Raw genomic sequence first — 60,948 nt, forward strand, 5'->3', positions numbered from 1 at the left:
GTCAAGGAACTAACTTAGAGGGAGAGTTTTATGGCAAAGAGGACAGAACCAATCTAGATGCCCCTCAGTGGATGAATAGATCAAGAAAATCTAGTATATATACACAGTTGAATTCAATGCTTCCATTCCAGAAAGAATGATATTGCCCCATTCATAAGGAAATGGAAAGACTTGGGAAAAAATTATAAGTGAACTAATCCAGACCCAAAGAAATATAGGCCGCATTGTTTCATTCATGTGATAACTAGACCGTATCTATAAATCTACAAGTTAATCCAATAGATAATGAAAGTAAAATAATTACAATTGAACATGACTAAGTAAACAGCACTCTAAGTATCTGCATAGTAAGAACAAAGGAGGATATTCTTAGTAGAAGATTACAGTGGCCCAATAGTTATGTGCATATGATTGTACAAAATGATGCTTATTGAAATAAACCTGAAAAAAAAACAGAAGCAAGAGGTTTATTTTCAGTTGTACTTTTGCAGTTATTCCTTTTTTCATTTTTAATTAATTAATTTATTGTCAAAATGATGTACAGAGGGGTTACAGTTTCATATGTAAGGCAGTGAGTACATTTCTTATGCAGCTTGTTACCTCCTCCCTCATTTTCTCCCACCTTTTCCTCTCACCAATTTCCTCCCCCGACCCGCCCCCAGTTGTACATTTGGTTTACAGCATATTGTCTTGCAAACCTTGCTGTTGCATTGGTTCGCCTGTTACCCTTTAAGGTCTCTCCATTTTGATGTTCCCCTTCCCTTCCCTAGTTCCAATTAATGTACATACAATAGCAAGGGTTTATTCCCTGTCGTCACTATTTTTGATTTCTGTACTCTTTGTCTTGTATATAGGTTTATCTGACTTTGGGGAAGGAAGGGGAATCACAGACATGATGGGACAAGGAGTGAACCAATTCTACAGCGATAATCACTAGACATTATATTGGAAATGAACTTTACAATTTGGGGAGAGGGTGGGAAGGGGGAAATGTGAGAGAAAATGAAGGGGGAGTAACATTGTTCAAAAAGAAAAATACCCATTACCTGATTTATGCAACTGTAACCCCTCTGTACAACACCTTTACAATACAATTTAAATTTTTTAAAAATTTATCTCTTCATAGTCAATAAATTCAATAAAAGTGCCTAAATCTAAATTTTTAAGTGCACAAATCTATCATTTATAGTAAAAATCTTATTCTATTTTCAATCTATATTTTAAAAATTTAGTTCCTACACCACCAAGAAGAAGATAAAAAGTAAATATTTTCTTAGCAAAAAAAACCCAAATAAATAGGACTAAAAAGGAATATCAATAACATGAATTAATTATGGCTCTTCTTATTTTGAGCACTTCAACACAATTTATGTAGAAATTCAGAACTTTCTCATAATTTCTCAGGACCAAGGTATTAAAATCTTCAAGTTACCTTTCACTGTTCATCTTCTTATTTTCTTGTCTTTTAATTCAAGTTATGGTTTTGTTTGTTTTTTGCATTCTCATCCCTGTCCCACCCTGTAAATCAATCCGCTTCTATATCTGCTCTGCCACAAGAATGTCTGATATCTGTCATTTCCTCTCTGTGTGACTGACACAAACATGATTTGAGTATTCAATAACTCTTGAGTGACAAAGTGTAATAACTTCCAACTCTTTTCTTCCTCCAGTCTCATTTTTGGCCTCCGGAGAGTTTCAGATTCCTTTGAAAACCTGATGCTAGCTTGAGACCCTCTTTCTAGAACCCCCTAGCTCCAACGTCACATGCTCCAATTTATTCCTACAGTTTCTGGTAATTAGAAAAATCAGAACAAGTCATACACTGGATATTGGTTTGGAAATTTGTTCACCTCCCCAGTTTGCAATCTACTCTTAATTCACTGCTACTTGAGCCCTCCAAATGCATTGAGTAATCACGTTTTCCCCAAAAGACTGTGTTAGCCCCATTCTGTGTTGAATTGAATATGTTAACTCAAGACTCCTTCTAGTGCTTACTTCCCTCCTTGGAACCTTTATTATATATCACCAAACTTGCACCTTTCCTTAATGGTTTTCTCTGCACAAATGCTCATATGTCAATTAAAATATACTAATGCCTAGGTCTTGTGCCAATAGATTAAGAAAATTAAGAAAAGATCATTAATTAAGCATTCTGAACTAATTGGTTTTAGGGTACATCGAGGGAATTATGTCTTGAAAGTTCTCCAGATGTCCCTAATGTGGGGCAAAGTTTGAAAACCACTGATGCAGTTCATCTATTCAGTGCCCTAATTGCATATCTCGGTCTCCATTCTGTTCATCTTTTTCTTTTACTTAATGTCAAAATATAGCACATGAAAATATTTTTATAAACAAATAAGAGGCACCTAAAAGTTTATAAAAGGCACTCACTTTCAGTGGAAAAAATTGTTGAAATTGACTTCATTAAGAGGAAGAAGTTTTGTTTCTTACCAGATACTAGAGTGGAAGAAGATATCCTTAACAATATTTATCTGACATAGTGTTCTTAAGCATAATGCATTTCAAATTCCTGCAAGTTAATGATGAAATTAGAATACTTGCAAAATACTTGAATAGAGATTTGAACTGAGATTTTTCAGTGGCCAACAATTACACAAAATGAATCACAAACTACACAATAGTATATAGTAAGATACTCTACAAATCCAGCAGATTGAATAGTTTGATTGTGATGTAAGGTGGTCACATGAGCATTTAGGACTAGAATCTCACACACCATTCATAAGCAAGAACACTGTGGAAAACTATTTGATAGTAGCTATTAAAGCTGATCACAGCAAAAATATCAATATATACTATGTATATATACACATATATGTATATATGCTCTAGTAATCCTACCTTTAAAAATCACCCTCAAAGAGAGGAGGTAACAAACAGTACAAGAAATGTACCCATGGCCTAACGTATGTAACTGTAACCCCTCTGTACATCACTTTGACAATAAATAAGTAATTTAAAAAAGAATAGTTGAGAAACTGTTAAGACATAAAGTACCTGGAATAAAACATGCTACCTCCAAAATAGTAGCATTTCCTTACTGTTGGAGGAAGACTAAGATACTATCACATTGCCTGTGGCCAACAAGGGTGGAGCCATGACCCCTAATAGATCTCCAAAGTCCTCCATGCTCACAAAGGACATTTATTCCAGGGGCTGGGAATATGGCCTAGGGGCAAGAGTGCTTGCCTCCTATACATGAAGCCCTAGGTTCAATTCCTCAGCACCACATACATTGAAAAGGACAGAAGTGTCACTGTGGCTCAAGTTCACAGGGTGCTAGCCTTGAGCAAAAGAAGTCAGGGACAGTGCTCAGGCCTGGCTCAAGCCCCAGGACTGGCAAAAAAAAAAAAAAAAAAAAAAAAAAAAAAAAAAAAAAAAGCAAAGAAAACCCAAAGAATACTTAACCTGAGTACTGATGGACTCATCTTTTACCCTAGGTAACTGTGTTGTTTTAAGTGGAGTTTTGGGGAAAGAATGGCTAGAGTCAGACGTATGAAGTCAGGCGGCCCTGGGTATCAATATAGGATACCTCATTTTGTCACTTGACCTTGGAAAACCTAAAAAACAAAGCTATTTAAAGGCTCTGATCCACGGCATCCTTAGCGGCCCTCTTGAGGCTGGCATGAGGATGAAATAGATGGGACTCATGTGTGGCCACCATAATTGTCAGTTATTTGGAAGTAAGACTCCTACATTTACTAGCGGCATCACAACCACTCAGGTGACACTGTCACCTTCCACTTGTGAGTAAGTGCCACTTTCCTGCAGCTAGGAGGAGCAAGCCCTGGACAGAGAAGAGTCAGATGCCAAGGTTGTACTGGAACAAGGAACTGTGTCCTTTTAACATATTACAACTCTGCTGATGCGGGTAGTATTACTCTATCCGTTGTTATGTCCCTGACTGATCATGGCGCATGGCTGCATTCCTCACCCTCTGAACAATTATTTATTAATGCTCTGCTATTTCGCACTCGACTGTGAGTGCCCTTCAGACAGACTTGGTATCTTGCTCTTTGGTTTATTTCCCAAAGCACAATGTGGACTGGTCACGTACTGTAGCCACAAAGTGAGCAAGGCAATATCTACAGGAATAGGGAGCTTAGTGGTAAAGCTCTGAAGTCAGTAAGACCTTCCCTGAATTCCAGCTAGGTGGGCATTCTAAACTCTGAGTCAAGATTCATCCTTAATCAAGACAAAAAAAAATCCAGATAGTCTCTTACTTCACAGAAATACATGAAGAGTAGGGGCTGGGGATATGGCCTAGTGGCAAGAGTGCCTGCCTCATATACATGAGGCCCTGGGTTCAATTCCCCAGCACCACATATACAGAAAATGGCCAGAAGTGGCACTGTGGCTCAAGTGGCAGAGTGCTAGCCTTGAGCAAAAAGAAGCCAGGGACAGTGCTCAGGCCCCGAGTTCAAGCCCCAGGACTGGCAAAAAAAAAAAAAAAAAGAAAGAAAGAAAAAAATACATGAAGAGTAAATGCTTTTCTCATAATAGAACTTTTCTTCCCTTAAAGGAAAAAAAAATCCTACAGAAGAGAATTGAAGAAACAAGACAGTAAGACACTATTTACCAATGGAAAATTTGAGGGCCAGGATATCTGCTTTCCTATTCTCAGTACATGAAGCAAAGTCTAGTTCCCTTAGAGTTTTTGCAAGACAGCTCAGCTCCATATTCTTGTCATCTTCTGGCACACAGACCAACATGACACATCTGAAAGGCCCTCGAGACATAGGTTTGCTCAAATCAATAGGCCTTGTATTCATAAATCACTTGTTGAATGGCAACTCCTTTGTACAGCTACTTAAAAATAATAAAAGTATTAAAAAAAAAATAAAGAAATTTCAGCTACCTGTCCAGGTAGGAAGTAGAATTTCCCACATTTCTAGCATCAGTTCTGCTGGGACCATTTTATCTATTGATCCCTGGGAAACCAGTTGATAAATGAATGTGAAAAAAAATGAATCTGTGGGATTCATTTATTCTACTGCCTACATAGATCTTGATTTATTTATTTTTTTCCTAAGATGTGTCCATGCCTAGATTATTGCCACACACTTACTCAAATCTTTCTACATAGTGAGTGTTTCTGTGTGTACACATAAACTCTTAGGTGGAAACAAAATGGTGAGACAAAGGGTGAGCCAATGCAACAGCCATACTCACAAAAACTATGTTGGAAACGAACTTTGCAACTTAGCAGGGGGGAGGTGGGAAGGGAGGGAAGTGGGAGAAAAATGAGGTACAGGGTAACAAAATTGGATAAGAAATGTACGCATATCCTTACTTACGTTACTGTAACCCCTCCATATATCATCTTTACAATAAAATTAAATTTAATTTTAAAAAAAGAAAAAAAAACACCCTCAAAGTATTTTAATATGTTCGCTTATATCTATGTGTATAAAATAGAATTTTGTGTATATTTTCATATACAAAGAAATGTACATACAAGACAAGTAAGTTAAGGATTACCTGAATAGTCAAATAGTGATAAGCACTCAAACTTCCTCATAACATAATAAAACAAGAAAATTACCACGTATTTGTGCAACTGGAATACTACCTGGCTATTTTAAAATGCAAATTACTACTATGTGAAACAACCTAGATAGATCCCCAAGAAAATAAGGTTGAATCAAAGCCATCTGTGAGAAGACATTAGATTTATTTACTGGTGTATTACTCCATGGTCACAGTGAATTTCGGATGGAAGAAATGACTGAGGTGTGAATAAACATTCTGATACTGAATGATGTTCCATGTCTTGACTTGAGTGAAAGTTCATGAGCATAATCACTTTGGAGAAATTTATTTGTTATATATTTAATTAAATTGCTTAATCAAGTACACGTTATGAAACACTTCAATAAAATATCTTTTAAAAAGATATGTAATATTGTATATCAAATGGATAGAACATAAATATGTACATTTTACTTAAAAGGACACATCTGATGGATATGGGCCATATATCCATGTGGTAGACATTGATAACTACTTTTTTATATTCACTAGTAGTATTTTATGTTATAAAGGGCTCCTATTCCTGCACCATTCTCGATAATGATGATACCAATACTACATTGATTCAGGCATGTTGATCAATGATAACCAGGGACATAAGTGCACAGGTAGGTAGAGAAACACTCTTCTTAAAGACAGGGATGCAAGATGTGTGTTACCTCCAGCAGCCAGAGAGTAGAAGTAGCCTATGAGATTTACTAAGAGGGTACCATACTAATTTAATAAATTCTCCAACATCCAAAACACTAATTTGTCTTGATGCAAATAATTTTAATTTTCTTTCAATTTTTACAAAGTAGAAATGTATTATTATTCAGAGGAAAACAAACCTTCCTCTCATAAATTTAGAATTTATTATTCACTACTTTCTCAAATAGCTTTAGGTCACCCAAATTTCTCTCTCTCTCTCTCTCTCTCTCTCTCTCTCTCTCTCTCTCTCTCTCTCTCTCTCCTCTGTGTGTGTTTATGTGTGTGTGTGTGTGTGTGAGAGAGAGAGAGAGAGAGAGAGAGAGAGAGAGAGAGAGAGAAAGAGAATGAGAGAGAATGAGAGAATGAGAGAGACCTGGGGCTTGAATTTGAGGTCTAGGCACTGCCACTGAGCTTTTTTTTTTTTTTCAAAGTTAGCACTCTACCACTTGAGCCACAGTTCTACTTCCAGATATTTTTGTTTGTTTGTTTGTTTATTAATTGCAGATAAGAGTCTCACAAACTTTCCTGCCTGGGCTGGCTTTGTACCACAATGTTCAGATCTCAGCTTCTTGAGTAGAACTAAAGGCATGCACCGGGGCTAGGAATATGGCCTAGTGGCAAAAGTGCTTGCCGTGTATACTTGAAGCCCTGGGTTCGATTCCTCAGAACCACATTTATAGAAAAAAAAAAAAAAGTCCAGAAGTGGCGCTGTGGCTCAAGTGGCAGAGTGCTAGCCTTGAGCAAAAAGAAGCCAGGGATAGTGCTCAGGCCCTGAGTCCAAGGCCCAGGACTGGCAAAAAAAAAAAAAATTCCATTGTAAAGGCATGCACCACCAGCACCCAACTCAGCTTTTTTAAAAAATGAAAAGTAAAATAAATTTTTAAAACCTCTATTGACTAGAGAGCAAGTGTTATGATTATTCCAAGCTAAAATAATCAATACTTGGTTATATATGATGTTACCCAAACAGAAAGAATAATGCATATTGCTAGTTAAATTTTACTGTTACATATTTAAAGACTAGATTTTCAACCACCACGAAGTTGGCTCTCTATGACTTTCAGGAAGATATTGTACATAAATATTAAGATTTAAAAGTTAAAGTATATTGTCCTGATTTAGGAATATGTTTACTTTTAACTGGGACTTTTAGAATTTCTCCATTTGTGTAATAGCTATTGGGAAAATAGAATATGTGGTTGCTGATTTATTTGCTAATGACATTTAGATTATCAATACCAATAAAAATCTGCAGAAAGTAATAACATTTTATCATACTAATATTTAATTTTTTGTATTGTTGACATAAGAAAATGGTTTGTTTTCTCTTATTCTATATATTTATATGCTGAAAAAACAAGTTTACATCAGCTCGATATCCAGTCAGATTTCCTTGACTCTGTGTGAATGCAATCTGTTTTTAGAGAGTAGAGCTGACTCCATCTTGATTAGGGAAATATGGTAGCAATAGTTAAAATAAAATTAAAAATTAGGTCAACCTGACTGCACAATTCTGCTTCTGTAAATGGCTTGCTTAACTCATCTGTTACTTGCTCTATGCCCTGCATCAACCCCCTACACCTGTGCTATGCGTTTACTTTTATAAACCCCAGTAGGAGAACTGTTAGGGGTCGTAGTTTTACCTCCCGAGTCTGTGCTGCGTTTGTGGCCAATCAGTTTGCTTTTTACTTCCCCAATAAATCCATCTTTGCTTGAGACTGCCTCTGTGTGGTGGACTCTGGAGGGATGTGGGTTTGAGTCCCACTTGGGGTACCTCCTTTGGGCCCTGTAACACAATCAAGTAGTAATTTTAAGGTAATAAACCTTAATAAGTATTACTTTTAGTGTGAAAAAATCTTAATATTATAAAAATAAATAATTTTTGGGTAAAATACAGACAGGATGAATAGGGAAATGGAAATACGTGACACAATAGCACAATTTCGTTTTGAAATAAATATAGAATATAAAGGCCCTCTGGAAGTTCTGATATCCTTGAAGTTAATGTTATTCAAGACATCAAAACACCTATGTGAAAATCTTTCAATGTTTGCTTCTTCTTTAAGATAACCATTATTTAATAAAAAATAGATGATGCCTATCTCTTGCTCAGTTTTTATCATTTTCTCTCATAATATTCTCAGCTTTTTTCTGTGAATAAATAAAATGCAAATGGATCCATAAATACTCTTTGTAAAGCTCTGCTCAAGATATTATTTGCAGACCAATATGCTTTTAGTGTCAGATTAACTACTTTTAATAGGTCAGAAAAGAGGAAGTAGTTCCATATTTTTGGAATAACCAATAACATCTATCTCTACATAGTCCATATATGAAACTCGTTAGATTATATTGTAACCCATCCCTCTGGAGTCTTGACCTGCATTTTAAGCAATACTGGCATTGATATATGAAATACACAGATAATGCAAAAACCTCATTTTACCAGATAGTTTCACCTTCTGCCCCCATCAATCACATTACAAAATCTGTCAACAGGAAGTAAATGGCCTGGTTTACATTTCGCCTCCATTCCCTTCACATGAGCAATCTAGAGCAAGTGCTAATGGCCAATATGAATGCCCAAAGTGAACAGGAATAAAGATAATGACAATACTGGATTAATTAATTAGACTTCAAATAGAAAAACATTAAATAAACTATATTCACCAATCAACTAATATTAAACTCTATTGCAATGCCTATTTGGAAAGATAAAACTAGAAGCACCTTCTGGATATGGCTTTACTGTCTTAAAATGTAATATTATTCTCTCATCTCAATGATTTAGAATATTTCATTTTCAAGGAGGTCAGGAGGAGAAAACTAGGAGAAAATGAGGGAAGGGGTGACACAGTTCAAAAGTAGATGTACTAATTACTTGACATGGAATTGTAGCCCCACTGTACATAACCCTTATAATAAAATTCAAATTATAAAAAAGAAAGAGAAAAAAGGATTGTTCATTTTTAGCATGTTTTGACATTTACCTTTTTTCCTATGTCAGCTCCTCAGCAAACCTTTACCTCTGACTTATTCCTCAGCTAGCATCCTGACAAAACATCATTGATAAGTAAAGCAAATAAATTTGAAAGAAATATTTAATAACATGAAATCATATAGGAATTTCTAAACGACTCATTTGTCAGTTGGTTATTGCATATTTAGTGTGTACCTATTACATATCAAACAATATCATACATTCAGATGATGGCTATTGCTAATGAAACAGTTCTTTCCTTCATGGAGCTGACACTCAACAATTAACAAAGAAGGAAAAAAAACTGTACTAGTATTTACTAGTTATAAAGAAGCTATTGAGTAAACATTTTGGGAGGTTTTCCTCATACTGCAGAATACCAGGATGCTTACTTAAGGGAAGATTCATCTATATTAAAAGGAGTAACATTGATCAAGATATATTGTATATATAAACTTATTTGTTAAATGGTACCTTCTTAGTACAGCTACTAAAAGACAATAATAAAAAGAAAAAGAAATAAATAAAAACGCACTTTAGCATCGAAGAGGAAATTGGAAAATATTGAGACAAGGTAAAACAAAGAGAATTTATTGCCCAAAATCACTGTAAACCATGTTCAATGATAAAGAAAAATTTCCAAAACTCTCTAGTGCGATTAAAAACACATCTGAGGAAATACTTAAGAAAAGTATAAATGGGTCAGAATGCAGGCATATAAATAAAGGTGAGTTTAAGGCTTTTATCCATTACCTACATTGCTAAACTTATAACAATAGACTGTGGTTATATATGTGTGTATGTGTATGTATATAGATATATATACATAGCATATAGATCCTGACACATAGGTAGAGTAAAAACATATCAATATCACACAGGGTCTTAGAAAAAGGCATATGAAAAGATACTCAAAAACAATATAGAGAGCTGAGCATTGTAATCCCAGCTACTCAAGAGGCTGAGATCTGAGGATCAGAGTTTGAAGCCAGTCCAGGCAGGACAGTCTAAATACAATTCTTATCTCTAATAAACTACTCAGAAAGCTGGAAGTGTTGCTCTGGCTCAGGTGCTAGAGCACTAGCTTTGAGAAAAAGATTCTCAAGGACAGTGCCCACGCCCTGAGTTCAAGCCCCAGGTCCAGCGCACATGCACACACACACACACACACACACACACGCACACACACACACGATAGATTCAAGTGGTACACTAAAATGGAAATAAACATACCATTATTTGTGAGTAAATGAAGTAGTGTTGTGAAAAAAATTGTAACATTTAACATGTGAAAATGCATGCTGTTAGTTAAGAACAAAGCGAATTTTGATCCATTCAGTTCTGCAGATTGGAGTGCATATGGTATAAATAGACACCCCAGCCTTTATTCATTGTGAATGTTTAGGATACACTCCATAATCCTTAGCAATGTCATAATGGAGACATGCAATAAATTAATGGAGATTGCACACATAAATAGATTTTATTTACCAAAAGCAACATAACCAAGCCTTTCTCTGTCTTCTTTTTGCCGTCATGATCTCCACTACCATCATTATAGTCATTGATATCCATGATTCCCATCAAGAAAACGAATCTAACAAATGAGAAACAGAAGCGATTACACTTAGAGAGATAGCATACTATTAACTCAGGCAGTATGAGCATGATAACATCCTCAGAACACGAAGCGTGCACAACTAGAGTATAACTTTGAAATGGACAGAGCCTCGGTATGGACAAGAACACAAGTAAGCCATCCTAAGCATACAAAATTCACTTAATATGCATTTTAATACAGGTTCATGTATGTTGCTCACAAATATGTACCTGCATTGCAATGTTACAGCTTAGCTGTTCAGAAAATATTTATGGCTTCTACTTATAGCTTTTCTTCCCTTGATTATTATATCCTTGACTTTTAAATTTTATGTATTTATTGTCAAAATGATGTACAGAGGGGTTACAGTTTCATACATAAGGCAGTGACTTCATTTCTTATCAAACTTGTTACCTCCTTCTTCATTTTTCTACCACCTTCTCCTCTCCCCATGCCCACTACCACTCGTACAATTTGTTTACAGCATATTGTCTTGTAAGTATTGGTGTTGCATTGGTTCTCCTTTTACCTTCTGTCTCTCTATTTTGATGTTCCCCTTCCCTTCCCTAATTCTGATAAACGTATATATAATACCCAGGGTACCAAAAGCAGTTACAGTGACATCAAGGGTAAAAATATGGGGAAGAAAAACAAAAGAAAAAGTCACAACTTCACATGGCACATTGAGAACAACAAAAAATAGGCTGGAAGAAAGACAGCCTCTTCAACAAATGGTGCTGGCAAAATTGGTTAAACACCTGTGACAAACAAAAGCTAGATCCTTATATATCACCCTGCATCAGAATCAATTCCAAATGGATCAAAGACCTCAAGGTAAAAGCAGATACCCTAAAAACATTGCAGGAAAGAATAGGAGAAACATTTAGGCTCCTTGGCACAGGTCGAAACTTTCTTATTAAAGGCCCCAAAACACAACCAATCAAAGAAAGGTTGGACAAATGAGTGTGCTTCAAACTGCAGAGCTTCTGCAGGGCAAAGGACATAGCTTGCAAGATAAATAGAAAGCCCACAGATTGGGAGAAGATCTTCACAGACAAGGGCCTCATTTCTAAAATATACTTAGACAAAAAGTTAAGTTCCTCCAAAACGAATCCTCAAAGAAACAACTGATCCCTTAATAAATGGGCTAAACACTTAAAGAGAAACTTCTTTGAAGAGGAAATGAGAATGGCCAAGAGACACAGAAAGAAGTACTCAACATCCCTGGCCATAAAAGAAATGCAAATCAAAACACATTGAGATTCTACCTCACCCCAATAAGAATGACCATTATCAAGAAAACTAACAACAGATGCTGGTGGGGATGTGGCCAAAAGGGCCACACTACACTACTACTACACTGTTGGTGGGAAATTTGCTCAACCACTCTGGAAAGCAGTGTGGAGGGTCCTCAAAGGGCTAAACATAGAACTCCCCTATGACCCAGTAACCCCACTTTTGGGCATTTACCCAAAGGATTACAAGCAAGATCACACTAAAGCTACCAGCACAACTAGGTTCATCACAGCACAATTTACCATTGCTAAAAGATGGAACCAACCCAGATGCCCCTCAGTAGATGAATGGATTAAGAAAATGTGCTACATACAATGAATGGAATTCTATGCTTCTATCAGAAAGAATGTCATTGCCCCATTAATAAGGAAATGGAAGACTTGAAAAAAAATCATATAAAGTGAAGTGACCCAGACCCAAAGAAACACAGACTCTATGGTAATAAACTCATTAGTAATAATTAATACATGTCTAGGATCATCCTATCAGAAGATCACAATAACTCAATAGCTAATACATAAGATGATACTAAGCAAAATGAACTCGAAGTTATAGAAATAAGTATTTTATCTTTGTCATTATTTTCAATGTACCCTGTGAGATCTTTGATTTTTTTAATTTTCTGAACTTCAAAGGATTAAACAAGAATATTACAATTTAATATATCCATCTAAATGTCAAGTACTTCTTGATCAGACTCACCCCTAGATTATTCTTATAATAATAATAATCTATTAACTTCTTTGGGTGCCTATGGTATCTCATCTTGTAGATAAAATAAAAATAGCTATACTTCAGCAACGAATAGGAACCTTGGGAGGGTTTAATTCAAATTAAATAACAACAAGGTAAATTTACATGAAGTTGAAAATATTACTTGCTGAATCTAAATTCAACACTCTTTAAGTGGTTATTTTGTGTTTGTGTACATGTGTATGAATGTGTGCATGTGTGTGTATGTGTGTGTGTGTGTTTATGCTCATACTGAAGCTTGAACTCAGGGCTCCATGAATTAGTATTTTTGATGATGGCTAGCAGCACTGTACCATTTGAGCCACACCTTATATCCAGCTCTTTGTTGGTTAATCTTATGGATGATATCCTTACAAAAGAAGAAAATTTTAATGCAGAAACAGAAATGAACAGAGAGAAGATGATTCAAAGACACTCAGAAAAAATGTTATGTGAAGACAGAGGGTTGGAATGAAATATCTACAAGCAAAGTATTGCCTGAGCTGGAAGACAGGCTTCAGAGGCAGAAAACCTGGGCAGTTCCTTCCCTATTACTTTTAGAGGGAATGAGACTTTGCTGAGAACTTGACTAGATTTCGCCAGCACTTGAGATAATAATCTTCTGTTATGAGTCTATCAAGGTGTGATAATTACCTACACAGACTCTGAGAAGTAAAATGGTATTATACCCAAATTCTTATGTAACACAGAGACTATAGAACAAACAAAAAATACTGCTTCCAACGTAAAAACTAAATTTAGGCTTTGCAATTTCTAAACATGCACCTACTTTTTTATTGTATAGCGGTGGCACAATCTTAATTCTTGTTCATTCAAACTGAAGCAGTTGTATAGGAATGTCAACAACTCTCTAGAAATAATACTAAACCTGAAGGTGCGAAACTGAGGGCATAAAAATATTTTCATCACTATGTTTTATTATATTCTCATACATTCTAAAAAATGTATACATTTTATTCAAAAAACGGATTGAGGCTCTCTGTAGGTAGGAAAAGTGAATATAAATTCCAGAAGACTTTTTAAACAAGAATAGTTTTGTCTTAACTTTTCAAGAAGTAAGACACCTTTTTCTGTGTTCTTGTATACTTTGAATTAACTACTTAATAGGAATATATCTTACTTTCAATATTTTTCACTCTAAATATTGTCAAGGACAACAACATTTAGAATAAAAAAAATGAAACAAGATTTTTAGATCTCAGGCTCAAAGTCCAAAAGTTTCATATTAGTTCCAGCAGCTAACCCCATCACCTCCATGAGCCAAATAAGGAGACATGTTAAAGGCAGAGAAAGGATTACTACATGACAGCCAAAAAAACAGCAATACAGGCATGAGCCTCTGATGCCGGGTTTCATTCATTTTTAAAGCCTTGATATATCTTAATCCTTAGTGAAAACACAAAGTTTGTAAAAAAGAGTATATCTATGAAACAATGTAAAACTGAAAAAATATATGTTGACAGCTGGCAAGAGCATTTGATAAGATCTGGAGAGAGGACAAGAAAAATGACAAACTAACATTGGCAAAACCATAGAGACATAAATAGTATCAGTCAATGAACAAAATTGGAAAATAAGAATGAAGAGCTCAAAGTAAATTGACCACAAACAGAGGCATTATAAAGGATGTGGCTAAGTGAATAATAGATCACAGTGCATTTATCTGCTGTATCGTGTATGATCCTTCGGCATCAGCTTTCCCATCAGTTAAGAAGAAACAGATCATCTATGTCATTAGTTTATCACAAGAATAAAGTAGGACAAATACTCTAAAACCCTTAACATAGCATTGTTGTGACATGTACCACGCCTCTGTAAATAGCTTGTAATTCACAGTGATTGCTGTAGTAAGTCAACAAGAACTGCACCAATTAAGTGACTGAATTAATCCTAAAATTATTTTCTACATCTCTTTGTCTATGATATTTGTGTATGTACATTGTATCACAATATCCACCATCTCTATATCTTAACATATATTTTCAACTAGATCTAAGGTTTTAAAAGTAAAGCTTTTATCTTAGGCCCTACTATTACTTCCAGGAAGAAATTCAGTAGGCTGCTTGGGAATTTACAGATTAAGTTATCTTCATCATCCTCATGTCCTTGTTTTTTTCTGTGTGTTCTTGGAAAATCACCTCAGTCTAAGGGTGGCCAGAACCTGTGGCATTACATGAGACCCTGCCTTGCTAACTGTCTTGGTGAAGAGTCTCACTCTCCTTGTAAGGTTTTAAAGAAAAAGCCTTCACAAAAAATAAAGCCGCAAGGAAAGAAGATTGTCAAGACAGAATAAGCTGGAAGCCAGACCCTGCCCCATCAAGCCTCCAGATGAAAACTCATCGGGCTGATAATCTTGGTTATTTTGGCTTGCAGAGTCAAGAATTGCATATCTCAAAGTTCAGCTGTTCAGAAAACATTAGTTAATAAGTTAGTGCTGTCCTTTTGGTCTGAAATGACTTTCTCTATTCTTTTTAATTGCCTTATTTTTGTATCCAAATTTCCACCCACTAGCCCTTTCATGAGTAACTTATTTAAGTAGAAGATGTGTGACTTTTAATTTACTTATCTTAGAAAATTGGCTGGTATATGACTTAGTCCTAATTAAAACTGTCACTATTAATATTTACTTTTACCCATTTCTGTTTTGACACTCACTAGAATACAATCCATGTGATGCTAAGTAAGTTATCAGTTTTATTCTCATATTTCATTACAAAATAAGCATTTGATCAATTTGGCATAAAGATTCAACTTACATCACTACACAATTTTTCTAGAAGAGATGTGTGGACACACTTTTAGAAATTCAGGAAAACCATATATATACATTTTAAACTTCAAATATTTAATGCTAACTAGTTCCCTGAGCCTATTGGTCTTCCTCATTTCATATTATTTTTAAGAACACTTAAATGAATTTATTATTATTAATTTTTATTATTATCATTATATAGCTGTACAAAGGGGTTACAATTCCATGTTAACCCTTCTTACTAAACAATAAATATCTCCACTTGCAGTTCTTGACTTCTCCGTTAGTCACATCATAGTGATCACTTTGTTTACTCTCTATTGCATATTTAATTCAATACAAAATAGTGTGGTCAAAAACTAAAATAACTTATTCCCTAAGTATATTAGCAGGGTGTATGCAAGTCAGGTCAGTAATGTTATTCAACAGAGGCCAGCCACTGTGTTCACTCGGGATCTGCTTGGAGTGACTCAATCTATCATCTTGTCATTGCTTGACAATCACCGTCAAGAAAAAAAAAAACTACCATGGAACTGCAGATGAATTCTCTTACTAACAATTCACAGTAATTTACAGAATGTCGTCTTTGGCCATTTTCCTCACACTATTCTATATGTTATTTTAATGAAACAAAGCTACTTTTAATGATGTCCACATTTTGTCCAGTATGACATTTTATTTACAGAGGAGAATAATGAGCTCATGAATTCAATTATAACTCTCCCCACCCTTCCTGACTGAGTTGAGCTTTGCTACTAGGGGAGAGTGAGTAGCTTAGATGATTGATAACAAAACCCACAACCTTTCACCTCCAAGTCACCAGTTTGAGCACGAGCTAGTTGAGCAATGAGAGACATTTGTTTCCATCGGCAGCTAGGCAGAGGCTTGCATAAAATGATTGACTAGTTTCTATTTGCTTACTGGACCTGAAATGATAGCCATTTGCAATGAGAAATATATTGTGCTATGAGTAAGGTCTTCATTATTATTATCTTAATATTGTTTTCCCAAGGCTTTAAAGTTACTGTGTGAGACTGGTTGATATTCAACTTCTAACTAAACTTTTATTCTCTGAGATAAAGTGATAGTCAATGTTATCAACATTATTATTTAGATTTTTAATAATCAATACGAAGTTTTAGCAACAAACCAAAGATGAATACAGGAAATAGGGATTTGTCATAGATTTGCTTTTATTTCTAAGAAGATAGGACTTAGATATTTCAAATATATTTTATAACATTTACAGTTAATTTAATAATTAGTGAACTTCAAAGTAAACTCACAAAAGAACATTCTTAAATACTTCAAGATAAGGGAGATTATATTTTCATCTATTCAGATGACCTGGGCTCAACTAGATGAATTATTCAGAAGCAAGTCACATTAATTGGGGCCCTTACAATTCCTAAAAACTGTGAAAATATAAATTTTGGAGAAAAGAAATATTTTCATGAATAAGTTAAAAAAAATGCTGTTTTTATAAGCCTCCCGTGTTCGCAATATTTAAAAAGTCAATAATTACAAAACAGTTGATGTGAGCATTAAGTCATGAAAAGCATTCCAGGTGCTATTCAGCCCCACCCATGGCAAGAGAGTCTGTCCCTGCCTACACGGGCCTCAGTTCTGATCTATGTGGATCTTACGTGGGCAAAGCAGGTTCCTAATATGCCCTTGTTCCAGATGACAGCGACCCTGGCAGCAACCCAGCCTCCTCCGCCTGCTGTTCCGCAAGTGGCAGGGAAGGAGGAAGTGTAACTCACTGAAACTTCCACCTGGTTCTGCCCTGTTCTATCCTGAGGAGATGCCTGTTGGATTGTAGGTATGGGGGTGGGAGTTGGGAGGGGGAGGGGGGAGTTGTCACTACTACCATTTCATGTAAAATGTCCGAAAATGCAATTAGAAATGGTTCTCCCAAAAATTTGAAAAGTGCCCTTCTATGTGGAAAACTGCTATGTGTGTCTACCGATGCCACAGAATTTGAAAAGGATTATTCCTATATTGTGGCTTCTCTCTTAATTTTATCCACTCAGGAAGAAAGAATTTCCACTCATGCGGTGGACTTCACATATGAAATTATGGAATGGGTTTTTTATCTCAACTAAAAAAATCATGCTCGGTCATTTCTTTTCTTTGATCAATTCTCAGAGGGCAAAAAATATTACTTTAATGGTGGGGTAAACATTATTGGAGGGGGGATATTCACTCCTCCCTAGAGCTTCTGGTATGTTAGTACTTGATGATTATTTTTTTACAGAAATCAAAAGTATTTTATTATTTTTATTATCTAGAATTGAAGGTGTGGTTCAAGTGGTACACTGTCAACCTTGAATGACTCCCTAAATGTTTATGAATGCAAATATCCGAAAATATTCTGATGCTGTCTTTACTGTTACTGCTCTTTGCATTTTTTCAGTAGTGTTTGTTTTATTTTGTTGGCTTTTATTTTTGTTTATGATAGAGTCTCACTTTGTGTCCCAGGCTGAACTCACCATGATCCTTATTTCTGCTTCAGTCTACACTAGCACACACATCTACAAACTGTTCTAAAGTGTGATTTGTCAGCCGAAGCCACTTCACCAAAGGGTTAAAGATGTCAACATTGGCTTTTGCCATTCTGTTAACAAGGTCTGTATGTTATTTAATTTATCTATTTATTTTGATGCCACGGATCATCAAGGAGTCTGATATATGAGCCACATATAACACAGAGCAACAGCCCCAGCCTGTACTTAAGATTTTTTTCCTCTCTCTCTCTCTCTCTCTCTATATATATATATACATGTATATATATGTTTATATATACATATATAATACAGTAGTGGGAATATATACATATATACATTATATATATATATAGATATAGATAGTAGTGCGAATGAAACCCAGAGCTTCACATATTCAAAGCACATATTCAACTCTACCATTGGATTATATCCCCAGTCCTTGTACTTAGGAATTTCTAAAGTTCTTGGTGAGTGTGTGTGTGTGTGTGTGTGTAGTGTGTAGTGTGTAGTGTGTAGGATTCAAACCATGCTCATTGCTTATGTTAAGCAAGCATTCTACCAGTAAATTGTACATTCAGCTCTCTAACTGTTTAGGTTTATTGAAATAAGCAGACTTTTTAAAAATTATAGCAAAATTATTAGGCCTGAACTTGATGTCTATTAAAAAAGTCCAGTATTGAAGCATCATTCTCATTCCTCTTCCAATTTCCTTCTTTGCTTTGCTCCATTGAATAAAACAACAAACCCTTTGTTCTATTATTACTTATTTATTATCTTTTATTTATTTTTATTAATTAATTAATTAATTAATTAATTTGCCATGCCAGAGACCAAATCTAGAGCCTTGCTGGGCAAATACTCTCCTGCTGAGATTCATATACTCTCATCATTTTTTCAATAAAATTAACCTGCTTTTAAAAATTAAGGTATAGCTCAGTGGTGTGTTACTTACCTAGAATATGCAAGACCCTCGGCTCAATCCTTGGTACTGCAGGAAATAAGTAGTAAAACTTAAAAATGCAGCACATATATCAGGTATTGTGAGTTATTTATGGATGTTATTATTTGCATTTCCCAAATGCAGTAAATAAATACTGAATAGCTTTGCTCTCTGATATACAAGCCAGGCACCAGTGACTCAAGCCAGTAGTCCTAACTACTCAGGAGGTTGAGATCTGGAGGACTGCTTTTCAAGGCTAGCCTGAGTCAGGAAAACACTAGACTCCATTTCTCAAATAATCAAAGTAATAACTTTGTTTTATTTTCAAAACGTATTTAAAAATGTTTCAGGTATCTGTGTAAGGCACGTAAGTATATGTGTAGGTAGAAATACAGTTGTTTCTCAAACTAATTTGTATATTTTTATTTCTGGACTATATCGCAACTAACAGGCCATTAAATTGTAAGATAACTTGAATTTAAGACGTAAGTATTTTTGTGTTATTACAGAAAATAAATTGCTACTATTATATGCATAAAATATGCATAGTGTGTTTATAACAAGGTCCTTAAATATTAAAACTTAAAATTTATCTTTAAAAAGTTCAACTTGTTCTTCATGGCACAAATTAGTATAATTATTACACCTCCTGTCCTATTGAAATTAGGTATCTACCTGTCACTATTTTAATCAAATATGAATAGAAATGACATGTTCCTATTGTTGCTATGATCACATAAAATGAATCATCCTTGTTTATTCATCTTCTAACAGGATGCATGCATCATGAACAGCATTTTGTTTTCCCTTCTCTAATAGGCACTTGAGAATTAGAAGCTATTCATTACCAGATAATAATCTACCCTCAGAAATCGTATAAATAATATATCCTACAGAAACTGTAAAAATTCCAAAATTTGTCTCTGAGAGAGCAAAAGTATAGAGGGTAGAATAAGAAAGGAAAAGTCTAAGGCCAAATGTGGGAGAAACAGAGGAAGATCTTTGCAGGAAGAAAAACGCTAAAGATGTTTGCTTTAGGTGTTAGCCTTCAGGCAACTGAGAAGAAAGACTTAGAAACTAATTTCTCCCAGAATTATAGAAAACTTAAAACATATTGTCATGTGTATGATACATGATCCATGCAACTTGGAAGCATCCGCTCCTAAAGAGCAAAAGCTCAGGAGGTAGGGGAGCAAATAGAGAAGATAAAGGACAGTGATTTTGGTCGAAATGTATTTTTTACCTGTGTGGAAATTGGAACAATGAAGCTAGTTGTAATTAGTTTGGGAAGGGTGAGAAGAGGTAAAACAGAGTGAGAAAGGGTAAGTATGATCAAAGTATAATTGAGGTTTTATATATACATATGTGTGTGTCAAAATAAACCCTTTTATGCAAGTAATTGGTACAAAAATGTACAATTAGTATTTTGCAAGCATCAAATTTGTAAATAAAATTAAAGAAATAAAAACATAGTCACACTTTCTAAAATTTAGAAAAATTTAGAAAGCATATTACATGATTACTAAAGAAAGTAGGTAGCCAGGTGCTGGCGACTCACACCTGTAATCCCAGCTACTCAGGAGGCAGAGAGAGAGAGAGAGAGAGAGAGAGAGAGAGAGAGAGAGAGAGAGAGAGAGAGAGAGAGAGAGAAGAAAGGGAAGGCATTCCTTTTACGAAAGAGAAAATTGTTTATTCACCTTAGTCATACTTTCCAAGCCAATGTTCAGTGTCCTATCTCACACAGGAAATGATGCTTTCAAATTAATTAAGAAAACAGTCAACTAGACATATCTGTATTTTACTTGAATACTGAAACAATCTTTCATCTCAGGATTTATAGGGCATAAGAAAATGTCAGCTCAATAAATAACTGTACATTGAAATTTTTCAATTGAGTGTGTGACTCAATGAAGAATAACAAATCTCAAGGAAATACAAAACATTCAGAAAAGATTTCAAATGATCATGAAAATCATTACTTGTGAAGATTTATACAATGACATTATTGTGAGAAATGATTCTTCACTAATCTATTTTACTGAAGGCTTTTAGAGCAATGATTGATGTAAAGAAACAAAGAAAATAGGTAATAGAAATATTTTGCCTTGATTCTCCCTCCTTTCTTTTCCCTTCCTTCCTTCCTTCCTTCCTTCCTTCCTTCCTTCCTTCCTCCTTCTTTTCTTCTTCCTTTCCTCTTTCCTTCTTTCATCCCTTCCTTGTTTCCTTCTTTGTTCTTTTTCTGTAAAAACCAAGTGAGAAAAAGTAATTCTGAGAAATCAAAATGGCTTCCCCTCTGAAAACAGTATCTTTAGTCTCTGCAATTGGCATGAATCAATCTTAGCTGAGAAGCAGGAGGATGGAAACAAGATTTACCAGCCAGCTTTTCTGTGACTGTGACCCCCAGGGCCTACCATTCATGTAGCTGTTTCAGTGCTGTTGTTATTGTTTTTTTTTAACTTGTAGTTCTTTAATGTTTCTCACTAAATTGTCTATTGCCTTTAGAAGTAATTTCATGGCATTTGGAGTGCTATAGCTTTATCTTTCTAACCTTCATGGTGCTGTGAAAGATTGGTCTCATTTCTTGTTAATTCTGATCCTTCTTTGAGGTTATTCTCTCACTCTCTGAGGAATTTACCAGGTATAGTTTTTATTAGTTTTACACATCATTCCACCTCTAGAGAGTTTATACTGACTAATTCATCATTCCTGACAATTTTCAAAATAAATGGTTTCCTGAGCAGTTGCTTTCTGTGAGCTTGTTTTATTTCATAGCAGCAAAGAGTTATAAAGATCCAATAGGCAAGGATTTCCTATTTCTAATATTATACCTAATATCTTTAAATCATTTTAGCTACAAACTTTTTAAGAAAAATTTAACTCCTCACTCCCACTTTTTACCTAACATATTCATTCATTTTTGTATGTGGCAGCAAAGATATAAGAAGACACAATTGAGTATAGTGTCCAGTCCTAACTGCACATATAACCTTACTTAAGACTTAAGTTCTTCAAGATTTATTTTGTCATCTGTAAAATACATAAAGTAACTTCTAAAGTTGGCTTAAGTTTTATAAGATCTTATAGGAAACAATATCTCCTCAAAATAAAATCTTCGAACACAAACAAATTTACCCAAACATATTTTACCTTCAATTTATTAAAACATTTAGAAGGTAATACAGAAGTACCTCTCAGTTATTTTCAAGCTATCTCTTATGGATATTTTTATGCATGTATACATTTAACAGCTGTCTCTTCTCATAGATGTCAGAATCAAAAATGTTTAGAACAAGAACTGAGCATAAATTATAGTAATAGTACTTTGTGCCTTTAAAGTACAGTCCTCAGAACTTGAAATTCTTTTTGCTTGATTTTTACTTTTATAAAAATCAAATACTATATGTTAAATAAGCAGAAGATAAAGGACACATCTTTCTTACAGAGAATGCCAAATATTAAATACAGAAGTAACAGAAATAGGAAGGCCCTATTAGAACCCAATAAGAGCAATAGCTACACAGAGCCTATATGAATGTGTTACTATTATCCAATCATACTTCCTGGGGAAATTAGATTCCTGTCTCAAAGGATTACATATATATATATATATTATATATACTAATGTTAAATAAATGATCAATGTTAAGCTTGCCACTGACAATGCATGTGGGTCTGACAATCCTGCGATACACCTCAGATTGGTGATACTCTTCTACAGTACGCATTTGATACAGTAATCACTAGAGATGTTCAAATTAGTTCAAACTGAAAGACATTTTTAAAAGCACCTGACCAGTAATAGGTAAAACTTTCAAAGTCATCAAAAGCAAGAAAATGCCTAGAAAGGGCCATAAATAATGAAACTAAACTTATGTGATGCCTAGACATATTGTGATATTCTGAATGAACTTTCAAAAGTATGCTAAATGAAAGAAATCAACAGAGTATTAATTCTATATTTCCCAATTTCTACCAAATATCTTGAAAAAACACTATTATTGAGAGAAATCAAAGTAAGTGCATGCTAGTAGCTAGGATTAAGGGACAGCTAGGGAAAAAGGAACTATTTGGAATATGGGTACATGGTTCCAAACATGCTGCTGTTGAGCAAAAACTAAAAATGTTCAGTGTACATCGATTCTGCACTATACTTTGGGTGCTTGGTTCATCTTTTCCTAATCCTCAACTTCCACTAAAGTCATGTCATCTTTTAAGAAATTCAATTTCTTTCCACTTTAGGTCATAATTTATATTTACCAATTAAATTAAGCACAAATTAAATTTACCTTGATATGGGAGGAGACATATTTTCACAAAACCAAGGGCAGGTAAAGAGCAAATCACAAAATTATTTTAACACAATTGATGATAACACAGTACCAAGACCTTCTCCACATCTCCACATCAACTGAACCTGCATAATTCACATGCAGGAATTTCTGTTATATATTTATTAATTTACCATCCTTCACAAATTCACAAATTGATGGGGCTTTATCATTCCTTCAAACGTCATCAGTTTTGTGTACTCACTGGTGAATTTTGTCACATGTAACTTCTTCCTCATAATACTGATTAAAATTATGAAAGAGAAGTCTGATGATGATAAATCTTAGACAAATCCCAAATATCTGATGCTTATAGGGATATCCCTAGATTCCTTGTCTAATTTACTAGAGCCATTCAAACATGTGTCCTATAACGTAACCACGATGTACCTTAGATATTTCTGGACATTTCACTGCTTGTGAATATATAAGAATTTATTCAGAAGCTGAAGTGCATGGGTATAAGATTATATGCAGATAATATTATAAAAATTTGGAGGGGTCAAATTATTATGTGGGTCTGAATTGCATACAATGAGCTTCAGTGCATTAGTTTAACAAGCAACAAATGTATCAGAAACCATAGTTATTGTGTTGGAAATAACACTCCACATCCATGTCCTGATGAAAGTGAAATACTGTAGTCAATCATTGCATATCACTGAGCAAAAGCGTTCTTTTCCTATTCCCACACCTTATATTCTAATATATTTTTTGTACAGGAGGACTTATAACAATATGGATCCTAGAATGTAAACATGACTTCTTTTATTACTGCATTTACAACACTAGATAAAATGGTAATAGGAAAATCCCAAGATATATTTTACAAAACTGATGTGTATATGAATACTTTAGAATAACTATGGATGACTACTCCCTTTTAAATATAACAAGTGAGCATTTTCAGTTGTAGGGAGGTGAAATTGATAAGGTTGGTCAATCATAAAATGTGAAGATTTGATATATTTTGCAATGATTAACATAATCAAGCTAATTTGCACATGGTCACCTCATGTAGTTACTCTTTTTTAGGTTGAGAATGCTTGAAATCTCCCCTACCAAATTCAGTGCTGATGGTCTACACTAGATCCTTAGAACATACACATACTATAAGCAATACTTCAAATTCTGACCAAAATCCCTCCACTTCCCTTACTTGCCAGTGCTTGGAAATTACCTTTATAGTCTCTCCTCTGAGGCCTGAATTTAAAAAAAAAAACAAAACAGGAAAATAATAGCACTGCAAAAGAGAGAAAGTTATAAAGATTGCAATATTATTTCTAATTTTAGTGATTTTATTTGAAATATAAGGAACTGAAAAACAATATAGGGATGAAAAGTTATATAAGAAGCTGTTCTTCCATAATAACTGTGTGCCCAAGGCTTAAAATCCTGTGAAAATAAAAATAAGTTCTTGGAAAAACACATTTATGTTCAATTATAACTGCATCTATTAGTAAAATAATTTTCTATAACTGCAGAATGTGTCATTTTCCTCTTATAGTTCTTTCTTACAGCAAAAAGAGTGGCTATAAATGCTACTAAACCACATTCTGACTTGCATTAATTTCTTACTGAAATTGAATTATACAAAAACAAAGGATCCTGTATGTTCCAGACAGAAAACTAAGTGTGAATTGTGCAATGACACTTTAATAAATAAGAGAATCCTTTGTTTACTAAGGCAATCTGTCTCTTTTTAAGGAGTTTAGCTCCAAAAACCCTTACTCAAAAATCTACAGCTGCCTGACTGAACTTACCCTAGCATGAGCTGCTTTGCCTGATAAATCACATGCTTGTTGAAGAATAATGTTGAAAGGCAGCCAGAAACCTCAGCCCCAGCTAATCTGATTTCTATGATCACTCAGCTTCTGTCAAACACACCTTACACACTTCAACCTCCTTAAAAACAGATGACTGTGTTCAGGATCCCTTTACATCAGGTGTCTAGTGTAATATCTAACGCATTTCAGTATGTGGTAAATAGTTTGTAAAATACATTTGTACAGTGAGCTTTATCAACTGTTCTAACACTGCGCTATCAGGCCTAGGCCTGTTTCCTTCATTATCCAATCCTATCAAAACCAAGATTGCATGCTATGCCATTGGAACTGAAGCTCTTAGTAATTTAAACCAATCAAATATTTGTCTGTTCTTCCAGAAAGCATAATCCCTTGTTCCCTCCACCAGTACTCCCCCCAAAACGCTAGAAAACATATGTGAACTCTATTGTCAAGGGGATGATAGAATAGATGAAAGGAGTGACAGAATACAGCATAAATCAGAGAGTAAGGATGACCCCACCAATACATTCTTGACAATCCTGGTTTAAAAATATGGCTCTCTCAGCATCTTATTTTGAAGCACAAAACCAAAAACATGTGCGTTCAATACAAGGAAAAGTGTAAATAAATGGCCTATGAGAGTCTTCTCTTGCTTCTCTGGTATATAGATCTCAATCAATGGAAGATACTAGAAGAATCAGAAACAGACCAAATGCCAATCCTATTTGGCATAAAAGACAGAAACTAGTTCAAGTTAGAGAGAAAGTTCTTAATTGCTGGTGTTCTAATGACTGAGTAACCATTAAGACAACAAAATAAAATTAAGCATTTCAAACAACAAAATAAATCTGTTGAGTTCTTTAAATATAAAAGGAAAAACTAAAAAGCACTAAATACCTTCATTTAATTTTTACTTATTTCAGAAATGGAATGAGTTTTGCAAATAGAACATACACTCCAGGATCTATTTCTAAACGTTGGCTATAAATAGTTCTAATATCTTTATTAAAGAAAGAAACCACATAAAGGGAAAAATGTAATTCATGTCACACAAAAGTTAGTGTTATCTATATATAATGAGCTTCTGAAAATAAATTAAAAAAAGCTAAAAAGCAGACAAATTAGCAAAGCATGTAAGCAGTCAGGATACATTGAATTAAACAGTTCTAGTTATATAAAAAGATACATAATTGTCCTTATAAGAAGAGATTGTTATTTGACTACAATGACATATTATTCATCCTACTCTATTTACTAATGTAGAAAAAAAAGATATACTATATTAGGTAGGATAATGTGCAGTTAGCATTCTCTGCAGAACCTAGAAATTATTAGTTTGGCTTACCCGAGTGACTGGAGATTTTACAGTTCCAACAATGCCTATCTACACACAGGAGAAAAACCAAAGAACCCAATAGCTTACCCCAAGCAGCCGAAAACCTCAGAGCAAGAAGTACCACCTGCGCAACACCAGTACAGGGCTAGAGACTCCTTGAAGAGTAGAAGTATAAGTAAATGAGCCTTGAAAAGCTGAGCTGCAATACCCATCGGCAATGGCAGGAGATTCATTTGCTCAAGAAGGATGGTGCTTGCATGCACTAGCTCTTCCTCTCTTTTCCATTTTTGTTTCACCTCAGTCTCAGCCCACAGGATGGCGCTGCCTACACTCATGGCAGATCCTTCCTGTTCAGTTGATGACCCACACTGTCAACCAGAAAGCTCCTCATAGGCACACCTGGAGTGTGATTTACTAAGCTAGGCATATCTCAATCCAATGAAATTATCAAGGTGAAGCATCACAACGCTAACCATGGTAGTGGGAGGCTGAGACAGGAGGATTATGAATTGGAGGTCAGCCTGCTCTACACAGTGAATCTCTGCCTGACCTCTCCTCTGGGAAAAAAAGAAAAGTAATAATAACCATCACAGTTACATAAAGGATGTAGAAGCACTCTTAAACACTGTTATAATCGGAATGCCTATTTTATTTATTATTAAGTGAAATAATCACCCCAGAATTACAAAGTCTACACACTAATAAACATTTATTTTTTTTCCATTACTTTGAGACAAAAATTTGGAAGCAGATTAGATAGGCAAATTCTAGATCAGTTGCAGTTATGATGTACCCAGGATGGTAGACAGAGATTTAGTAATGTAAAGGCTTTCTTCATTTTGAATGGCTTTATTTTTTAATGTTTGCACATGATTATAAATTGGCGCTGGATGTGGGTGGGAATCTTCAGTACCTCTTCTATACTTCACCCAGGGCTGCTTAGGGATTCTCACAAGGCAGGCAGATTCCCTGAGCCAGAGACCCAAAGAAACCAAGGTGGAAACTGAGATGCCTTTTATGCTCATGTTCTACACTATGTGTGTGTGTGTGTGTGTGTGTGTGTGTGTATGTACATATATGTGTGTATAACAATTTATATTATATATAATGTATATATGTGTGTATTTATATGTAAATAGTATATAATGTATATATGTATGTATATGTATGTATATGTACATATATATATATAGCAGACTAATAGGGTCATACATTTCAAAGGAAAGAATTATTGGGGTTCGTGTTAGAGCTACCACAGGAAACAATTAGGCAAATATTGAATCAAACTGAAAATTCCTAATAAATTCTAAAGCTGAAATTCCACTTCTAGTTACTTATTCCTCAGATGTATACTCATGTGTATAAAGGAATATTTTGGCACAAAATTGTTTAAAAATATAAAAAATGAGATAATTACATATTTAATCCATAAGGAACTAAATGAATTAATCATAATGTCACCCTATAATATTGTGTGTGTGTGTGTGTGTGTGTGTTGTAACAAATTAGATCCCTCTGCTATAGTAGGATCTACAAAGAAATATAAATAATGTAGCCTTCGGGACAAGAAACTGGTAACTAGGGTGATGAGATAAGAGAGGAAAAGATGTTTGTCAGTAAAGACTCTACTGAGCCATTTGTATTTCATAACTTTATACATTGCTCAATTGATTTAAGTAAGAGAAACAATATGTAAGTGTAATCTTTGTAAAACCTCTACTTGTTCCCCCAAGTAAATCTGAATTGGGCTCCATTGCTCACGGCTCTATGGCCTTTTTGTTTTGTCTTTTTGAGATGTATTCATCAGTTTGATACTATCATTGGTATCAAAATGATTATTGTTATGATCATTTATGCTCAATTCATCTCTGAGATTTTAACTTGGAGAGTGTGCTAACTTCTGGGCTTATGTTGTATCCCCAAATATCCTTAGCCCAACATTAAGCAGATGCTCAGTGAATATTTGTTTATGTCAGGGTTTCTCAGTCTTGCTAATATTTTGGTTCGGATGCTTGTTGTAGGTAGCTGTCCTGTGCCTTGCTGGGTATTTAGCATTTCCAACCTCTTTCTACACATACATAGCAGTACATAGTACTGCTTAAGTCATGATAAACACATGTATCTCCTAAAGTTGAGGAATGGATCAGATGGAACCAGGTCAACCCAGTTGAGAACAACTGCTTTAAAGCTAATGTCATATTAAATATAAAGGAACAGCTATATAATTGAAACACAGGTTTTGTTCAGCAATATTTAGTATTACTTTATCCTACAATATAGTAATTTGCTATGCACTATTAGTGAAAGTGATTGAGGAGCTGGGATATTATCTTGCTTAACTAAACAATATATTATTATCATTTAACTAAACTATATTATTAACTAACCTATATTATTTCTGTAGCACTTTGTTTATTTTTTTAATTGTTCCTTTCTTGATCTACATTTAAACCCACATAGGAAAGTGGAAATTTCAAAATTCTTCCTTGAGTAAAATTATATGTTTTGCAGCATGATAAATGAGAACCAGTAAATGAGATACATCATTTTCTTCTAGATGACTTTAATGATAGTAAAAATTGATTATCAGAACACTAAGAATATAAATTTGGAGTAAATATTCCATCCTTTGATGTAGATCGGTTCATCAGATAGGGATTAGACCACATAAAGATTAATCACACTAGCCAAGAGTTAGTTCTGGATGATTTCTTTTAATTGATAACCAATGGTTTACAAACCAGAAATTATCATCTGTGAAATTGGATAAAGAGTTTTCCAGTAAGAGCACATAGACAGAACAGCACTAAGGATAGCTAAGATAGATCACAGCCATCTCACAGATATCAGTACGAGGAGAAAGGACCTCAATAATACATGGATGAAGGAATTAACAAATCTATCCCTGACTTCAGTTCGTCATTTTTATCATTTAAAGTTTCCACAATATTAACAGCATTTCTGGTCTCTCTTATGAAACAATTCCCCCTTGGTGCTCATTTTGTTAAATGAGTTATAAAAGAAAGAAAAAAGGAAGAAGAGGAAGGAAACAGGAAGAGAAGAGGCCAGAAAGGAGGATGAAGCATAGACAGAAGGAAGGACATTTTTCTGTGAAACAACAAAGTTGATACACCCCCCAGTCTATAAGACAGTTCTCAAAAAAAGTAAAAATGGTTGTTCATTTTTTTAAGTATCCAACATATTTAACCATCAGAGATATGCAAATAGGAATCATATTGATATTTCACCTCACATCAAAATAGAATGACTATAATCCAGAAAACAATGACATCCAAAAAGAACCCATACACACTATCAGTGGGAATGCAAATAAATGAGTCCAGACACTGGAAATCAGTGTGGTGTTTTCTCTATATTGACAGAGAACTACAAATAGATAGAACTACCAATAGTCTAGCCATAATAATCCTATGAGCATATTACAAAGGAAGCTAAGTCAGCATGTAGTAGGAGCCTATGTTTATAGTGGCACTATTCACAGTTGCCAAGTTATTGAATCAGCCTACTTGCCTATCAATGGGTGAATGGATCAAGAAAAAGTGGTGTCTATACACAATTATACCAGGCCATTTGAAAAAACAAGATCCTGTTACTTGTAAGAAAATGATAGAACTGAAGATGATCATGTTAAGTGAAACAAAATAAACTCATAAAGACAAATATCACATGTCTTCTGTCATTAATGCCAGCAAGGAAAAGGAAGCAGAAAAGTCAGTGGGACTATTTGGCAAATGGGAAGGGCAAAAGAAATGCTAATTGGGGGAGGCGTATAACCAAAGCATATAAAGTATGAAAATATCAAATAAAACCCAATGTTTTGTACAAATAATGTATGCTCATATAATTTTTAAAATATTTTCCCATTCAACTAACTAGAGTATAAGACAGGAAGAAAGACATAGTTTTTAATATGATTCCTATTTATTTATCCCATACCTCCATTATATTCCATTTAATTAAAAAACAAAAGCAAGGATGTAATGAATTATTGGAGAGCAATTTAATCATTATTTGTATTAACATATATCATAATTTCAAGTTAAGAAAATATTATTACATATGATTTATTATTTTACATTACTTATTTATTTTAAAGGCTGTAATCCTTCAGCCTGATTGTTTGAAAAGCAAGAGGACATGAAGCAATCAATATACCAAGATAGGTTACTCGCACAATAAGTATGAATTTACATGAAATTCACAATTCAGTTGTTTAAGTGACTGGTCATTCATCAGTAGGATGAAGAAGAACTAGTCAAAAAGAAATCTTTTTGTGTGTTTTCATGAAGAAATATTGCATCACATTTATAAGATAAGTGCCATTTCACAGTAAATAATAATATCTTTACCATGATTAAACTCAGATGAATTGTTCATGGAATCTCCATGAAACTAACTATAATGTTTGTATTGATAAAATTAAATCAAAGATTTGCTAGTAATTCCAATTTATCTTTTATCCAATGGGAAAAAATTGGCATGTGGTATTTATTATTTATTAGTTCTTCAAAGGCATGATCTTCACATCAAAAACATTTATGCAGTCCCATTGTCGTTTATCTTATGTTAATTGGAGTCAAGTGAAAGAAACTCCAGAAAATTTAGGTGCATATGCTTCATCCTAATTGTATGGTCAAGAATACTAAGGAGCTAAAATAGGAGAAAAAGAAACAATAGGTATTAAGAATGCTAACTTAGTGAGGACAGACAAGCTTCTGTAATTGTGCTATGTACAAATTATTTTCAAACAATTTAGAAAATACTCCCCAAACTATTAACATCCAAATGACTCTTTACCATATAACTAAATGTAGTCACAGGAGTGGCTATCTTAGGACCTGTGCCATCTAATTATCAGAACCTCATCATTGGGTGTGTGACCACACTCCTGGGCTTTTCCAAGGGCACAATTCCACCAGAAGGCATGATCTTCACAACAACCCAGTGAACATACCTGGCCTTAATTTCTTCCTTGGGATCAAAGGACTGTCAGATTTCTCTGCTTTATTCTAAATAGATATATCAAAATGATTATGTTCAAAAAGAAAATAATAATTTTTATCCCTACTCATTCTAGCCAACTATATTTTTCCATTTTAAATGACAATACAAATATATATTTAGAACAGAAAACTTAACAGTAATCCATAATTTTGTTTCTACTAACTATACTTATTTCAATGGTAAATCTGGATAGCTCTACCATCAATGTTCCCAATCTACCCAATTATCATAAGTACTGATCATCATCTTGGTCATGAAACTTTATATGTTTCCCAAATACAGCATTTTTTACCTAAAAAACATAAATAGGATAATGGCACAAGTGGCTCATGCCTATAATCCTTGCTACTTGGGATGCTGTCACTTAGAACATGGTAGTTTGAAGTCAGTGCAGGAAGAAAGTTCATGAGACTCTATAATTGAGCAGCAAAAAGGCAGACTGTAGGTGTGGCTCAAGTGGTAGAGCCACAGTCAAGCAAGCTCATCAAGAGTTTTAGATCATGAGTTCAATCCCCCAAAACCAACAACAAAAAGAAGTAAATAATAATGAATAAGGAAGAGGAGGATGGAAGCAGAAGGAGTGTAACAAAGTGAAGAAAAGACTGAGTTAAGAAAATGAGAAGAGGCTGGGGATATGGCCTAGTGGCAAGAGTGCTTGCCTCGTACACATGAGGCCCTGGGTTCAATTCCCCAGCACCACATATATAGAAAATGGCCAGAAGTGGCGCTGTGGCTCAAGTGGCAGAGTGCTAGCCTTGAGCAAAAGGAAGCCAGGGACAGTGCTCAGGCCCTGAGTCCAAACCCTAAGACTGGCCAAAAAAAAAAAAGAAAAAAGAAAATGAGAAGAAATAGATGCATTGGGGAAAAGTAAGAGAGACAAAAAGAGAATTGGGGCCAAATTGAGAAAGAGAATTGATAACTAGAAGAGAGAGTTGAAGGAGAATGAGGAAAAATTTTACTGCCCACACCCAGAATTCAAGCCTCAGGACTAACAAAAAACAAAAAAGTTTTTAATGTATAATGGCTTTCTAAAAAGTATTTTCATTGTAAAAGTGATGTACAGAGAAGTTATAGTTTATAGGTCAGTAATGAGCACCTCTAGGTTGATTCTATAGCTTAGCTACAGTAAACAATGCTGCAATGAACATGATTATGCTGATGGCTTTAGTGTGGCCTTGTTTGTGGTCAATTGGATAAATACCCAGGAGTGGAATTGCTGGGTCACTTGAGGAACCTCTATACTGCTTTCTAGAGTGGTTGAACACGTTTACATTCCCACCAACAGAATAATAGCTTTGCCTTTTGGCCATATCCCAACCAGCATCTGCATAAAATTTTATTTACATATATCGAAACTTCTTTAGCACAATGAAAAGAAATCAATAAAATTTCGAAATAAACCAAAAAAATTTGGGGGGGGGGTGCGGGATGGATGATATTTGACTATATTTAAACCACCTGTTTTTAGATATTGTGGCCAACAATGGTAAGCCTCAAAATGCTTACACGAGATGCAGAATCAGTTGACTACCTTTCAACATAAATTAGTTTTTGGTAATATCACAGAGGCTATTTGGAGTGAATTTATACAAAAAATAATGTGGTAAACTTCATATCTCTTGGGAATCATGGGGAATTGGCCAAAAGGAAGATAATTTATTTGTATACACAAAGATAAACATTATTATAATTTCTTAGTGAAAAGAGGATCTGGAAACAGACTTTTGCACATAATTGTGTTCCCAGCTGACTGAACAGGGAAGTTTATACTTTTCTTTCCACATAACATCTTCATAAGGTTGGGGCCAAATAATCTTTCAGGCCTTAGTCATAGCCAAGTAATTAATTCAAGCCAAATTCTGGTGCCAGAAATGTAAGGAAAAGGAGAACCTACTCCAAAATGATTGATGATTGTCTTCCCCAAGGCTTATTCTTGGTTTGAGTGCTGTACTTATTACATATGCATGTCTGACCTCTTGTGAAAGGTATGCCTAGAATGTCAAGGTTAGAGGTGAGGTTCAGTAATTTTCCATTAGTCATCCGTAAGTAGTTTCAAACAGTAGATTGTGTCTTTGATTAACTTGGCTTGTACTATGCTATCGAATGATCTCTGTGTCTTGTTTACTCTTGTATTTGAAACTCAGAATCATGCTTCCAAGAAGTACACGAGTTCACCAACACATCTTATTGGCAACAAACTGGCTAATATCACATTCAAGTAAACCTAAAAACAAGTGGAGAAAGAAAATGTATTTCCATGTAAACCCTCAATTCTTAATAATGAGGATAATAACTGGGGGAAAATGATTAAGCAGTAAAATTATACAAAAAGTACTAGGAAGGTAATGAGCACCTTCTAAGCAGTAAGCAAACAGGAATGAACTACAATGACAAAATCAAACCAGGAAAGCTACAAGGAAAAGCACTGCACCTGACAGACTGTCTGCCTATGGATTCCCCCACAGAGGGCCTTAAATATCATCCTAGCAAACATTCTGTTCCATGTGCTCACAGCCAGATCCTGGGGCTAAAATCTATAGCAAATGTGCTCAGCTGGACAGGACACATTGTAGAACTGCTCTAGCAACTGTGTAGGACATATATCAAATTTGTTCTTTGACTTTACAGTTCACCTAAGAACTGAATGTCAGAAGAGGTGATAAATAACGGGTCAAATAAGATTAGAAAACAAGCCAGGTGCTGGTAGCTCACACCTGTAATCCTAGCTACTCAAGAAGCTGAGATCTGAGGATCCCAGTTCAAAGCCAGACCTGGCAGAAAAGTCCCAGTGAGACTCTTATCTCCAATTAACCACCAGAAAACTGGAAGTGGTGCTGTGGCTAGTGGTAAAGCACAAGCCTTGATCAAAAGAGCTCAGAAACAGCATCCAGGCCCTGAGTTCAAGCCCCATGACCAACCAAAAAAAAAAAAGAAAGAAAAGATTAAAAAACAAGACAAAAAGACAGGGTGACACAGGTCATACAACAGAAATTCAGAGGCCAAGTCTAATTACTAGTGGGGATAAGAGAATATGAACATCTCAAATAAGCCCCAGAAATAGTGAATTTGAATTGCAAATAAGTGTAATTCCTTACTGTTTGAGGAGAAAATGTCCAAAGTATTAAGCATCAGAATTGAAGAGCAAATCAGGATGCTAAAACTGAAAGATGATACATGGTAAGAGGGGAGAGAAAGAAATAGTAAAAACCTCTACTTTATATAAGAATGTAATTTCAATGTTTACTTAAGCGTAACTTTTATATAATAAATTGAAGATCGTAAGTTTGAACAATGGTACACAACCCCATAACTATCACCTCAAACAAGACAGACAACATTTACTGAGTTCTGGAAAGATCCAATTTTCCCCTTTTACTGCTAATTTCTTCTTCTGATGCAGCCAGTATTTAACTTGTATGACCATTTATTTGTTTTGTCTTTTCTTAGAATCCAGGCAAATGGAATCACACTGTCTATTTTTTTTTTTTTTGGCATCTAGAAACTTTTGCAGAACAGATTGTTCTGAGTTGCTTGTATCAGTAGTTCCTTTTTACTACTGAGTGGTATTCTGTTAGTAATACACAAATGTAAACCATATTGTTTATTCAGCTGATTAATACTTGGTGAGTTTACCCTCCTTTAAAGTTAAGGCGCAGTCAGTATAAGTCTGTGAAGTATATTGTTATAGAATCCTTCTGTAGTCATATGATGTTTTTCCTATTTTTTATTTTTAATTGATTCATAATGATTAGAAATATTTATGGGATGTGATATAATGTTATCATTTGTGATGAGAACATTCATATCTACTCTTCCAGCTATTTGGAAATGCAGCATACTTCTGTTAATTATAATTGTCATAGGGTGCAATAGAATAGTAGAAATTGTTCCTGCAATCCAACAGCATTGTACCCATTAACTAACCTCCCCACATTGTTCCCTTCACTCTTATGTTTCCCGGTAGATTAATCAACACTTTATTCTCAGTGCACTGTTTTAAATTTCTCATGTGAGTGGTCATGAGGTATCTGCCTATCTGGGCTTCATTTATGTCACTTAGTGTTCTCCATCTTTGTCTATGTTGTAGTAAGTGGCAAGATTTCGTTTGACACCATTTTTCTTTTACTATTTAGTTTGTGCATTACTTATTAATCCATACAAGTGAGATTTCATGTTTACTATTCTAACTTTTCTGATTGTGTGTGTTGGTGTGTATGTGCACACACACACATACGTATGTGCTGCTAGAAAATCAAACCCAAAACTTGAAGCATCCTAAGCAAGCCTGCTACCACTAAGCCATAGAGGTGGTACTCTTAGTTATTGTTCACCACCCTTAGTAAGGCCTGGAAGTGGGAAGGGGCAAAGGAATGCTGAAGGGGACAAGGTCACCCTGGCGTAAGTTTCACAAAATAAACAAAAACCCCACAAAAGCCTACTTCCTAAAATACCCTCTCTAATCATTCATATTTTCTATTTTTCTACAGATCCAGCGAGATATGGGAGGGAGAAGTAGAAAATATTTATGTGATTGAATTTAATGTCTATTTGATAATTCCAAATCCAAGCTATTTTTATGATTTTCCCATGAATTGTTATTTCACTTGACCATGGCCCATATTTTTCTTTTCCTTCCTAAATCTTGAATGTTGATGGAGAAAGATGAGGCAGAACAATGGAAGAAGTAAAATTGATCAAGATGCACTGTACTCATAACAACTTGTGAAACTGAAACCCCTTTATGCAACTACTTAATAAAAAGTAGCATAAGTAAATCTTATAATTTTTTTGTGTTTGCTGCAGCTGGGGTTTAAACTTCTGGATCCATGCTTTTTAGTGGCTTACTTACTTTGTTCATAGGTCATGCTCTACTACTTGAGATGCATTTCTACTTCTAGTTTTTTGTTAGTTAATCTGAGGTAAGAACCTCACCGATTTATCTGCCTGGGCTGGCAACAAACTGAAATTCTCAGATCTCAGCCTTCTTCTGAGTAAACAGGATTGTAGGTATGAGTCACCAGTGCCCAGCTAGTCTTATAATTCTTGATGATATTATATGCTAGGTATAGTATATAATATGCATCTTTAAAAGTACCTTCCCACTTCTATCAGGTTTCACTTCTTAAAGGCCCAGTCAATCAAGTCTTTAGATTTGCTGAGTCTCAATTTTGTTGAAGGCTTACTTAGATTCAATTCACCATTTCCTTGGTTTTCATCACTGACAAGACTCTGGAGAGGACTATTTTACTGTAAGAGCCAAGCTTCCAGCATACTTTATAGGGGTATTGTTATTTTCCAGGTGAGGCTCAGGAAAATTTCCTCTACCTACTGCCCTGCTTCCAGCCCTTAGAGAGTTGCTACAGTACCTCAGCAGAGAGCCTGGCATCTGCAAAGTGGTAACTCTCAATCATGCTGCTTTACCCCCTATATTTAACATACTACAATTGAGCATTTCCCCAAAGCCTCCAAAAACAGCCATTGGTGGCTGCAGACTCATTCTATGATTGAAGCTCTGCGAGACTGTAACCTGTCATTCCAGCCCACATACCATCAACAAACCTTTGGCTAGTCTTTCTTTCCTACTGGTCCACTGTTTGTTGACTGTTTTATATGTGACAAATGCAGTCATAATTCTCTCCACTCTCAGAAAGCTCTCATTACTTGTTGGACTTAAGTTTATTTACATGTATCCTTACCTTTCTAAATTAAAAATAAACTTCTCTAGTTTATGTTGTTTATGAGTAGAGTGAGTTTCTTGTAACTTTAATTTATAGGACTCTTTTTTTAATTTACAGTAATTTCAGAATGAAAGATTTTTGGACCCAGTTATCCTCTTTTCTACAAGGGTGATAATCACATAGACAATAAAAGGAGTGAAAAATACTTCCTTTCTCTCCTCTAACCATTTTACTTTATAGTTGGCATTTTCATCCATGTAGTGAAAAACAACTTTATCTCCTTATGGCTACTGTCTATTCCTATTGCCTAATATTTTCACCATATCTTTTCTATTCTTAGATATGTTTACATACACAAAGGCTTACCATCATAGTACAGTTGCCAACTTCATTGAAGATAGAAACATGCCCTGCAGGGTTGTAGCCTAGGAGAAATAGAGAATACAACAAATCCCAAGTATATAGGAAGTTATGTCTCCTGGTTTGTGTAAGTACATGCTACACGTCCATGCAATGACAAAATCAACTCACAACAGTTTCTGGAACATAATCAATCATTAACAATGGATCTGTAAAAAAATAAGTAAGTAAATAAATAAATAGATAAATAAATAAGAAAAGGTTGGGAATGTGGGTTAGTGGTGCTAGTGCTAGTGCTAGTGCTTGCCTAGCATGAAGCCCTGAGTTTGATTCCTCAGTACCACATACACAGAGAAAGGTGGAAGTGGTGCTGGGGCTTAAGTGGTAGAGTGCTATCCTGAGCAAAAGAAGCTAAGGGACAGTGTCCTGGTCCTGAGTTCAAGCCTCAGGACTGGCCAAAAGGAAAATGGAAAGAATACCCACAAACAAAACAAAACAAAAAACAATGGGGCTGTAACCAAGCAGGTCACTTCCTAAATCAGCTAACTCATCTGAGATTGTCCTTCTGGTTATCATATTTAAATGCATTTATGATTTGAATATAGAATTTCCCCAACAGGTTTATGTGTTGAGTCTTGGTTCCCAGCTAGTGGCACTATTTTGGGAGGTAGTGGAGACTTCAGTATGTTGGATGTAGAGAGAGTATATCAGTCACTAGAGACCTATCTTTTTTAGGCTATTGCCTGGTCCCTCACTCCTTCCTCCATTTTCTTTCACCATATGGTAGTTAGAACCACCTCACTGGTTTGTCTGGGAACAAAGTGCATACAAATAGTGAAATGTTGACTATGTACTTCTCTTCATATGAATCGCTGCTTTTTCTTAAGCTGTGAAACTATTTATCCATGTTCCATTTGTAACTCCTATTCATAACTCTTTCAGGGTTATGAATATTAAATGACAATCAAATATCAATGGCTCTGGCTTCTAGTTGTTTCTGTGTATTCATATTTTCTGCCCTTAAGCATCATTTCTTTTACCTGAGACACTCATCACATTTCTCATGTAGACTCTCAGCTGACACTTCAATCATGGTTCCAGAATGATGGTTTTCAAATCCATATGAGCTTACTTCAATAATATCTTTTATGCTTAGTTTTCAGCCTGATTTTAGTTTTATTGTGTTCTAAATCACAAACAAACAAATGTTCATAGTTAAATATACCAACTTGTTTTACGACATGGACTTTTGCATTTGGTATTTCATTGCCTGCCTTTGCTCTCTAGGATTACCCAGCTCCTAAAGTATCTGCCCCTTTAAAAAAAAGTCCTTTTTAGTACCTAACAATGTCATTTCTCTATGACTCTTTACCATAGCATCTTTTACTTAGCTCTCTTCCTCATTTGACTTTAAGTTATGTTACTAAATTCAACTTTATCAGACTTTAAGAAGTTCACCAGGTATGGTGATATACTCTTATAATCTCAGCACTTGGAAGGTTTTAGAAAAGGAAGATTGTGAGTTCAAAGCCAATAGAATACAGAGCCAGATCCTGTCACAAAAGCAAAAATACAAAATAAAGATTAAGAAACTTTGCTCTTTGTAAGATTTTCGTTTTCCAGAGGGGATGCGTAATCCTAGTTACCTGAGATTCTCTGTGTTTACTTCTGTCACTCAGTTTCCTGTCAGATTATATTGATTTGTCGATCTACCTGGCTTTATATTCCCTATATAGTCTTTATTATAAAATTCTAAGATTTAATCACTGATAAATATGTGATTTCAAGTTTCAGATTACTTTAGATTTTGTATTTTCTTTCCATTTGAAGATAACATAATTTTGTATTCTAAATGTGAATATCCATTGCATTGTATTAGAGTAGTTTTTATCTTATCTGCACATAATGATTTTATTGAATGCTAGATTATGTATTAACACTCCCCATGTAATAAAATCTTTTTTTTTACTAGTTTTAAAATAACTGTCTAGAGAAATAATTGCCTAGAGAAATGTTAGCTTCCGTATTCCAATAATATCAAGGAAAGCTCTTAGGAAGAAAGACAGAATCCATACAAGAATTGTCCCTCTTCCTTCATCATTTCGATTTATTACAACCTATTTATTTAAAAAATTTAAAATACAGAAAATATAGGCTTACTAAGAGACTGGAAAGTACTATATTTATTCAATGCCATCATTGTTAGCTATTTAGTGTCTTTGAATGGACACACTGTTCAATGAATCTTTTTAGAGTTCTCATTATGTGTACAATACATTACAAATGATGGAATTTGCTGGGCCAAAGAATGTAAATATTTTAAAATTTTCATTGTTAAAAAGTTGCACAAAGAGGTCTCGTTTTCTTAAGTCAAGTTGTGATTAAAATGTAAACATTTTAATAGTCTATTGTCCAAACACCCATCCAATCAGAACACAAATAAATTACCACCTCTATTTACTGGGCAGGAATTTTTTGTGACTAAGGCTTTTTTGTGACAAGGGCTGCCATAATTTAAACTCTCCAAGAAAGAGTCGTCAACCCAGAGCTTTCAAAATAATTCTATTGTTATTTTTATTTTCAAAATGAGATTACCTAGACCAACATTCAAAACAAAGAGCAGAAGTACTGAGACTTGAGCCCAGGTGTGTTTTTCGATTTTTTCTGACTTACCCAACTGGGTTAAAGTGGCTGGAAGGAATCCTGACAGCCAGCACAAACGCTCAAACAAAACAAACACAAGAGCAGGGATCCTGTCCGCCTGAAGTTTCTTTAGAACGAGAAAGCGTTTGCAAATGAACATAAAAGCAACTTTTCGGCTTCCAGAAGTGAATACCGACCAATTGATCTACTCCCAAGAAGGAGAGTGCCTGTGAGCGCCTAGGGCGAGAACCTGATGGGGGTGATGGGAGGGAGAGATGCTTCTTAAGCTTGCAAAAGGTACTAGAAGCCAACGTTTAAGGACAGCAACCCGAAGCAGTCACCGAGGCTGCGCTCCCAGGGTCAGAGCCGGCGGAGAAAAGGCGCTTGCGCGGTGCGCATTCCCTGGGAATTTCCTCCAACCTACCCCGCCCCCACCTACCTCCGGCAGGGATCCACGCATGCGCAGCGCGGCTCGCCGCAGCGCCCGGCTCAGCTGACTCCGTCGTCGCGCTGCCCCTCCCCCGCCTTGCTCGGCCACGGCTTGGCGCTCCGAACCCCCACACCTGGGACTGCGCCCCAAACCTGGGACTGCGGACGGCGTGACCCTGTGCTCGGGCCTGTCCGCGCCGGAGCAGCTCCGGGACTGCGCGGCGAGCCAGCTCCCCCACGTGCCGGTGAGCGATCCCGGGCGCGCATTCCCGAGGTCCCCTGCCCGCGGGGGCTGAGCGGCGGCGGCGCCTGGGCCCCAGCCGGGCCTGGCGGGCGAGGTGGAGGCGGCGGCGGAGGCGGCGCTGGAGAGGCCGGCGGGGAGCCGGACCTCCGTGCCGGGGCTCCGGGCAGGCTCGAGGTGGGAGTGTTTGGGCAATTCACTCCCACCCCCCTGCCCCGCACCTGCCTCCAGTCTCGGCTCCCGCCCTGGCCCGCGCTCAGCCCGGGGTTGGGGCCAGGACCCCAGACCAGGAGCGGCCAAGTGGCCTAGATCTTACTGTGCTCGATAGATACACATTTTTAACATATTGTACTAATATTATATTATGGTTTAGTGGCCTCGATCTTAATTTTAAGGAAACTGTTGTGCCGGGTTGTGTTTGTAAATCTCCTTTGCAAGGCCCTGTTTTCCTTCATTCCCAAACCCTGCCAGAACTTAACACACCGATGTTTACCACGGGAAGATCGCCACCCATTTAAATCGACGGAATTGTGTTACCCTCCTTCCCAGCCCTAGCCCCCCACCCCCACACACCAGACAGGATCCCAAGAAGGTGTTGCTTTTTCGTTACATGAGTAGTAGACTGATGTAAACATTAAGCACAGAGAGGGGGAGAAAAGAGAGTCTGCCACTCCTTTTGAAACCAGTAAGTTCTCCACAAATAAAGTCGTTGAACGTGTCAGTGTACCTGGGAAAATCCAGTAAGAAAAGCAGGTTCACAGTTTCTGGCAAAGGGAGCTGTGGGTTCGACTAGACACAAGGCCTGGACCCTTGTTACTAGGCTTTGGTTCTGAGTCTTTTCTCCTTGCTAGATTTTCGATAGGTTGCACCTTCCGCTCCTGTGCTGTGCTAGAGCCCGAAAAAAGTGTTCCTCAAGCCTTGCTTCTAAAGCCCACTGGCCCAGCCCTTCCCCCTAACTACAAGGTCACAGAGTGGGGTGCTGATAATTAACATTCAACCCTTGAACCACCTGTGGCCGCCAAGTGTTGGTTTGACTCAGTCTTCATGCCACTAAGCCAAATTAACATACTGCAGTTTCAGAAGTCACAAATCATTGCTCGTTTTGAACTCAAAGGGACAATGTGAAAGAATTTTTAAAAGAATGGAAAATTATTCTTTACTCATCTTTCTGCAGTTTTCCTTTCGTTTGCTAATTGTGTCTGGTTTTTAATCCTGTTTATACTGTGTTTGAGTAACTAAAATACAAAGCATGCTGATTTTAAAAAGAATTTTTTTCTTTTTACTATGGATGACTTATTTAGTGTCCATTTCATTTAAAGGGAAATATTGGCATGAATGCCTGTAGTTATACTTACAAATTAGTATGTGCTCAAATTTTGGATGAAGTTACCTTGTTTTTAAGTTTTGCTTTCCTTGTTTTGATTTTTGGAGAATATATCAGCACATTGGATTCTATGACTTTTAAGTTCTTTTCAGCCTTGAAATAATCTGACCTTAATTGCAGGGGGTTATTTTAACATAGGAGCTGGCATTAATTATTTTTCCTTCCTTGGCTTTCAAATTTATGGTTAACTACCCTTGAGTAACTTTGATATTGTTATCCTAAAATTTTCAGGTTAATGTTCTAAATGTTGCTGCCTTCCCTTAAGTAATTTTGAAACTGTTATCTTAAAATTTTGAGGTTAGTGTCCTAAGTTTTGCTGGCTGATATTAGAAAAATAATTAATATATTAGAATTTTACCTGCCAACTCTTGAAACAAAGAAAATTGTACATGATTTGGAGTTTCTGAAAGTTTTTTGCAAATGAGAGTTGTTGCAAATGTTTAAATATTTGAAAGAACAATAAGAATGGGAATGAATATAAAATGACTCAAGTAGATTTTAAATGATTGAAAAGTACTGCTTAAGAAACATAACATTTAGTCATCTTCCCAAAGCATCTTTCCCCTTTGTTACCAAGGAATTTCAAGATAGAATATGTCTGTGTTTAGTAATAAGAGAATGAAATGTGTGTTTTAGAGAACCTTAGAGCAGACTTTGGTTAGAGGTTAGCACTTGGAAGTCCCTTTTTGTTTTTATTTGTTGTTGTTTTGCCTTTTCTCAGGCTTGAACTCTGTCCCTGAGCTTCTTTAGCTCAAAGCAAGTACTCTACCACTTAGCCACAGCACCACATTCTACTTTTTTGCATAGTTTATTGGATATAAGAGTCTCATAAAGTTTCCTGCCTGGGCTGGCTTCAAACCATAATCCTCAGACCTCAGCCTCCTGCGTAATAAGTAGGAGTGCCCAGCAAAGCTTGTTCTTATCACATGTCTCAAAGGTTATTTCATAATATTTTTAGAACATTTATGAAACCTAGTAAAAGGCTCACTTGTTGCAGAAAACATTTTGATTGAATGTAATTCTAATCCCCAAAGTGGTTTGAACACCCTTGAGTTTGTTCTGAATTAATTAGATTAATGCATTTATCCCACAGAATTTGAGAATACTTTGTTCTGCTGGTTTACTATAAGAGTTCTTTTTTTCATTAGACATGGGAAAGTCTTTTTCTCACTTACCTTTGCATTCGAATAAAGAAGATGGATATGATGGAGTGATATCAAATGAAAATATGAAGACGGGATTAGTTAATAATGAAGTCCATAATGAAGATGGAAGAAATGGAGATGTCTCTCAGTTTCCATATGTGGAATTCACAGGAAGAGACAGTGTTACTTGCCCCACTTGCCAAGGAACAGGAAGAATTCCTAGGGGTATGTGTTACGGCTCCTTTCACTTGCTCAAATAACATAAAACCTGTGGCTTACAGCAGTTCTATTTTTAAAGACCTTTATGTTAAAACTTCCTATCAGTTATCTTCAGTCAAAAATATACAAGAAATAAAGATTTGCTTAGGTTCCTAAAGCAGTAATAAAAATGACTTCATTTATTTTTTGTACATATTTTTTTCTTTCCTACATACTGTAGCCAGTACATACAAAAGTGGAACTGATCCAACACTTGTAACTCATTATGTAAATTATTATAAATTGTTTAGGCCTTCATGGGTTGTTTCTGAAAGGAACTCCATGGTACTTGAAGATAACCCAAGGAGGACTAAAAGTTCAGTTTGTGGTTAATCACGGGAAGTTAGAAGGAAATAATTGCTATGTGTTGTTTGTAAGCTACTTTTGTTGCAGTAGTAAGTAGTTAGTCAAAATAATCAAGACACCTTTGACTAGTCTCATTTTCTGCTTGGTAAATGTTCGTGTGAGACCCTAAATGAAGGATGAACTAAGATGAGCTAGACTAGAGGCTCAGAGAAAGCCCTGTGTTAGAGGTGGAGAAGTTTACATTTGCATTGACTATGGAATATGATGGTTTTATCTTCTCAGGTAAAATAGCTGTTGAAAACAGAAAAATTACTGTTCTCCAAGAAATTATTGGGGAGTGGTTACCATTTTGGCAGTCTAGTTATGTTTTTGAGGTATGAGGTATAGGCTTTTTTTGCAGACTGGGTAGGAACCATGGAAAGTAAGTAACCCAAGGATGACTCCATAGTTTATTTTTCTTAGTTGTTTTTCTTATTGTTTCTTAGTCAACAATTTGAAGTAATGAAATAGCAATTTGTTAAAGTAAGGAAAGAGGAGTTGAATGTATATGTCAAGAGCAAGATTCAGAGCTCAACTTTAGATATGTTTATTTTGGGTTGTCTGTTTGACATTGAAGTAGATGATTTTAGAACACAGGTACTATGGAGATCAGGAATTTCAAGTGCTTTACCTAGCCTGGACTCATCATCACTGTATGTGTGATCCCTAAACTAGATGAGAACTAGATGAGACCCACTAAGCTGATTAGTTTGAATAGAAAAGAAGAGATCTTTGCACTGAATTCTGAAACACTATAGCATCTCAAGGTCAATAGCATGAGAATTTGCAGCTTGACTAGGAAAAAGAAAACTCCTGTGCCTGTGGTGTTCTAGAAGATAAGTGGGGAAAGAGTACTGACAAGCAACAAGCAGTCAGCTGTGCTACTGATGGATCAAATCATGGAAGGGCTGAGAACTCACCGTCTGATTTAATGATAGGGAGGCCACTGGAGATCTCAAAAAGAATAGGTTGGATAGATTGCAAAATTGTGTGTTGAAAATGTTATGATTAAACCATTGTTTTGTATTATTAAGATATGCTAATAAAAAGGGAAGGCATTGACCATATATAACGGGGGACAAGAGCATTTAGGAATAATTGTTTGGGGAAAAATAGTTTTTTGGGTTTTTTTTTTTGTGGTGTTTGGTTTATAGAAAGAAGACTAAACAGTGGTAGCTAAAGGGGGATGGAAGGTCAAGAAAGGGATTGGAGGTGGGGTTGGGGGTAGAGCAGGCTGTGGGGCCTGAACTCAGGGCCTGGGCACTGTACCTGAGCTCTTTGCTCAAGGCCAGTGCTCTACCACTTTGAGCCCCAGCACCACTTCCAGTTTTCTGGTTGTTAATTGAGATAAGAGTCTCTGGGACTTTTTTGTCCAGGCTGACTTTGAACCAAGTTCCTTAGATCTCAGTCTCCTGAGTAGCTCAGATTACAGGTATGAGCTACCAACACCCAGCAGGATTTGTTTTAAACTGGTATGAATAATTGATGTTTGTGTACTGATAAAAGTAATCTAATCTATGGGGGAGGGGAATCGTAATGCAAAAGATGGGAACAGTATTGGAACAGTAGGCAGAGGAGGGTAGAATCTTGTACACGAAAGAATGCTGCTCTTGCAGAGGGATAAAGGAAGATTATTTTTAGTAATAAGAGAAGGTACAGCTATGGTCACAGAAACAGGTAAATAGGTAGATAGTGATAAACCACATTTTTCAGAGAAAGAAGTCTGTGAAACACAGCTTAAATTGAACTGTTCCAGCTTTTTGACAAATGTGAAAAAAAAACTTGGGACAAATTCCTTACATTCTCAACAGTGTGGTTAGATAATACTTAAACAATGTCTACTGGACATTAAAGGTACAAAATATTTTATAATGACATTTTAAGAGAAGATGCATAAGCCATTTACATTGAACCTAAATTGGCTGTAGCTAAGACAATAGAAATCAAGTTCTTGGGATAAAAGGACAGTCATAAAGAAGTTTTGATGTTACTTAGTGGATTGGGGAAAGAAATGTGAAACAGGGATTTTCATTTTGTTGATTTAGCTTGATGCTGTGAGTTTAAATGAGCTTTTCTTGCCTTTTTACTCCATTTAATGTCCTGCAATTTAACTTAGGAAGACATATCAGAAATATTTTCTTGTCACGATGATGGTAGACTTCTCTTCTCCCCTCTCTTCTCCTCACCTTCTTTCTCCATCATAAATCAGGAATGAAGATTAGGAAAATGTCCCAAGAAGAAAAGTTGAAGAAGAGTTGATATTTGGAATTGTCTTTCTGGGTAATTGTACTGAGAGTATGAACTAGGGAAATACAGTATGATTGTTGGTGTTCTGAGTCACTTAAAATTAGTAATCTCAGAATGAAGCTTGAGTTTTTGTATTCAGGGAGGAGTTGTATAAGAACTCCTGTAGTGATGGATGTTTCTGTAAAGAGAGGCAGCAGTCTGTATCCTCTTGTCAACCGAATCAAAGTCTTGATGGAAAACAGTTAATGAATTTAAAGGGAGGCATGGTAAAATTAGATCTTCTAAAGCTAAGAACTCCTAGATATCTTGCAGTGGACTAAAGAGTACTGTAGCCATTATTTTTGTACACTTTTCACTAGCTACACATCTATATGAAAAATAGGAGTGAGATGAGAGCCAAATGATACCGTGTTCCTTCTAAACCAGATTATGATTAACTACTTTTAATTCATTGTGTTGATGATTTTTTTTACTTTTAGGACAAGAAAACCAACTGGTGGCATTGATTCCATACAGTGATCAGAGATTAAGGCCAAGAAGAACGTAAGTGATTATAAAATGATGGCAGTGTTTTTGTATTATTTTCTTTTCACACTTATGCATACATACTTAGTACAGTTAAGAAAATTAAAAGGAAAAATGTATCTGATTTTTCAATTATGCCATTATATGCTTTGTTTCATTAAGCAGAAAAAGATTCCTAGCCAGGTGCTGGTAGCTCATGCCTATAATCCTACTCAGGAGGCTAAGATCTGAGGATTGTAGTTCGAAGTTGGCCAGGACAAGAAAGTCTGTAAGACTCTTCACTTAACTACACTAGAAGTCAGAAGTGGAGCTGTGGCTCAAGCGTTAGAGTGCTAGCCTTAAGTGAGAAAGCTCAAGGACAGAACCCAGGCCCTGAGTTCAAGCCCCATGACAGGTATGCACACATACCTCCATACACACACTCACACACACATAAATACATATAGACATACCACAAAAGATTCCTGGTTAGAGTGAGATTTTTTTTAAGTTTATTTTTTAGTTATACTTCTTAATCTATCATCAGTGCACAGTGAAATCTTGGAAGCAGCCTAGTATCTGTAGCTTCTGAAATTAATAACACAGATTTAAAATAGTAGTAGGAAGCACACTTGCATACACACCATTTTCATAAATAGGTCATAAATTATTGTCACCATCCCCAAAAGAAAAATCTTAAACCATAATGACTGTAGGGACCCACATGTGGCTCAAGAGACCATGTGGAGGTTGTAAGAAAAAAAATGAAAAAGAGTTTGCCTTGGTTTAAGAGCCGGGAGGCACAAAGTAAACGCCCTGCCCCAGTGTTTCAGAACTAGAGAGGTCAGTACTACCCATAAAAGCCATCTTTTTTAATGGAGCCGTTAAACTGAAATGCGGACCCATCTTCACTACCCAAAGTAGAATCTTCTTTTTTATATTTACCAGTATAGGAGTTTGAACTCAGGGCCTCACATTTGCTTAACTTGCTTGCCTAGTTGAATCAGTCTTCCAGCTAGCTTTTCGCTTGTGTTTTTGGAGGTGGAGTTTCATGGACTTTTCTGCCTGTGCTGACCTTTAACAGCAGTCCCTTCAGGTCTCAGCCTCCCAGCGGCTAGGATTATAGGTGTAAGCCACCTGCTCCTGCCTGAAATATTTTTTGAATGTACAAAAACTCTTTATAGTTAACAGGAACAACAGAAGTAAATTGCCCTTGAATAATGTGTATTCAGTCCAGTGCTGAAAGCTGTATGAAAAAGCTGATAAAAACTTAACATGAAATGTAGTAAATGCACAAAATGTTCTTAACATGAAATGTACTAAAGAAATTCAAAACCTACAGAAACCATGATAGAATGTCTTAAGACAAAAGTTGGAAAGCTCAGAAATGAGATAACTATAAACAGTTGGAGGGTATGAGAACAGAATCAAAAACTCCTTAAAAGAGTTAAGAAAATATTCTTCAGCCATAAAATGGAATGAACACAAGTGCAAACAAATAGCCACGAAAGTACAAGAAGGAAGATAGAGAATTGAGACAAATGATTGAAAAATATTTGAGCAAAAAAAGACAAGGAAAAATCAACATATACATAACTGGAGTAGGAATAAGAACTAAACAAATAGTAACCATTGAATTGGACAGCACATCCGTGGTATAAATGAAGACACAGCTTTATATTTTAAAAACAAACCCCAACCATCCTGAAAACATTTCAATGAAATTTATGAACTTTGAAAATTAATAAAGAAAATCTTGTTAAGAATGTAGCCCAAGGGCTTATAGGATTTGCCTATCAAGTCCCGGACTCTGGGCTTACTCAATACAAGTATCATTTAAAAAAAAAAAAGTCTTTGAACCGAGTGCTGGTGGCTCATGCCTGTTAATCCTAGCTACTCAGGATACTGAGACCTGAGGATCATTGTTCAAAGGCATTCTGGTAAGAAAGTCCATGAGACTTATTTCTAATCAACCACCAGAAAAATGGAAGTAGACCTATGGCTCAAAGTGGTAGAGTGCTATCCTTGAGCAAAAGGGCTCAGGGACAGCTCCCAGGCCCTGAGTTCAAGCCCTAGCACTGACAAAACAAAACAAAACAAAACAAAACATCTTTCCACCATTGAGACAAGAGGATTGTGTACTTTATAAGAGAGGGGTAGAAAATCAGATTGACATGTTTAACCACTGACCATAGTATAATAAGTCATAGAATCACATATTTAGTAATCTTAGAGATTCAATAAAGATTTCATAAACTGTCAGCCTGATTTTTTATCTTAAATGTATAAAGATAAAATATTTAGGACTAAAATCTTTATAGCCTCAATGTGGGAAAACTTTTCATCTATGATTTGGTATCTAAGAGTGATGAAAGAAAAATAAATATGCCATAGTTCAGATACAATTTTACAGGTTGAAAACAAAACCTTAATTGATATTGAAATACAGTTGGCAAACTGAGAAATAATTCCTACAAATCAATCCCGTGCATGGGTCCAGTAGTCTGTCTATACGCAACTTAAGTAATTTTTGGGTACAAGGGAGGGAGAAGCCAGCTACCAAAGGAAAACAGAAGAGAAACAACTGTGATCAGGTAGTTCCCAAAATGAAATACAATGACCTTTAAACCTATACAAATGTTTTCAATCTTGCTCATAAAAGAAATGCAAATTAAAGCTACTTAGAGATTGGCAAAAGTCCAAAATCTTGTATAAACAAACCTACCCTTGCTTGCCAGTGACTAAGAGGTTTGGTGTTATCCTGCAAAATTACATATGTGTTCACTCCAGGGCTCAGAAATTCTACTTTAAAAAATTTATCTTCAGCATAGTTGGCAGGATAGTAAATGGCATTTACACAATTTACTCATGGTGCCAGTATCTATAATAGCAAACATAAACAATGTAAATAGCCAAAAATTATAAAATTCATTATCCTCAGAGTTTGGGAAAGGACTTCAAAAAGAAGGAACAGCTAAGTAACATTTATATGGAGGTTATTTGATGCTATTTTTTTTTCTGTGTGACAAAAGATTAAATCAGTACAGTAACACCTAAAATAGAAATGAAAAGAAACAAACTATCCTAATTGTATATCAAGTTGATCAGTAAATACAGATTAAACAATTGACTTAAGAGCATATTTAGATTGTCTAGTAAGATAGCTAAGTAGCCAAGATAATGACAATAAATTTTAAACTGCTCTAAACAGTTGCATTGTTAGAAGTACTGCTAGTATAATTTTGAAATTATTATGAAGAATAAAATATGTGATTATGTATATACCATTAGGGAACAGGATTTTCAGCATAAAAACCAAGAGATGCCAGATCAAATAAACTGGATTTTCTACTTCTGACAAAAGGTAGTAAAACAGATTCTGTAAAAAGACCAACTTTGTAGCCAGCAAAAGATAGGTAGAGGTCAGATGATAGAAGCATGGCTGAACCGAATGATCTAGAGGATTCTTTGGAAAGTGAAGCTATACTATATGATTCTCATGGACATGAGACATGACACATTTTTTCAAAACCCACTGAATACAGACTACCAAGATGGATCCCTCATGTGAATGGTGGACTTCCGGTGGGAATGACGTCATGATTGTTGCAACTCTCCATATTGTGAAGGAGTTGGTGGTAGAGGAGAGGCTGAGAATGTGTTTGTGCAAGGATATATGGAAACATCCTGTGCTTCCCACTAGTTTTGATGTGAATCTAAAAGGGTTTCAAATAATAAAGGCAATTAAAAATATCTATTTAATTTTAAAGTAAGAGAAGCAATGATGTAATAACAAAGACTCATTTTATTTTCCCTCCCGAAATAACTAGAGCATGGATGGATACGTGGAAGAAATGCATAGAAGAGTATTTTCAGTGAATGTCAGGCAGAACAAGGTAGTCATTCTTGAAAGGGGGAAAAAACAAATGAGATTGTCCAGCAACAGTTCCAGACTGCATCCACAAGGAAAGCAATCTGCAGAGCTTAGGACTCTTTCCTAAGTGAGGAGCTGGAGCCGTGTCCAGCGGACAAGAGCTGCAGGGAGTGCTGTTAGTTTGCAGCTCAGGGAGACCAGAGTCCTAAGGCCAGGGAAGACTACCCAGCAGGAGCGGGAGGAAGAATCTGCAGAACTCACCTAGGGCCTTTAAGAATTTGTGAATTTGTAATGAGATGCCATTACTTTAGGATCATTTCTGGGTCTTTATAAATTGGAGAACGTTGTGTTAAGATAATCCAAAAATTAATGTACTAATTATTTTCCCTATATAATTTGTTATGCTACTTAATTTTCAACACCTATTTTAAAGTGACAGAAGGGAATAAGTTATTAGAGATATTGTAGGTAGGAAATGGCGTACATAGAGGACTATCATTCCCTCCACACGTACCACAGACCATGGTAACTTTTTCAGTATGACTGCTGCCATCGAGATCATAGGAATGTTTATCATGGTGAGCTTCTAATAAATACCAAGAAACTCTTATCAGTAAACTAGCCATTTTTTTCTATTTGTAATGAAATACTACATGGACTATTACTTTATTGTCCTACTAGGCTTATTAATATTTAGTATAACTGTAAACTCAGTGTGCAAGGTCACTCAGAATACAGTGGATACATATATTCACTGGAGTTAATTTACAGGATCTAAGCACTAAGTTATGGAGGATTTACCTGCCAGTACATCATTTAAATAAGAAATATATAAAAATACAATAAAGTTCAAATGTTTTGTCACATTAATTTTTAAACTTTTAAATAAAAAAACATTTAGGTGTCTGGGTTTATTGTAGTTAACTATAAAACTATGTTTAAACTATGTGTTAGAAACCCAGTGGTTAATTATAAAGAAAATCTTAGAATATGGCTTTTATTTTTTCTCAGTTGTGGGGCTTGAACTCTGAGTTTGGGCACTATTCCTGGGCTCTTCAGCTCAAGGCTAGTGCTCTACCACTTGAGCCCCAGCACCACTTCTGGTTTTCTGGTGGTTAATTGGCCATAAGAATTTCCTGAATTTTCCTGCCCAGGCTGGTTTTGAACTTCTATCCTCAAATCTCAGCCTCCTGCACAACTAGTATCACAGATGTGAGCCACTGACACCCGGCGTTTTAAACATTTATTTCTTTTCTTTTTTTCCCGTTGGTGTGGGGCTTGAACTCAGGGCCTAGCGGCTATCTTTGAGCTCTCTAGCTCAAGGCCAGTACTCTACCACTTTGAGCCACAGCGCCACTTCCAAAATATGTCTTTCCGAAACTCTTTAGTTGCTGTTAGGAGGTAACAAAATTTGGGGAGAGAAGAAAGTAGAAGAACAAAAATGAAAACTCTTGTCTAAATTATAAGGAAGATGAAGTGAGTGGTAAGTGAGTCTTGCATAAGCAGTCATACTTTTAGGGATCATACACTGGTGAAACTCGTGCTCCTGTGAATTCAGAAAAAAACCCTTGAACTTTGTGTTTGTGAGCTTGATTCTAATGTGAAGTCTGGATTGGGGACCAGATCTATAAATGTTCTGTTATAAGCCTGAAATCTAGTTTTCCAAAAAGACAACCTTTCTCAGTAGACTCAAACCCACGTCTTTAGTATGTGAAAATTGGGTGAACATATACGTGTTTCCTTGCTGGTCCAAGATGTGGCAGAAGATTCATATAGAAAATATCTTCTCTGAATGTTGGTTATGTAATTTTTAATACACATATTTAACTTAATATACTTCATTTTTCTTTTCAGAAAGCTGTATGTTATGGCATCTGTGTTTGTCTGTCTGCTCCTTTCTGGACTGGCTGTGTTTTTCCTTTTCCCTCGTTCTATTGATGTGAAATACATTGGAGTGAAGTCAGCATATGTCAGTTATGATGTGGAAAAGCGAATAATTTATCTAAATATCACGGTAAGTTCAGCTTTACAACTTTACATTGAAAAAGTGTCCTCTTTGTTCTATTGAGCAGCGCTTGATCCCTGTTGAGAGGCTGCCCTTTCACTGTGGCCCTGGCTGGTTGGCTTCCACATGGACCCTGTCTACCATTTCTGTTCTGCTGACAGTGGCCAAGGTTACATACTGGCAATTCTGAGTGTACAGAACTATTTAACATGTGATGTCTTTCAGAGGACAAAATACGCTAAACAAGTTCTAACAAAAGAGAGTTACAATCAATTTCCTTTTCAGTATTCAAGTCCCAAAGCTCTTAGCAAGTTGTTAACATAGTTGATTCAGTAGATGTCATAAGTGTAATACTTTTGCTCCTTTGAATTTTGTGAAGTGCAGTTCTGCCATCTTTACCTGGTCTTTTCTTGTGTTTAAAAATGAAGTACACAGAAGTGGTGCTGTGGCTCAAGTGGCAGAGTGCTAGCCTTGAGCAAAAAGAAGCCAGGGACAGTGCTCAGGCCCACAGTCCAAGCCCCAGGACTGGCAAAAAAAAAAAAAATGAAGTACAAATAGAGTTTGGTTTCTTGGTTGTAAATTGGTATATAAGGAAGTGCCCTCTGTGGTTCCTGGGAATGGTTTGGTTGTGCAGCCCTCCACATCCTACAAACAGAATATTCTGAGAAGGTTTCCTTCCTGCTTTTTGCCTGTTAGCATTTGCTTAAAATTGTGATTTGTTAACCTCATCTTAAGGAAAATGGATTGTGTGTGTGTATATGTGTGTGCATGTGTGTGCATACATATAGTTGCTCACATTTTAGTTGAGATAATACCGTTATCCAAATTAAATCATTTTATGATATTTTACATGTCTATAGCTCATGCTTTTTATTAATAGATCATCTTATTTTATTATTACAAATTTATTTAGAAAACAGCTTTATATTTAAATTTGTTTCTATTTCAGGCTGTTTCTTTAGCATACATTTTTCTGAAAGTAAATTGGCCAGTTCAAGATCATAGATAGTTTAACTGGTAATGAAGTATATTGTTTGACAACTGATCATGGCTTTTTTTTAATTCTTAAATTAAATAGATTGTCCTTGCTCCCGGTGACAAAAATTTGTCCTTTACTACTAAATGTCTGCTCGGCCGTTTATCTTTTGAAAGTTTTGTTTGTCTTAGGGGGGATTTTTGAAGTATACTGGGGTTTGAATTCAGTCAGGGCCTTTGTCAGCACTTGTTGGACAGGTACTCTACATCTGAAAATCAACTCACAGCCTTTTTTGTGGTGGGCTTTTTTCTGAGATAAGTTTTCTGAGATAGGTTGCCCAGGTTTATACTTGAACCACAGTCTGCCTATCAATGTCTCCACTATATCTGGTATGACAGGTACGTGCTACCACACCCAGCTTCTTTTTCCAGAGAAGCATCTTTTGGACTTTTCTGCCCAGAGCTGACCTAGATCTGCCATTCTCTTAACCTCCCACAAAGCTAAGATGACAAGTGTATACCACCACATGCCTATGTGTGAATTAAGAAGGCATCTCAGTGAACTTTTCTGCCTTGACTGGCCTCAAACTGCAATCCATCCATTCTCAGACCTCTAAGTAGCTAGGATTACAAGCTTGGACCACTGATGCTTGGTCTTTGTTTTTATAACTATAATAATCTAGATGAATGGATATATTTATAAATACGTTATTTTCAGATAATCTATGTGTTTTCTGCCTTTCTCTTTCAGAATACACTAAATATAACAAACAATAATTACTATTCAGTTGAAGTTGAAAATATCACTGCACAAGTTCAGTTTTCAAAAACAGTTATTGGGAAGGCACGCTTAAACAACATCACCAATATTGGCCCACTAGATATGAAACAGGTAAGCCTCTGTCCTGAGATGGGTTGTCATTCAGCCATGTGTGTCATCTCACTTGAGAGAGGAAGAGATCAAACACTTGATTTTCAAATATGTTCTATACATGTATGAGATTAAATTTCTGAATCAACCTCCTAAAAGAAGAGGTTTCTAGTTCTTTAATGGTTTGACAGATAATTACAATATTTGGTATTTTGGTCTTATTTGCCATTGCTTTTATAGTAGCAGTGGTTAGCGATACAAGGAAAGATATCATTATGACTCTGTATGTACATGGGTACAGTGTTTTGTAATCAGTGGCCGACCATTCTCTCTTCTCCCTCCTCTTCCTAATATAAGAGATTTCATTGTTCTCTTTCTCCCTTGATTTTATTTCTTTTGCTTTTCAGATTGATTATACAGTACCTACTGTGATAGCAGAGGAAATGAGTTATATGTAGTAAGTGTGGATTTTTTTGCTTATTTCATTATCTAATAATGAAGTATAAGGAATGTTTTTCTTTTCTTAATTTTCATAACCTTATCAATTAAAAAAGTGACCACATTGTCGAATTTTCCTTCTGGCTGGCAATCATCTCTGTTTTTCTGTTCTTGCCACTCTCTTGACATAGATGACATATATGTACAGTAGACCTTGATATCTGTGGGTGTATGGGTCCTCGGAAATGGGGACCTGCGGATGTTTGATACATTTTCCCATAATAAACACGTCCCGCTGAAGACACAATACCTTTCAATTAATAAAAATTTTCACTTTGGGATTGGGAATGTGGCTCAGTGATAAGAGTGCTTGCTTAGCTTGCCTGAAGCCCCGGCTTCTATTCCTCAGTAGCAAATAACAGGAAAAGCCAGCTGTGGCTCAAGTGGTAGAGTGCTAGCCTTGAGCAAAAAGAAACTCAGGGACAGTGCCCAGGCCCTAAGTTCAAGCCCTATGACTGGCGAAAAAGGAAAAAGAAAAAGTCACTTTTACACCTACATTAACCTACATTAAGTATAATAAAGTTGATCTTGCTTTTTGGACTCCATTACTTTATGGGTGGCAGATTAAGGACAGCAGAGTACACAGTGCTTTAAACACAACTGATGGTATTATGGGACTGAGAGACAGCTTTGCCTTATCATCTAAGTACACCTATGAGAATTTAAAATTGTAGTTTCTGAAATTTCTTCTGGGTATTTATTTATGACCATATTTGGTCATAAATGTCAAAAACATAATAAATCAATTAATAGGTCAGGCTTATTATACCTGATACCTATACACATAAAGCTTACTTTTTACTTTTCAGAATTAGGATCCTATATACCACATCCCTCCCTCTCTATTTTTATTAGGTACACTAAGAAGCATATCTTAAAATATTCTTGTTTTCTTAATGTAAGAAGATAAAAACATACTACATATATAGTATATACTATGCTTATATATATATACTATACAGTATATGTATATACCATGTATATATGTATACTATATAGGAACTGCATATGCATATACTGTATATGTATATACTATATAAAATACATAGAGTATTTATAATTTTACATATACATAGGTATACATTATTATACTATATATGTATATATAGTATACTTTACTATGTGTATACTACATATAATGTGTATATACTATGTGTATATAGTATACATATTATGTATATGCATATTTTATATACTATATTCAGATAGCATATACTATTTCATATGTAGTATATTTCATGTAATATATACTACAGTATATATAGAGTATATAATATTTCATATAGTACATACTATAATGTAGTATGTCATAATTTGAATATATCTGTAATATACTGTGTACTGTATATATAACAGTATAGTTTTATCCTTTGAAGTATCTGTAGTATATATACTGTCTGTATATATACTTATAGATTACATACACATTGTATATATAGTATACATACTATATACATAATACATTATATAGTATATAATGCTATATATGCATAATACAAAATAGTATAGTATACATTTGTATACTATACACATATAGTTTACTGTATATTATATTTATATACTATAGTATAGTTTATACTATATACTATGGTGTGTATATATTATATACTATATGTGTATAGTATATGTATATACTATATACAAATACGTAAGATATATATAATACTTTTATTGATGGACTGTAATAAATCTTATTGATGGAAGGTTCTGAAGGTCTATATTTGGGTCCAATTAACACTTCTTAAGTAAAAATTATTATAAATCTTCATCATCCTTTTGATATTAACTTAAATATGGAATTTCCCTTCACTGATATTTTGAAAGATGAGGAAAGCTATGGACTGGAGGCTCAAGCCTATAATCCTAGCTACTGAGATGACTAAGATCTAAGGATTCCGGTTTGAAGCCAGCCTAGGCCAAAGAATCCAAGAGATTTATCTCCAGTTAGTCAGAAAAGGCTAGTTTGGCTTAATTGATAGATTAGCAGCCTTGAGAATAAAGATGAAAGGTCTTGAGTTCATGACCTAGCACCAACACACACACACACACAAATGGTGATGAAATGTATAATTTTTTTGTACTGGCATGTGAACTCAGGGCCTTGTGTTTTCTAAATGGGCCTTTACCACTTGAGCCACACTTCCAGAAGCCCTTTTTTGCTCAAGGTTACTTTTTTAGATTGTGTCTCATGGTTTTACCCTGGGCTGTCCTTCTACCTAAGGCCTCTTGCATTCCTGTGCCCACAGTCTCGTGCCACCATGACTGGCTTATTGGTTGAGATGTGACTCTTGTAACTTTTTACCCCAATAAGCAGTTCCTGCTGTATATTCCAAGTAGTTGGGATTACAGGTGTGACCCACCATGCCCAACTAAATATATAAATAATATATAGCGCCTAGTAAAAACAGCTCTACAACTCTGCAACCACCGTGGTATGAAGAATATATCTTTTTGAACGTAATGAATGATCTATTATTTGAAGTCTACCAAATGCTTAAACAGTGAATATGATATATATACATGTATATGCATATATGTATGTGTGTATACAGTGTGTGTGTATATGTGTATTTTCAATATTATCTTGCCAGTCATACATCTGCACTCCTAGATATCTGGGGTAGGATTACTTGCACCCACAAGCAGTGTATGGAGACTACTGCTGAAAAAAAAAATGAAAACAGTATATAAATAGTCTCTATTACCTTTACTGTAGAAGAGTTTTCATTTTCTACCTAATTACTTGTATTCATTCACATCTTATTTTCTTTAACAGTGACTTCTGTACATTGATATCCATCAAAGTGCATAACATAGTACTCATGATGCAGTAAGTATGAATATTTTGAGAATATATTTCTTTTTCAAGATTTATATTTGTAACTTTGTCTTGGGGCCTGCACAACATCTTTAACAAATGATATTTAAGCCTTACTAGCCATGTAGTTGAGCAAATGTTGCCTTTATGATTAGGGAGGGTATTTGGGAAATGGTTGGCTCAGACAGGTAGTAAAGGATCACATGCTGGATGCAGAGGAGCTCAGAAAATGCAGAAGTTAGGGAGAGTCTGAAGTCCTGGTTCCATTCCTTTCTGTACTGGTAAGCCCTCCTAAAAGAATTGAAGCTGAGGGGGAGGGGAAGAGGAAGGTAGAGGCTGGTAGGTATTTAAGCCAATAAAACCTGGTTGGTTAGAGCTTGAGTATTTTAACTAGAGCATTTGATTAGCTTTTGCCTATGACAAGGGAACTGTATTATTATTATTAAGCATGTAATTAACTACTCCATTTTTACACTAAAGATAACTATTTTTATGTGTTTATTGCACTCAATAATTTGGATAGGATTTATTCTGCTAGCATTTTTAGTGTCTATTAGAAAAATGTTTCCTAAGAGATATCCATAATATCATGAATAACAAACATTGATAATCATAATAATTCTATTTCACAAGAAATATAGATAATGCATTGCTTATGACCTGTGTTGAATTAGCTAGGATTCAGTTGATATTTATATCAAATAATCTATAATCTGTTTTTCAGAGTTACCGTGACAACAGCATACTTTGGCCACTCTGAGCAGATATCCCAGGAGAGGTACCAGTATGTGGACTGTGGAAGGAACACGACCTACCAGCTGGGGCAGTCGGAATATCTGAATGTACTTCAGCCAGAACAGTGAGAGCAGAAGGAGGTGCAGTTAGACAGGCTGGTACTTTCTGAACTCTCAAGGAAGGTACTTCCTAAAAGCAGATCTTAAATTGAACAACCTAAAGTTTACGCCTCTATTATAAGAGCTCAGCTAAGAGAAAGTAGACTTGCAATTATTACAACTCTCCACTCTGTGTTGGTATGTTTGTACATGATATTTTACTTGAACATAAATTACTGCTTGGTTTGTACTCTTATGACCCTAAAAGAGGAAACACAGATTTTCCCTGTAACATGAGAACTTCAAAGTCATCCAAATCCCCAGCTCTAAGACAGTGTAAATTTGGTGACAAAAATAACTTGAGAAACTTAGTTTCTGGATGTTTTTATATAGAAAATTATTAGGAACCTATTATTCATGGAAGACTTTTTAAAAAAAACAAGATAACTTTTTCTTCCCATTTTATATATGTCTGTTATTTCATATGGTAACATTTCAACCACATAACACTTCGACTTTTAGCTAAACATTTTTTTAGCTAAACATTTTTAGTTTTTAATTTGTTGAAATTCTACTCATTTGCTTGATTTTGGCTTCTTTCTGCTGATTGCATCACTTACCAATCAGAATAATCTTTGTAAAATCTTTTACCTAAGACTTTAAAAACTGCTGTGTTTCACGTGTCTTTCCATGTTACATAACTTTGTGAGTTGTTATGTGACAAAGCCCTTTGGTGTACAATATTGTAAATAAACTGCATGCCTTTATACAGCTTTGATAAATGTCAAATAAACTGGTACACGTTCAAAATTTAAAGTAAGTTGCTTATAAAAATAAACTAGGAAAATAAAATTCAGAAGTCTATAAAGTATGTAACAATTCTAATTGTATGTTGGATCTGGCATAAAATAGAGTTGAAATAAAACATTTCACTCTTTCTCTTCTTTATGTTGTTTTTCATACTGAGAAATGCTATATACGCTTATTGTTTATTCAGATAAAATAGTTACCTAATCATCATTTTTGTGTCTTAGAGAATAGAATTATTTTTTTATTGAAATTATTCAAGAAATCCTGTCATTAAATGATGAAATCTGCATTGTGGTTTTAAAAGTGTACTCTCTTTGTACATCATACGACAGGGTGCCTCTAGCTGTTACATTCTTAACATCTTCTACTCTTGTTTTTTTAATTTTACTTAAAACTGTTTTCAGCTATAAAGTTTGACTTAATTGGTTGTTTCATATTTCCAGTATCATTTTCTACTAGGTAATTTTTCTTTCTCACCTACCAAGTTCTCAGGCACTTTAAAATATATTAACAGTAAGTATAGGAGCTAAGTGTGGTATCAAAAACAAAACAAAACACCAATAAATAGGTCAAGTTAGCTCATTTCTTTCTCTTTGGGTTCCCTAGTGGCAAGAGTCAGGTTTTTCTTCCCCATTCCAAGTGCCTAACTCAGTTCTTGAAATTGCCTATATAGCAGTCTGATTCTTGCAACAATAAACATCAACTTTGTTTTATTTTGCCTTTAAACACACATCTGCTCTTAATTTTCATGTAGATTATTCCATGAATTCCAGAAAGAACATTTTAAATGAATGAAATGTGCTTCCCTTTTGTTTTGGTTTTTCCTTTGCCTTTCCTTCATCCACTGCCAAGTTCACTCTCTACACTTACTAAACTTAAACTACTCTTCCAATTCACTAAGACCTTCTAGTCAAACACAAACTTTATTTTGGTTTTTCTTCTACCATCTTCTGGCCATTCCTAATCTCTTTGAAAATATACACTTCTCTGATGTATTGATTTTACTTACATTTCTCTACCCTTCCTTTCTTCCTCCTATTCTGTCCCTTGCCTTCCCTTCCCTGCCCTTCCCTGCCCTGCCCTGCCCTGCCCTGCCCTCCTCTCCCCTTCCCTCCCTCCTTGACTTTTCCTTCCTTCCTTCCTTCCTTCCTTCCTTCCTTCCTTCCTTCCTTCCTTCTCCTTCCTTCCTTCCTTCCTTCTTTCCTTCCTTCCTTCCTTCTTTCCTTCCTTCCTTCCTTCTTTCCTTCCTTCCTTCCTTCTTTCCTTCCTTCCTTCCTTCTTTCCTTCCCTCCCTCTCTCTCCCTCCCTCCCTTCCTCCTTCCCGCCTTCCCTCAGAATTGAACCGAAGCCTTGTGCATGCTAAGCAAACATTCTGCCACTCATGCCAATACTTTTTTTGGTGTTCTATTTTTGACGGCAAGGTTTACTAACTTTGTCCAGGATGGCTTTGAACTCATAGGCCTCCCTTCTCCCCCTTCTGAGT

General features: G+C 35.6%; 1 protein-coding gene across 2 annotated transcripts; it reads left to right on the top strand.

The window, feature by feature from the left end:
- The first annotated feature begins 40,768 nt into the window (after positions 1-40,768).
- Tmem106b (transmembrane protein 106B) lies at positions 40,769-60,191 on the top strand. Of its 2 annotated transcripts, none has more exons than XM_048340088.1 (8): positions 40,769-40,902; positions 43,431-43,652; positions 46,757-46,820; positions 52,510-52,669; positions 54,387-54,527; positions 54,914-54,963; positions 57,781-57,834; positions 58,547-60,191. In XM_048340088.1, exons 2-8 carry the CDS (start codon positions 43,433-43,435, stop codon positions 58,683-58,685), a joined length of 828 nt encoding a protein of 275 aa, XP_048196045.1. In that variant the 5' UTR covers positions 40,769-40,902; positions 43,431-43,432; the 3' UTR covers positions 58,686-60,191. The 2 variants fall into 2 exon arrangements, with proteins under 2 accessions (XP_048196045.1, XP_048196046.1); XM_048340089.1 differs by lacking the exon at positions 40,769-40,902 and adding an exon at positions 41,501-41,583.
- Positions 60,192-60,948: the final 757 nt, after the last annotated feature.

This window comes from Perognathus longimembris, chromosome 2 (assembly GCF_023159225.1).
Source record: "Perognathus longimembris pacificus isolate PPM17 chromosome 2, ASM2315922v1, whole genome shotgun sequence".
NCBI classification, from domain to species: domain Eukaryota; kingdom Metazoa; phylum Chordata; class Mammalia; order Rodentia; family Heteromyidae; genus Perognathus; species Perognathus longimembris.

What these genes read in the sequence shown, in the direction of transcription:
- Tmem106b (XM_048340088.1), top strand. Translation starts at nt 43,433, where the DNA reads ATGGGAAAGTCTTTTTCTCACTTACCTTTGCATTCGAATAAAGAAGAT. An exon ending in GCCCACTAGATATGAAACAG is followed by an intron (nt 54,528 to 54,913) that starts GTAAGCCTCTGT and finishes TTTGCTTTTCAG; the next exon opens with ATTGATTATACAGTACCTAC. An exon ending in AACATAGTACTCATGATGCA is followed by an intron (nt 57,835 to 58,546) that starts GTAAGTATGAAT and finishes TCTGTTTTTCAG; the next exon opens with AGTTACCGTGACAACAGCAT.